The 72,089-nt window shown below is 44.2% G+C and overlaps 1 protein-coding gene and 2 long non-coding RNA genes across 17 annotated transcripts; 1 reads left to right on the forward strand and 2 right to left on the reverse strand.

Annotated features, from left to right (window-relative positions):
• The first annotated feature begins 400 nt into the window (after positions 1-400).
• On the forward strand, positions 401-3,972 carry LOC123072720 (uncharacterized). Its single transcript, XM_044496331.1, has 10 exons — positions 401-1,128; positions 1,239-1,403; positions 2,472-2,579; positions 2,669-2,704; positions 2,799-2,894; positions 2,982-3,071; positions 3,193-3,306; positions 3,413-3,445; positions 3,551-3,601; positions 3,689-3,972. The coding sequence occupies exons 1-10, from the start codon at positions 538-540 to the stop codon at positions 3,782-3,784; spliced, it is 1,380 nt and encodes a 459-aa protein (XP_044352266.1). The 5' UTR covers positions 401-537; the 3' UTR covers positions 3,785-3,972.
• An 803-nt stretch (positions 3,973-4,775) lies between these two features.
• LOC123072723 (uncharacterized) lies at positions 4,776-7,854 on the reverse strand. Of its 3 annotated transcripts, XR_006435348.1 has the most exons (3): positions 7,739-7,854; positions 5,716-7,011; positions 4,776-5,101 (listed from the first exon to the last, which is right to left on the reverse strand). It is a non-coding gene; the product is annotated as an uncharacterized lncRNA (long non-coding RNA). The 3 variants fall into 3 exon arrangements; XR_006435347.1 differs by having other exon boundaries at positions 4,776-7,011; XR_006435349.1 differs by having other exon boundaries at positions 4,776-7,030; positions 7,739-7,850.
• Positions 7,855-7,941: 87 nt separating this feature from the next.
• LOC123072721 (uncharacterized) lies at positions 7,942-35,458 on the reverse strand. 13 transcript variants are annotated; one of them, XR_006435338.1, is made up of 14 exons: positions 34,350-35,458; positions 33,497-33,689; positions 29,325-29,432; positions 28,353-28,779; positions 28,162-28,264; positions 27,786-27,899; positions 27,615-27,706; positions 26,798-26,881; positions 25,789-26,003; positions 24,922-25,240; positions 23,735-24,025; positions 23,030-23,103; positions 8,156-8,268; positions 7,942-8,049 (listed from the first exon to the last, which is right to left on the reverse strand). It is a non-coding gene; the product is annotated as an uncharacterized lncRNA (long non-coding RNA). The 13 variants fall into 13 exon arrangements; XR_006435345.1 differs by having other exon boundaries at positions 27,782-27,899; XR_006435336.1 differs by having other exon boundaries at positions 28,035-28,264.
• Between the last annotated feature and the right edge of the window lie 36,631 nt (positions 35,459-72,089).

Below are 72,089 nucleotides of genomic sequence, written 5' to 3' on the forward strand. Positions count from 1 at the left end.
CCTTCCTTTTGGAGCCACCGACACCGTTAGATGATGCTGGCGTCATCACCATCAGGATGAACCGAAAACCCTAGCTCCCCGCGCAACACCTAGACCGGGGTGGAAGGGCAGCCCTAGCGCGCGCGCAGGGAGAGGGAGGGCGGATCGGAGTGGCTGGAGTTTGTAGAAAACCTCAACGGCGACGTGGAGTCGCTGGAGTAGGAAACCCTAGGCGGCTAGGGTAGATTTCTAATCAAGATGATCCAAGATACGGAATGAAATTTTTGTCAAGAAAAAAGAAAAAAGAAAAATCAAACGAATAACGGAAGAGAAACGGGCCTGCCTTCTTCTTCTAGGCCCAGCCTGGGGAAAGGCTACGATGGTCCATGAAGCCTCAGTCTCCCCCGAAGGACAAAGGTCAGCAGAGTCCTCCACATCCACACGATCCCAAAGAAAAAGAAAACACGAAACCCTAGCGCCGAATCGCGATCCCCTTTCCCCTCGCCGTCACCACGGTTCCACCCCGCAGAAGAGGCGCCGCCGCCCGATCCGGTGCCGATGCCGCAGAAGAGGCGCCGCCGCCCCCGCAGGAGGTCTCCCCGCGAAGGATCCTCCCGCCGGCTCCGTGGTGAAGATGGCGCATCGTTGTCTGGATCCCTTGTCGAATCGGATGGGAGCAGCAGCAGCAGCAGCCCGAGTTCCGGCTCACCGTCCCTCGACGACCCGTCGGACACCCGGTCGTCTCGCAGGTACGAGTCCAGGTACCATGAGATCCTCGCCTCGCGCCTTGCCCAACTGCCTCTACCAGCCTGCGCCGACGACGATGGCCCAGATCTCCCTTCTGATGAAACTGTCGAAGCCCTCGTTCGTTCTTCTTTCTATGATGACGAGCTGCGGGCTGCTTTGGTAGAATACCAAGCCCACAACTTCTTCTTGGGCGGACCAGACGTCCAGGGACGAGATGGAGATTCTGGAGAATTTGATTCCTCCTCAGTGATTCACGATGTCACCCAGGAGGATCTCTTGGCAGACAATGAACGGCTCAGGTCTCACATACATGATGAAATTGACACCGAGTCTCAATTGGATTTAGAGGAGCTGGACAGGCTCTATCACAAGTATGCACGATATCGCCTCAAAGCTTGCATGGTTAGTCTCTCTCCTCCTGCCTGTCGATCTATCTACCTGCAGTCATATATACAGTTGACGCCCTCCTAGCTATATATATACCTTACTCATATGTCCCTCTGTGTATGCAGTTGCTGAAAGGAATGCCTATTGACGATGCTGCACTGGAATGCAAGTACACTCCAGAGCTTGCCTTGGATTACCTGAGTGATGGAGCCTTCGGCTGGTGTTTCGACTTGGACCCCTGTTTACCCGCGTCCTTTAGCGACTATCAGCGGCTGGTCCCTTGTAATGAAGTAAGTATATTTGTTTACAGAGGGCGTATATCCATTACTTTCAGCTCAGCAATGCTTCTACATTTCATCTGTCTGCTCATGCAGCTGGCAATTAACCAGTTTCTTCTTCTCTTTACCTTTGAATGGGTGGCAGCAATTACTCCCTCCGTAAAGAAATATAAGAGCATTTAGATCACTAAAGTAGTGATCTAAACGCTCCTATATTTCTTTACAGAGGGAGTGCTTGTTTAATCTGTCCTTTGGAAGTATGAACACTTGAGGGAATGCCAATGCATTTCCTTAATTCTTTTTAGCATGGCTTTATGCGAGTAACCTCCGAGTTCTAGGGGCCCGAGGTTCTTGGCGGAATGCAAATATAAAACTGTGGATCTCACTTCCTGCCGAGATTAAGCACAGTTTAAAATATGTCTGCTTCCAATAAAACTTTGCAAAATCTCATAATGTGTGCACCATATAGAACAATAATACAAGAATTATACCTTCTTCCCCGAGAGTTGTTGGTCCATGGCTTCTCATCAATTTATTTAAATCAAATTGAGTTTCATATGCTGATGCATTCTTTTCAAGGATCAAGCCTTTTTTTTTTCTTTAAAAAGAAACCAAGAGGCCCATGCTCCCAGAATACGCCTACCATCCCTTCTTTTGTATGCGTAATCACGTTTTTGCTTGACTTCCCGAGTACCCATATTTTTTTAACATGTTCCACTACCATGTGTGTTTCTTTTTTGGATTTTCTTCAAGTGCCCAAGTACTCGAAATTTCTTGAAGTGTGCAAGTACTCGAATCAGTAATAGCCGCACACACATACTCCCTCCGTTCCTAAATATAAGTCTTTTTAGAGATTCCACTATGGACTACATACGGAGCAAAACGAGTGAATCTACACTCTAAAATATGCCTATATACATCCGTATGTAGTTTGTAGTGGAATCTCTAAAAAGACCTGTATTTAGGAACAGAGGAAGTATAATCCTAAGAGCATTATTCCACGCCTGTATGTCCGTTGCATGTTATTCTCACGGCAGCAGTAATATGTTGCTTCCCCCCTTTTTTTCTTTTTTCATGCAGGGGGGTGATGAGTATGAAAGTTGGAGTGAATACCGAGAGTTTTATAGCACCCCTGAAACTGATAGAGATTATCTGCTGTACTGGGAAACGATTGTGAAGGATCTTAAGGTATGCATGGTGCAACGATCAGCTGCTCCAAGTTTAAAACCCTGCTCAGCATTTTTTTTTTGGGACTGACAACCGTTTGGTCTTGACAGTGGATTGAAGAACATGTGCTTAAAGCCTTTTCTGAGGTACGACTATATGACCTCTCAAAACCACGTAATGACAACTCGTCTCTATATGCGCGTAGTAGCATCACAATAACCTGTCTGTTCTACTATTTAGTGGCATGAATTGCATGAAAAAGCTTCGTGCCAAGCAGTTAGGATTGCTGCTAGGTTCACAAGCATTCATCCGAGGCTAGCGTACTATGGTTTCCTGGTATGCTTCATCTGTCCCTTGCTTATTTAGATTGCCACCTCTGGTTATGCTTGTGTTTGACAATTGCGGTCTTTTGATTAAATTAAGGAGTATAAACAGAGCACACGCTTTTATCTCAAGTTCGTGAAAGATCTCGACTCTGTGTTTTTTGAGATTTGGAAGCTGGTCAATCTCCAGGTCAGCATTGTACATCATAACTACGAACAGTTTCAGTTTATTGGTCGGATCTGTCAGTGCCTTTTAATAACCCTATTTATGCTTGGTGATGTTGTTCTCCTCTTCGTTGGACAACGTGTAGATGTCTTTTAGAGATGCTATGGAGCATGTTTATGAGGAGAACCCGTTTTCATTACGCAAGCGTGATTTGGAGCGCGAGCTGAGTCGCCCTGGCTCATTGAGATTGGAGGAACAAGTAAGTTTTTTTTTCCCTTTTCCGTTCAGACTTTATATTTGCTGTTCCATTGGTTAATTAGTTTATCTCTTACGATGCAAATTGCTTTGATGACCTTTCCTTGTAGTTTCGACGGTGCACAGAGGGCATCAGTAAGGAAGTAAGTATACTGTGGTGTGGTCTTGCATTCATTGTAATCCATTAGTATGTAGGAGTAGATCATATGCTCACATATGATGTCTCCTACGCGCGCGCGTGTGTGCAGGTTCCAGAGTGGATAGCGCGTGAGTTAATTTCGCAGGAAGTTAGATTCAAGGTATATATGTTGTATACATATATTGGTAGGCAATATTGTTTCCCCTTGCGGGTTCTGTACGTAATACCTCATTCTTTCCAATTTCAGTGTGCTGTGCCAAAGACGTATGCGCAGTACGCCAGGAAGAAGCTCAAGATTGCAGAAGTCATAGGATTGATTCCCGAGGCCAAGATACCAACCTAGTGTGTTCGTTGCTGGTGTGGGTACTGTTGTCTTTTGGGATCAGTTCCAGAAACAAAACTGTAATATCTATCCCGACCCAAGGTGGCTACTCCCATGTATGGTTAAATGCCTATGTATCTGGATGTATGCGCATGTGATTCATTTGCGCATCCTTGGAGCAAATTGATCATATTTTTACCCAACTAAAACTGTGTCCCTAATCTGGCCTGATAGCTAGGGTCAATTTGGTTTGTATCATGAATTTTTGGCATGTTGTTTGACAGAAATAGTGAATGGTATTTTTCAGTAGGTAGAACATTTATAAAGTCTATTCTAAAGAAAAGACAGTCTTTAGTTTTGAAAACACAGTAGAAATTCATGTCAAAATTTTCCATTAAAGAAAAATATACTCCTTCTGTACCATAATATATGTCGCTGGAGTAGCTGAACTTTAGCTACTCCAGTGACATATATTATGGTACAGAGGGAGTAGCTAATTGGCGGCCACCCACCAAATTAGTTCCGCGCGGGCAACCACCAGAGATGAAATCATATTGAACATGGCGGAGTTTGGACGAACTCCTACACTGGGATCTCGGCGAAGGCATAAGGCTAGTTTGGAGGACCCAAGCACAGCAGTCACATTCCCTTTGGCAATATAAACTGTTTGGATGCCGTCGAGCTTGTCCTGTCACCAGGCATTGCTGGCTTGCCCAGACATTACCAGTGAACGATGACGCGACACGCGATACTCTACTGTGTATTAGGACATTCCCTTTGGCAAAACTAAACTGTTGTGTTCCAGCCTTTGAGGAAGTATTGTTCATTTGAGAAGAAAGATACTACCTGATTTGAACATATCCTTCACCGAATGGCAAGCATCTCAGAATTAGCTACAATGCATATGATATTTAATTACTCCAAAATGAAATCATTTTCAAAACAATTCAGGCAGAGAACCAGCAAGAGTAGAAAAACGAGTCTCCAGAAACAGAGTACTTCAATTGTTTTCTTGTACCCGAGGCAAACATGTGAGTGATAGTTATCATATTGCTCAAACATGAAACATTTTTCAGATGATCACTAATTACAACAAGAACACCGTTCATCACAACAGAGTTTGATCACTCCAATAGCTTTGCATCATAGAGCTGCCCTGGCGCTATCCTGAGATCCTAGTGCATGTACCAACGTGCTAACATCCATGTCTTGGGTTGGACCAAAAGATCCCACCTAAAACGTAATGCACTTCTCCGACATGCCAAACCCTCTGAAATCCATCCGAGCAACAGCATCATGGTCAATGCCCTCGGGTTCATTCTGGCCAGCCTGCGCTTTCTGAAACCATTTTATATCCAGTCATTACTATGAGCTAGCAGGCAGAGGCAGTTGTTCATGAGGTTTGATCTTGAGAAAAACAGCAAAGGTTAAAGGTTGGAGCGAGTTTTGATGTGGACTCAAATCCTGCTAATTAACAAGGTGAATATGATGCACCAGAGAAGCAAGTTGTGAACGAAAATCCTGATTGTTGTTTTTAGGGTAATCCCTCCGTCCCATAATATAAGACCGTTTTTGACAACACTAGTGTAAAAAACACGCTTATATTATGGAACGGAGGGAGTAGTCATCTGTAAATGAAAATAAAATAATCACACGTCAAATTAAAGATGGTGTCCAGTGTTGATTTTATTTAAACTGTTCTCCTAGTCTTTGCTATCATTTCCAAGTAAAAGTAACTTCAGGTTAAGGCAGACAACAGCCCATCTTTTCTTTCATGGTAATATGTGTCTCATTTATATCATAAAGATCAAATTGCAAGTCACGTAAAGACCGACATGACAAAACTAAAATGATAGCAGAACATCGCTAAGCTTGACACCGACGTCCGTCACCTGCCTCCGACACCACCACAGCAGCCACCAAAGGAAAAAAATGACGGATCACCTCCTCACCCGAGCTTCCATCGCTGATATGCAGCTTTGCGGACCTCCAAGGTGGCTCACCAAAGATGAAGCCATTGTCGTTGAACAAATCAGACCGGGGCAACACCCCAGACACGCCATAATAAGGTTGCAAAGTTCAAGGTACAGTAATTTGTGTTGCTTGTGTTAGGAAGAGCAAGATGCAACTGGCACAGACCAACCTAGACAGTCAAAAGAAAATACCACGATTGAAAGTCTGAATTCAATCCGAATTCAACTCGATTTAGATAACCCTTGGCACATGTTATCCTCTACACGATATCCTCAATGCTTTCCTGAATCACGTAAGTATCTGTTTCTCATGGTCCTGAATCATGAATTTCTAATAAAACGAAGAGCTATTGATAAGATTTAATTCAATAAACTAAGACTTTAGTTTCTTATAAGCCGAAGAACTGTTTCATACTTAGGTGAAGAGGTACCTTCGAAATATGACTGTTGATAAAATCGGCTGTGGTTACTTTATTTGGCACTGCACCAATGGTTGCTAGATTTTGCTGCATGCCAACTATGTAGCATCAGAAGCTTAACTTGCCCATTACAAAACAATGGGGGTAACATCAGGTTTGGCCTCTGCAGTCTGAACCAAAACACCACATGCATGTAACACAGGAGATGCATCTCCAATAGAAGATGCAAATTTGGAGATGTAACACAGGAGATGTTCTCCAAAAAGTGCTTTTTGCATCTACATCTTCTATTGGAGATGCTCTAATTATCAGTGATGTCTCCCTTGTGTTTAGTAATAAAAATCTTTAAGAAATATGACATTAATGGCATATCTCATGCTTATTGGTATGTAGAATGTATTCTATGTTAGAAAACTGCAGCATATGCAGCCTAACCTAATTTGGTCTTGCTATAATAAAGAAGACATTATTCTACAAATGCATCAACCACAAAAAAAAGGCAGCCCGGTGCATATAGCTCCCGCTTGCGCAGGGCCGGGGGAAGGGTCCGACCACTTTGGGTCTATACTACGCAGCCTTTCTTTCTACATTTCTGTAAGAGTCTGTTTCCAGGACTTGAACCCGTGACCTCATGGTCACAAGGCAGCAGCTTTACCACTGCGCCAAGGCTCCCCTTCAATTAGAGGAACAACATGGATGACATATGTTGAGAAAATGAGAAACGGAAAGCAAGTTTGAAAGATGAAATATAACCAAATTAGGAACAACATGCAGAATATCGGTTGGTTCGGGACATGAAGTATGGCGCTTCCATTCTCCAAGATGTACACGACGGATGAAATGAATGACGATTGTCCTGCACACACAGAAGAGCCCTAGTTGGATGTAGCCAGAGAAACATAAAAACAGATGGTTAGTTGTTGTAGACATATTAACAAACAGATAGAGGGCAAGAAATAGCAACATCAAAAATACAATACGTGCACATTATTGTCAAGATTTCTCTGCATTAAACCTGACATTAGACGAATGTTTTGTTATAACAACAAAAAAGCAACATCAAGAATACAATACGTGCACATTATTGTCAAGGTTTCTCTGCATTAAACCTGACATTAGACGAATGTTTTGTTGTAACAATAAAAAATCAGATTTTGGATTGATACAGTAATTCTATTGCATGATCTTGTGTTTTGCTATGAAAGAGAGAAGCTCCTGAGAGAGAGAAGAGCAACAGCCATAGCAGCGAGAGAGAGAAGGTGATGCAGCATGAGAGAGGGAGGGAGCAGCAGTCTTTGTAGTGTGCACGGTGACGGGGAGAGAGGGAGGTAGAGCAGCCGCAACAACTTTACATTTCTGCACGTTTCTGAGAGAGAGATAGTAGCAGCAGCCCAGAACGAATGTGCTTCTGTCAGCGGCGACCATGGGCATGGTAGGTCTGCAGGAGATGGTCCATGCCGATGGCGTCAAGGTTCGAGCACGCGGATGACTAAGCGGCGGCGCTCCGTAGCAGGGGATCCCCGGCGCACAGGCAGATGCAACGACCAAATAGCTATATGCAGATACTACATTTTAGTGATTACCTGTAAATTTGTTGGATTTGGATTGAGCAAGTCCAAAATCTGCCCATTACATATCTCCAGGAATGAGCATCTGCGAGTAAAACTGAGTATTTTTCCTCTTCTTTCTTCCTTTTCCTGCAAATAGCAATTGAAAAGTTTACCTTAGAGATAGCACACCATCTACAGCACAAAATTAGACATCTGAATCAACATATCATCAAAGCTTGCCTTCTGGATTCTTAAGAACAGATGCTCAGACACTCGAGGCACCATACCACAGTTCTCATTGTGCGGGTCTAGCAGTAACAATCTAAGAAACCAGGTACTTCGAGCTGACAAATAATCAACATAGTGTCAGCAACAAACCCACTAGCATGAGATTTCTGAAGATGTAAAATGGCCCTAGTAGAATGAATTTTATTCCATCTCGGTTCTCACGGGAGGTAGTGTTCAAGCAAGCCGACGAAGGAGCAAGGAGAAACTTGGATACCACGCAAAGGACCTTGCACCATGGTCACCGCCATGAATGGCGGAACCGCCACCGCCAGTGCCTGAGACGAAAGCGCAGCAGTCAGCAGCATCACAGGTAGCCGTCAGTGGTTGTCACTGTTAGGAATAGCAACTTAGTATTATCTGGAGGCCAAAGCCAACATATATACAAGTACAGGAGGCAGACCAAAGGCCATACAGAAAGCCAAAGGGCATCACAAATATAACTCTAACACCCCCCCCCCCCCCTCCCACAACTCATGGTGGATCCACAACACTTTGTTTGCAGAGGTAAAATCAATGTTGCGCTCTAGGCTGGGCCTTCGTGAAGAAGGCCAGCGCGCACAAAGAAAGCATCAACACCAATATCCTTGGTAAGCTCATGCTTCACGGGTCCCGCGCAATACTGATAGCACCTGTACTATCTGACAAGAGCGTAGTAGGTGTAGTATCAGAAACACCAAAATCCTCGAGTAACCAACGTAACAAAGTCACCTCTGCCGTGAGAAGAGCCATAGCTCACAACTCAGCCTCTGCACTCGAACGGGAAACTGCAGTCTGTTTCTTCGTCTTCAAGGCAATAAGAGAACCACCAAAGAAAGACACAATAAGCATAAAGTGAACGACGATCCGAAGGATAACTAGCCCAGGTAGCATCCGAATAGGCCTAGAGTTGTAATGAGCTGGAACAAGGAAAGAATAGACGACAAGAGATCGTGCCACGAAGATATCGTATAACACGAAGAAGGTGACTATAGTGAACCGAACTGGGAGAAGAAACAAACTGACTCAGGATATGGAGATGATAGGAGATATCCGAACGAGTGACAGGGAGATAAACAAGGCTCCCAACAAGATGACGATAACGGGCCGGATCAGGCAAGGGCTCACCATCAGAAGCACGAAGGTGAACATTAAGCTCCATAGGAGTCTCAACAGTGCACTCATCACTAAGAGTTGCACGAGTAAGAACATCCTGGATATACTTTTCTTGAGAAATAAAAAAGCCAACAAAGGTGGAGGAAACCTCAATCCCAAGAAAGTAACGAAGAGGACCAAGATCAAACATAAGGAACTGCTCACTGAGACGGCCCTTGTCAAAGGCAATGTACTCAAGATCATTGCCAGTGATGATCATGTCATCAACATATAGAAGAAGAGTGCGACCACGAGCGGAAAGGTGGACAAACAGTGCTGGATCATGAGCACTGGGAGAAAAACCAGCTGCAGTCACCACAGAGGCAAAACGCTCAAACCAAGCGCGGGGGGCTTGCTTAAGACCATAGAGAGAGCGACGAAAACGGCAAACCATGCCATTAGGAATAGAATACCTAGGTGGTGGCTACATATAAACCTCCTCACGCAACTCACCATTAAAAAATGCATTCTTAACATCAAGCTCAGACACAAACCAATGGCGAACAGAGGCCACAACGAGGAGTGCGCGAATAGTGGTCATATGGGCCACAGGAGCAAATGTATCATCGTAATCACGACCATGCTCCCGCTGAAAGCCACGAGCCACAAGACGAGCTTTATAACGCTCAAGAGGACCATCAGAGCGAGTCTTAATCTTATAGACCCACTTACAAGTGATGAGACGAACATGGGAACGAAGAGAAACCATATCCCATGTGCTAGTGCACTCAAGTGTAGCAATCTCCTCTGCCATTGCAAGCTGCCATTCAGGATGAACAACAGCATCGCGATTAGAGATAAGCTGAAGTACAACCGAAAGACAATATCGGGAAGGGAAAAAACGGTCAGGAGGAGGACAAGGCCGAGCCCAAAGACCATAAGCCATCTAAGAAGAGGAAGAAGGCACAACAGAAGTAGATGGCACATCAGTTGACGCATCCACAACACGTGAACGACGAGTGTAATGGGCATGATAAGAGGGACGAGTAGGAACCACCAAAGGTGGAGACGGGGAAGATATCGGTGCTGACGGGGAAGGCATCGTTGATGAAGGTGGAGACAAGGAAGGTATCGTGGATGAAGGTGGAGAGCCATGCAACCAGGGAGAAGAAGAAACTATGGGAGAGGATGGTGCCATACCTGCAACATCAAGGGAAGAAGGGGTAGGAATATGGGGTATAGAGGAAGGTGTATCGGGAAACGTGAGAAAAGAGATGTCCTCCATAGAAAAGGTCGAAGAGGATGGATGCGGGTAGCAAGGACGAGACTGATCAAAGGTCACACCCCGAAAAATACGCATCCATCGACCAACAGGATCCCAACACTGATAACTCATCGTTGTATCCAAGAAAGACACACTCAACAGACTGAGTGGTCAGTTTGGTGTATTCACGTGAAGTAAGAATATAGCAAACACAACCAAAGGAATATAAACAAAGCGCTGAATAATCAGGAGAACGATCAGAAAGACACTCGAAAGGAATACCACTCTGCAGAGTGGCAGATGGTTGGATGTTGATGAGATAGGTGGAAGTGGATATAGCCTCAGCCCAAAAGTGAGGCGGAAAAGAGGCAACGATCATCACCGCACGCGCCGTCTCAAGAAGGTGACGGTGCTTGCGTTCAGCCACACCATTTTGAGCATAAGCACCAGGAAAAGAGAACAGGGGAAGAGTACCCTGTTCAACAAGAAATCCTCGAAATGCACGAGATATACTCACTAGCAGAATCTACGCGAAAAACACGAATAGGAGTGGAGACCTGGGTATTAACCATGGCATTTTTTTTGTATATAGATAAAACCTCACTACGAGAAGACATGAAATAGATCCAAGTGTAGTGAGTAAAATTGTCTATAAAGAGAATATAGTAGCGACAACCCCCTTTCGACGCAAAGGGAACCAGGCCCCAAACATCTGAATGAACGAGATCAAAAGGACGCTCGGAAATTGACTCACTGTGCGTATAGCAGAGTGGCAACAGCAATCGGCCGGAGATAGAGCTGCAACGGCCGACACGAGAAATTGGATTGGAAGAGCACGAGTTGCGCGTGCAAGAAAAAACCCTAGGGCTGTAATACCATGTTAGGATAGCAACTTAGTATTATCTGCAGGCCAAAGCCAACATATATACAAGTACACAAGGAAGGCCAAAGGCCAAAATACTAGAAGCCAAAGGGCATCACAAATATAACTCTAACAGTCACAGCTCCGGAGTACGACCACATGAAGTACACGAGCATAGTGGCGTACGCTGCGATGGTCGCCCACAAAGTTGCCCCCATCCGAGGGACTGAGGCGAAGATCTATAGTTGCGGTCGTCTGCTCACTAGGCGTGGCCATCAGGTAGGAGAGGACCCAGGGGAGCGGGCCATGCGATGGCACCTGCCGTTGGTGTGCGGCGCTGCTGATGGGAGTCTTTCCTAGGAAGAGTTTTAGGACAGGACGTCGGCGACGAACGGTGGATCCAGGGCGGCAAGGGATGGACTGACGGGCGTGAACGCCATTTCTCTCATACTTCGGCGACGGATGGAGGCAATGAACAGAGAAAGGGCGGCAAGGATGGACCTGTGGGGGCGGCAAGCAGCCCTCTCCCCTTTTTCTCCACCACTCTCTCATCGCCACTCTTTCTCTCGTGGAAGAACAACGAAGGGGCGAGACTCTTCAGTGACTTCAGCGGTAATTATTCAGGGGAGTAAAAAAATCTGAAGGAAAAGGAGGCCAACACGTGCCAACTCACAAAGGAATAACATCTAGAATTGGGAAAGCTCGGGAGGAGCCCCTGCTTAGCCAATTTAATTCTCTTAGCGAAGAAGGTGTTAACTTGCGGACAACAATCTAATAGATAGTTCAGCAGTCTTCGGTGGCCATTTGGGATATAATTGGCTAGGCATATATATTAGAACACAATCAAAGGAAGCATCTCCATAGATACTCATACACGCCCGCAACAAAGATTGGATGTCTGCATCATCTCACTATATGTACATGGAATACAAAAGTTGCTTTCGTAGTGTAAATTTGTAACACATGATTGCGCTAGAAAGGTACTACCTCTGTCTCATAATATAATACGTTCTATGCAGCAAAACCTACGCAATATAAACACAAGATTTAGACAGTTAACTACATACAACAACAACAAAGCCTTTAGTCCCAAACAAGTTAGGATAGGCTAGGGGTGAAACCCATAAGATCTCGCAAGTAACTCATGGATAGCAAGCTTCCACACACTCCTATCCGTGGCTAGTTCTTCGCCTCCTCGGTGATACTTCAGTCCTTCAAATCTTGCTTTACGGACATTATCAGCACGCTTTAGCCGCCCGCTATGCACTAGAGCTTGTGGAGGTCTGTGTTGAATATGTCCAAACCATCTTAGACAATTTTGGACAAGCTTCTCTTCAATCGGTATGATCCCAACTCTATCTCGTATATCATCATTCCGGACCCAATCCTTCCTTGTGTGGTCACACATCCATCTCAACATGCGCATCTCCGCCAGACCTAACTATTGAACATGTCGTCTTTTAGTCGGCCAACACTCAGCGCCATTCAACATTACAGGTCGAGTCGTCGTCCTATAGAACCTGCCTTTTAGCTTTTGTGACACTCTTGTTACAGGGAACTCCAGAAGCTTGGCGCCACTTCATCCATCCGACTTTAATTCGGTGGTTCACATCTTCATCAATATCCCCATCCTTCTGCAGCATTGACCCCAAATATCAAAAGGTGTCCTTGTGGGCCACCACCTGCCCATCAAGGCTAACCTCCTCCTCGTGCCTAGTAGTACCGAAACTGCACCTTATGTACTTGATTTTAATCCTACTAAGTCTAAAACCTTTCGATTCCAAGGTTTGTCTTCATAGCTCTAACTTCCTATTGACCCCGTCCAACTATCATCGACTAGCACCACATCATCCGCAAAGCGCATACACCATGGGATATCTCCTTGTATATCCCTTGTGACCTCATCCATCACCAAAGCAAAAAAGATAAGAGCTCAAAGCTAACCCTTGGTGCAGTCCTATTTTAGTCGGGAAGTCATCAATGTCGCCATCACTTGTTCAAACACTTGTCACAACATTATCGTACATGTCCTTATGACGGTAATGTCCTTTGTTGGGACTTTGTGTTTCTCCAAGGCCCACCACATGACATTCCGCGATATCTTATCGTAGGCCTTCTTCAAGTCAATGAACACCATATGCATGTCCTTCTTTTGCTCCCTGTATCTCTCCATAAGTTGTCGTACCAAGAAAATGGATTCCATGGTCGACCTCCCAGGCATGAAACCTAATTGATTTTTGGTCACTTTTGTCACTCTTCTTAAGCGGTGCACAATGAGTCTCTCCCATAACTTCACTATATGGCTCATCAACTTAATTCCACAGTAGTTAGTACAACTCTGAACATCCCCTTGTTCTTTAAGATTGGTACTAATAGACTCCGTCTTCATTCTTCTGGCATCTTGTTTGCCCGAAAATGCGATTGGAAAGCTTAGTTAGCCATACTACCGCTATGTCTCCGAGGCCTCTCCACACCTCAATGGGGATACAATCAAGGCCCATCGCCTTGTCTCCTTTCATCCTTTTAAAGCCTCCTCGACCTCAGACTCCTAGATTCGCCACATAAAACGCCTACTGGTATCATCAAAGGAGTCATCCAATTCAATATTAGAGCTCTCATTCTCCCCATTGAACAACTTGTCGAAGTACTCCTGCCATATATGCTTAGTCTCCTCGTCCTTCACCAGGAGTTGGTCTGCTCCATTCTTGATGCATTTGACTTGGTCGACATCCTTCGTCTTCCTCTCTCGGATCTTGGCCATCTTCTAGATGCCCCTTTCGCTTTCCTTCGTGTCTACCCGTTGGTAGAGGTCCTCATACACTTGGCCCCTTGCTTCACTCTCATAGGTTGCTTTGCGGCCTTCTGTGCCATCTTGTATTTCTTCTCCTTAATAGCCTTCTGGACATCATCATTTCACCACGAGGTACTTTTAGCTTCGCTTCTACTTCCTCTGGGCACTCCAAACTCCTCCAAGGCCACCTTACAAATGCAAGTCACCATCTTCATTCACATATTGTCTACATCACCTCCTTCCTCCCAAGGGCCATCCTTAATGACCCTCTCCTTGAACGCCTGAGCTACCTCCTCCTTGAGCTTCCACCACTTCGTTCTAGTTTTGGAACACTTATCCCGCTGGACACAAATACGAAAGCAGAAGTCGGCCACAAGTTTATGCTGAGGGGCAACACTCTCCAGGTATCACCTTACAATCTAGGCACACCCACCTATCTTCTCTGCTCGAGAGGATGAAATCAATCTGGCTAGAGTGTTGACGACTACTAAAAGTCACCAGATGTGATTCTCTCTTTTTAAAGAGGGTGTTAGCTACGATCATGTCATAGGCTAGAGCAGAGATTAAGACATCTTCTTCTTCTTGATTCCTGATGCCATAGCAAAAGCCCCCATGCACCCCTTCAAAATCAGTGTTAGATGTACCCACGACCCAAAAGACAGTTGATTGCATAAAATGAAAAAAAATGAAGCCACCAAGCTGCTGGTATTTTTGCAAAATACCACAAGCGTGGGAAACTTTGTCAGCGCTACTGGTGATTTCACATTAGTGTCACTGGAAGACACACCAACGACACTAGTAAGTGGGACCCAGCTACCTGCGAAGCCAAGAGTTAAGAGCGGCGTCTGAAAAAATCCTTCGCCAATGGTACTTCCTTTTCTAGTGGCGCCAATCTGTAATGGTCATGCCACAAGCAACATTATCCGCTTATGCCATGTGGGCCCCTAAATCTAGCGGTGTTGACTTTGGTCCAACACCACTAGTGGTTCACTTACTAGTGGTGTGGGTTATTTCTGACTATTTTGACCTTCTCCACTAGGTATATTGGAACCCACATGTCATGTGCGCCTCTGCGTATGTCTTATTAGTGGCGTTGATTCGTCTGCAGCCGTCGAAAGTGGTTTTTGTAATAGGGGCGCCGTTGTTGTTGCCAATGCCAATAATGTGTATGGGGGCCAATAATAAAGCTCACCTCACTGTAGGCATGTGCGCCTTTCTTGTTCCTCTCCTCACTCTCTTCCTCTCGAAAACTCCATTATATGCTGGTTGTAATCCCAAGCACACCAAGTTGAACGTCACGCTCAAGCTTCTAGACATCAAGGCAAAACACAAAAGAACGGACTCAAGCATGGATGCTACAATGGAGTATCTACATGAAGTTCTTCCAGACAGGAACACATTACCTACTACTATTGATGAGTCAAAGAAGGTCGTGGGCCCTCTTGATTTGCTGCATGTAAGATACCACGCCTGCATCAATGACTGTATCATTTAGCGGAACGAGTGCGAAGACCAAACAGAGTGTCCAGCGAGGAAAGCAAACTCCTCATAAGGTTGTTTTGTACTTTCCTATCATTCCTCGTTTGCAGCCTCTATGTGCCAACAAGAAAGACGCGGAGCACTTGCGTTGGCATAAAGATAGGAAGGTGGCGGGTGAAGACAATGACCTGCTGAGGCACACTGCATATGGTTGCCAGCGGAAAGCACTCGACTATTGATACCCATGATTCACATTAGAAGCAAGGAACATCAACAAGGAACATCGTACTGGGTGAGAGTACGGACGGAATTAATCCTTTCAGCAACCAAAGCAACACACACAACACCTTGCATGTCTTTGTATGGTTCTACAACCTACTACCTTGGCTCTGCATGAAGCGAAAGTATGTACATATGGTTATGATAATTCAAGGGCCGACACAACAGGGAAATGGTATTAATTTGTATCTCAAGCTACTGAAGGAGGAGCTACTCACATTATGGGTTGTGAAAGGGGTCAAAACTTGGGACGCTAGCAAAGGAAAATATTTCCATATGAGAGTAACGTTGCTTACAATGATGCATGACTATCTCGTTTATAGACATGCCTTCGGCCAGGTGTGCCACGAACATTGCAGACGTGTTAAGTGTATGGATGATACGTCCTATGTCCAACTAAAGCAGAAAACAGGCGGCTCTAAGGAAATCGTGTTCATGGAGCATCGGAGATGGCTTTAAAGAGGAAGACGAGTGGGTAAGTCATAGAGATTTGTTCAACGGTACAAAAGAGACTGCCAAAGGCCACGTAAGAGGAGCAGAAAAGAAATCCGCTAGTTGTTGAACAGTTGGAAATAGTGTCGTGCGAACGAAAAGACCAAGCAAAAGGCCCTCAATCCGTTGTTAAAAAGTACGAAAAAGGAAGTTTGTTTTGGGGGACTTGCCTTACTGACAACTTTTCGATACACCTCATAGTCTTGATGTCATACATTTCACGAAAAATGTCTGCTGAGTTTGGTTGGTACCCTGTTCAACATGCCAAAAAAGACAAAAGATTGTCCAAAGTCAAGGCAAGACTTGAAAGACCACAATATAAGGAATGAGTTGACTCAAACGGCCGGAAAGACATGGCTGAGGGCAGAACTTCAAAAACTGATGATCATTGTCCCCGCGCTTGATTCACTCGAAGAGGCTCTTTTGGACAATCGGTGGATTCAGGACATTGTTGGCGACCTCACGATCGCACGTCTGGCTGAGGTCTTAGACATTTGGGAGTTGATCTCGGTTTTGCAGCTGCAACCAGATGTGCAAGATGAACATCACTGCATCCAATTCTCAACTAGTTTGGCCTATAAGGCCTTATTCCATGGGGCTATTTATTTTGAGCCATGGAAGCAGCTTATTATTGGGATGTCTTGAGCGGCAAAAAAGTTATGTTCAAATACCAGGAATGTCCAATGCTGGAGGCATATGCATCACATCCGATGGATCTGCTCAGGTCTCCATTGCTGCTGGATATAGGTTGACTAGCTACAAGAACATGCTTGATGGATTTTCCTGGAGGGCTTCTTTGCTGGGAGCTGATCACGGTGGGTACGCGAAAAAGGAATTCCTGCAAGTGCATCCGTCAGATGAAGATGCAATCCACGTGAACCAGGGTTGATGCAGTGGCATTTGTAAGACCATGTTCTCCTTTCCGCCCTCTCTGTTCCTCCCCCTCCCACTCCTTTTGTTGTTCAGATATGTAATAAATCCGTATCGCAAACTCCCCAGGTCTCTTCTACTTTTACTGTTATTTGTACGGGTTGGATGATGTGAGACAGGGGTGCATGGAAGCTTGCTATCCATGTGCCAGAGCCATGAGTTGGTTGCGAGATATTATGGGTTTCACCTCTAGCCTACCCCAACTTGTTTGGGACTAAAGGCTTTGTTGTTGTTGTTGTTGTTGTTGGATGATGCGAGACATGGTTTATTTTCATAAATATATGAAATGGAACCGGGGATGTTTGATCCCTGATGATCTAATGCAATGATACGGAGGTCTCATGCGTATTCAAGCAAAAAAGTTGGTTATATTTCATCTTTTTTTTTCGAGAAAACGAAAGACCTTTGTGTTTCATTTCATTGAAAAGGCGGGAGTTTGGGTTACAATCCTCCTAGGAGGCAAACATACAATGTAAAAGCGCAAAATCAGTGTACATCCCAGGTTTGGGGGTGAGGGCGCGAAGCCCCGGCGCTGGCCCAGAGGGCTGCCTCCTCCTTGATATTGGTCATAATTGCCGCAATTGAGGGGTCGGGCTTGCCGGTCAGGAGCACCTTGGTGCTGGCTGAGGAAAGAAGAATGGCCAGCCAGTCCAGGAAACGGTCGCCAAATCCATAGTGGCGCGGGACCTCGAAGAGGAACGGCCAGCTGATTGATCGAAGGCCCGTGCCAAGTCAAGCTTTATCAATACGCGAGGGGCCCCAAGCTGATGGAGGAGGCGCGCGAACTGTCGCACTAGGACGAAGTTGTCGTGTAAGCTGCGCCCAAGGATGAACGCGTTCTGGTTCGCGCTGACGAGTGCGTTGAGCTTAGGCGCGAGTCGCAGCGAGAGAACCTTGGCGAAGATCTTGGCGACAAGGTGGATGAGGCTTATGGGCCTGTAATCGGCGAGGCCATGAGCGTCCGCGCGCTTAGGCAGCAACATGAGGAGCGTCTAGTTTATGCACCTATAACCCTAGCCTCGAAGCACGAATAGCTGCTGGAATACGTCAACAAGGTCTTGTTTGACGGTTGGCCAACATGCGCGCAAGAATTCCACCGTGAAGCTGTCTGACCTAGCGCCTTACGCGCGGGCATTCGCTTGACGACCTGCCAGATCTCCTCTGCGTCGAAAGGTGCCTCGAGGTCGTCTAGGTTGATAGGCGTGATGAGGGCGGAGAGGTCCAGAGTGCACTCCCAGGGCACAGCGGTGCCAAGCAAGGCATCGAAGTGCGCGTATGCCGCCGCGGCCATGTCGCTCGGGTCCGTGATCACCTCATACTCGACCACAAGGTTGTGCACCATTTTCTTTTGTCGCCGATAAGTGCACTGCTAGTGGTAGAACGAGGTGTTGGCATCGCCGTCCTTCGGGGTCGCGAGGCGGGCGCGTTGGCGGGCAATGGTGCACTCCAAAGAACCAAGGCCCAGATAAGAGGCCTTGATTTGACGACGCAACCATGAAGGAGATTGCCAACTTGAGGCGCACGTTGTCGACGGTCCGCGAGCTCCAGCTCATGAGCTTGCGCGCAGTGGCCTGCATGCGCATCATGAAGCGCCGGAATGGGTCAGTCTCGTGGACCAAGTTCCATGCTTCCGTGACAACGTCATGGAAGCCGTCAGGGCGGATCCAGAAATCCTCGAAGTGGAAACGTCGATACATCGACGCCACCGGAGAACAATCCAGGTAGAGGGGTTGTGGTCGGAGACGACGGAGGCGAGGCATCGAAGGTGACATGCCCCATGCAGCTCCTCCAGTCTGTGGTGCAGAGTACACGATCGAGGTGGACAAGGGTCAGGGGTGATTACTCGTTCAACCAAGTGTAGCATCTCCCGTTGAGGTATACCTCTTTCAGCGCTAGGTCATTGAGCACGCGTCTGAAGCGACCCATCATGCGGCGGTTGACGTTCGCAATATTCTTGCTCGTCACGCTATATAAGGTTGAAGTCCCCGCAAAGCATCAATGGCCCAGGGCATTCATCGCGGATGTCACGTAGCTCCTGTAGGAAGGCAACCTTGGCGGCGTCATGCTGGGGTCCGTAGACCACGGTGATCCACCACGGCGTGCCGGCACCGGACGGGGTAGAGACCTTAGCAGACAAGGCGTTGGCGGTGAAAAGAGGATCGGTGATGGTCACCTCTCTACTCTTCAAGGCCAGCATGACGAGCTGGTGCGGTGGCGCGGCTAGGCCTCGATCAGGCTGCCCACGATCACTGTGGTGATCGACGCAATTGCAGGATCGATGGGGAGCTCGCGATCGACCAGTGCGGCGATGGCCGAGAGGACAGACATGGGGAGAGGCGTCGCGAAGAGCCCATCGTAAGTTTGCATCTCCGCAGCCGTGATCTTCTGGTCAAGTCCGATGATCCCGAGAGTGCGTAGGATGTGGATTTGAGCGTGTCTTTCTGCCATGGGCGGAGCTGCACTCTTGCATGTCATGGACGAGGCGGATCGCCCACGCCGAGGGGTGAAGTTGGGCGGGCATCGCATTTGCCGCCTCCCCGAGGTCGATAGGGCGGAGTCGATCTGCTTGGTAGCTGCTGCGAGGAAGTCGCCTAGTGTCCAGGTAGTTGTCGTTGTTGCGGCAATTCACGGACAGGAGCGACGCATGGTGACCGGTGGCGAGGCGAAGCGCATGGGGGTTCCCTGTCTTGAGGGGCCTGCAGCCTGGGCCAAGTGGGCCACAGGGCTGTTCATGGGTAGCTGCTGCTCACGCAGGCCATCGGGTGCAGCATGTGCTACATGAGGGGCCGCCAGAGAGGGGCCCGGGGTCTGCTCGGAGGGATCCAGAAGCACTCCGTCTTAGTTGCGCGGCGGGGTTAGCTCCAAAGTTTGAACTTGCAGCGTGTCGTCCCGCGTCGAGGGGATTGGGTCCATGGACTGGTCAGCCTGGGGCATCACCACTGCAGGCGCTAACGGAGGCGAAGCGCCTAGCGCCTCTTTGCCCCGACAAAGGATCAGCCTCGGGCCTGGGGTTGGGCAAATCGGGGACCTCGTTGTCCAGCGACAGGTGGCCCATGGGGCTGTCTGAATCCACAGGGCTGCCAGGATTGACCGGGTGCACTGCGGCTACTGCATGGCCCTGGTCACGCGCGCATGGTGACAGTGGCGGCACATCCAAGAGGGGTTCTCCGCCAAGAGCGGCGGACATCTGGCACCGGGCTGTCCTCTCCAGGACGTGTGGGTTGGCCAGCGAGCAGAGGTACAGCCTTGGCATGGCTGGCAGCCTCTGCGGTGCGCTTTTTCTTTCCACCTCTCCTTCCCCTTCTGGAAAGGCGACGACAACGCCGTGGCCCACCAGCTGTGGGACAAGGTTCCATCGTGCGTCCATGAGCACGTTCGCACGGTGGCGCCGCCTCGACCGTACGACAACGGGAAGCGGGCCAACCAACGCCGATGGCTATTCCATCAGCACGGGTACGGGCACGGTGGTCAATGGCTCTCCAGCCAGCCAAGTCCACAGCCATGCCATCCGCACGGCCGTCGCAGGCGTCGGATGTTCGCCATCGCTTGCGCCTAGCCTCATCCTGGCGTGCTTCGTCGTCGGCGTCGGCACCAGGCACACCATCACTCGGGCCTCCGCCATTGCCGGCAGCGGCCGAGGCAACATGGTCAGTGGCGGTGCCAAGAACCTTGATGGACACGGGGTAGATGAATGTGCGGACGGTCAGCGTCAAAGCGCGGTTGCATGCGGGGACTGTTTCCAAGATTTCCAGGATGACTTCACGACGGATGCTGGCCGGGTCGTGCGTGCCATCAGCCGGAAAACGGTGAGGTCAGCACGCGACCTCGTGCTCAGGTGCAGCCGCTCAATCCAACAGCTGGTGGAGAGATGCCAAGCTTGCGCCGGGAACCCATGCAGCTCCAGCTGGACGGTGTGCTTAAAGAAGCTCACGCCAGCGTGGGCCAGCTTGTTCCATGGGCGGAGCGACAAGGTGAAGCCGGGTCCGTTGATGAAATGATTGCTCGCAAGACGATGCATGGTCCCGTTGATGGAAAAGATGATGAGGAAATCCTCCAGGTGGTGCACGTGGACGAAGAAGTCGCCGGGCTGGAGGTCGAGGGAGGAGTGCAGCACGGCTTTGACCTCACCAGGCGTGATCGCCGGCCTGGCTCCCGTGATGGAGACCACCATCCCGCGGCACAAAACGAGCTCGGCCTCCTTCATCTCGATGGAGCGTGGCATGACCACATGCACTAGAGGGAGGGCTGGGCCGGCACGGCGGAGCCGCGCGCCGCAGCGGGCGGGGGCGGGGCTAGGAGGCGCTGCGGCTCCCGCGGCGCGGCGGCCAGGGGGTGACGGCGCGAGGGGGCGCACGGAGCACACCGCGGCAGCACTTGTGGCAGTCGCGAGAGCCATGGCCGGGGCAGAGGCAGCGCCGACAATGCATGTCGTTCGTGCAGTCCCTCACGGGGTGACCGGGGTCGAGGCAGTGGGAACAGAAGCCGGCGCTCTCCTCCGGCGACGGGCTGCGGCTGCGCTGCGGGGGCTGGGCGCGGGCGGCGGTTTCTGCGACGTGGGAGCTGAAAGCCATCTGCGCCGACCTCCGCGCCGTCATGGACGCGGTGGACCTTAGAGCAAGGTCCCAGTCGGGTGGCGTCCGCAGCGCGTCGGGGAGCCGTGGTAGGGCCGTGCGCCACCGGTGGCTGGCGTGGTGCAGGGCCCAGCGGTGCCGGAGGGCTATGGGTGGCCTCGCCGTAGGACCGGGCGGAGGGCTCGCCTTCGGATTGCATCCAGCGGCGCGTGCTAGCGGGGTTGAGCTCGAGGTCACCGGAGCTACCAGACGGGGACGCCAAGGGACGGGGTGGGGCTGGTAGGGGAGGGCTACCGACAGGAGCTCGTTGGCGGCGGGGCGGGTGGGGCTAGGCTAGGCTAGGAGGGTGGAGGGGAGCGGGAGGGTAGGGAGTCTTTCAAACTTGCTTTGTCATGCACGTTGTTTCTCTAACTGTAGTTTTTTTTCTCTTGCCCTACACACCCATGGATCGATGTTGCGACATCAACATCCCACAGCTCAGGTAGTGCTTTGAGGTCAGATGGGGGTGGGGGGGATTTGGACACCGAGGATTCAAGGTTTTCAGTGGTGACAGAGTCGAACATGGTGGCTGTTGGTGGTGGGTGGACGAGGAAGGTCCTCTCTGATACCAAGACGTTGCATGTGTGGAGTTGGAGGTGGGAATGGTCACACAAACCTAGCAAATTGTAGGGACGCTGTTGGCTCTGAACTCCCAGTCTGGGACAATTCTCTCTATTTCTTGATTGATAACCCTAATCCAACCTATCCTCCCTTTACTATAGATCAGAATGATCACATAAGTGGAGACCAAACCAAATCTTGGAAAGAGTACAGACAACTTCCTAATAGAGATATATTTCCTAGGGATAAACTAGGACTTATTGGCCACCAAGGTTTGGCCATGTGCCTGCCTAAGGCACAGCTGTTGGTGTGGTTACGGACTGTGCTGCAGATTTGGGCCTGCAGCTATAGTGCTGCCCCTGATACCTGTCCGTAACAGGATGATTCCTCTTATTACCGATTATGCCGCATATTTGCAGAAAGCAATAAGGCAGCTCTACCAAAATGGTTTGTCCAACTAATAATCTAATTATAAATCATGAAAATTTTATGATAAAAAGGCAGGCAATGATACTGAATAAAATAATACATTCACCGAAGAAAATTGCAAAATGTTCTCTTCGATTCATTGAAGGATGCTAAGTAGTTTCCAGTTCACATAAACTCTAGTTCCTAAAAGCATTTACTAGGTTCCATTGCAAACAATGAGTTCATGTTGTCATAATCACTAGGTCATTACGCAAAATAAAAATGTTACCAGCTCATGCACGAGATCAGGCTGCTCTTCAAACTGTCTTGGCAAGTTCCTTCTCATAGCATCTTCTAGCTTCACTGCATTTTCACCAGGAACACCATATCATACTTTTTGTTCACCAAAATGCATGTAATTCAGAGAACAAAGAATCTGCATGTGAATTAAGGCATCAGAGGACAGGGGGAAACGACCCTGAGCCACATGGGCCATATTTAATTAGCGCAACACGCTGGGGTGCAAGTTGGTGGCGTGACAAAGACCAGGTGACACTACTTTTAATATGTGTGTATCATCACGGGCAACAAGTTTCCCTTTTTAGCTGTGGCTTGGCCGATCCATCCAGCACCCAGCCACTTGCTAGACGGGTCTTAAACCCGAAATTAAATGGCCCTTAGAGAATGATGGTGTAAATTCAAGAGATAAGTTCTATTGAGTTCCAAATCCCAAACAAGACTTACTTTGCACATACAGGAGTAATGAAAATTGCTTTATGTGTGTAATATGACTGTCTAAGCGGAATTGCAATGTCACGTTAAATTGTGGGTTCAGTTAGTTCGACAACTTATTTGAAAATTCATACAAAGCCTACAGAATGCAAACCTCAGTGGGAATCACACATTTCACCACACAATGGTGCAGTCCTGGCACCGACAATGGTCTCAAGAAAGGAACGATTGGAATATTGGATACAGTACTATTCAGACTAACCTTTCTCCGAAGGTGGAGCACCGTTAACATTGATATTAGAGGTCGTCAAGTTCCCGGCATCATCTTTATTGGTTGTACCCTTACCGATTCTTCATTTGGTGCCCGTATTAGGAACATCACCCGGAGGGTAGCAAGGCACATCCATGTTTTTGAGCGTGCTAGGACCATCCAGAGCACCTTCTCCATAATACGAAACCCGAGGTGAAAACAAAGGCATAATGATGTGGATATTTGTGACCATTATATACGTCAGTACTTGCAGTCTTGCGCATAGATTATTTCATTATTGGCCTGAAAGGAAACAAATGTTTAGATAAGTACACAGGACATCGATGAACATACCATGACAGGGACATTAGATTCTCGAAATGCCATTAGATAAGTACACAAACAATGAACATAGGAAAACAGTTAGTGCCTAATCCTAACCTTCTTGCCAACAACCAGCACAATATCAGCCACTCCCAATAATTTACAATGGGCAACTGATACTGTTTGTATAGATATACATATACTACAGTAATTGCATGTTGGTTGATCAGCCAACTAAAAATTTAAGTCTGATTTTGAAGAATGTCAAGCCAAATAGCATCCGGGATGACATGAACACTTTTGAAGAATGTCAAAATCATGTCAGCAAAATGTAATATCTAAACAAAAAACATCCACCTACATCAATACTTAAAGAGACAATCAACTAAAATAGAACTATGTAGAACTTAGAAGCATGCTATCAACCTATAGTACGCTATAAACATGACAGTGTCAGAACCATATCTCAGTTGCCTTATATTGTCTGGAACTGACTGTTCTTTTTTATTAGCAACAACATAATCATGCAAGATGTTACTAATAACTGCTGATGACCACAGACTAACTAGACACTCCCAACAGCTACATACATCATCCGTATTAAGAAGAAATATTAGTAAGTAACGGTTGGATTGTCAAATAAGCACATCGAATCAGCCTAGCAAGAAGTAGAGCATATGATGGCATTAACATTCTGCAAGGATTTTCCTCAAAAGAAAATATTTGGCAAGGATTAGAGCAAACACTTTGAAGGGGGGTCAGGTTCAAAATGTAAACCAGTCACACTACCACTAAAACCATGATAAACTTTGAAGGGGGGTCAGGTTCGGCACATGGAGGCAAATAATCAAAGAGGGCAATAGGGGACAACTCACCAGAGCAGAGCCAACAGGATAATGAGTACTTCCAGCTTCATGCAGCACCATCGTGAGTAGAACTGTTGCCTTCCCCAAACTGGATAAAAATGAGGTTGTTGTGTAAAGCGGTTTTCTGCTTGAACAAAGGATTTTGGAGAACCTTATGGCATGAGTCTTGTCTTAGTCATATGTCCTGTAGACTTTGTCAAAAAAATATGCCCTGTAGAAGATTCCGAGGAGCTACTTCAAGAGGCATTGCTTTATACTTAATCACCAGAGCAAAATATAAATTTCTGAGGAGCAATTTGTTGGCTGGAACAAAGGCTCCCAAACATATCTGTAAAGGGAAAACTCATGTAGGTCCGTGAGAGGCTAAAAGGGATCAGGGGAGTATAGGAGCATACAAATTGAACTGTAGTTAAAATAAATAAAAAGGCTCACAAGTTTGATAGAGGGCGATCTGAAGAAAATACTTTCTCTATCCTTAGAAGAATAAAGCACAACCCTTTTGCCGTTTGTTCAAAATAAAATCTATTTTTGGAATGGAAAAGAGAGAGAAAAGCATAAAGGTAATAAGGAAAACAATTTATTATTCAGTGAAAATGGCGTATTTTTGGAACAGAGAAGGAGCAAGAACACTAAATGTGCACGACCATGAAAATCTGTGGTCTACCTTTAGAAAACAATACCAAAATCGCAAGTTTATGAACAAAGATTTCTTTCTTTGGTGCAAAAGAAGGGCACAGCAAAATCATATGAAACGCAGAGATAGATTAATACTGCTCCAATGTGCACTATCTAAATAAGCACTCTCGTTACAGACTGAATCAAGGTAAAAAAAAAGGAGAAAGAGAAAGGTAAGGTGATGTACATGAATGGCCTCACCTACATGTTTTTCGATAGACCTTAACAGCTTGTGTACTTTCAACAGCACGACTGACCATCTTCATTAACTCTCACATCCAGCATACACTCAAACTGACAATATTGATTATTGGTTTAGTTTGCGGAAAGGAGAACCAACAGGGATAAGTCACATGCCCCATAAATCATTTAGCGGCTCTTTTTCTCTTTTTCTTGCGTTTCTTTCATCAATCAATCTGCAAAACAAAACATAAAAACCAATGTTCACCCTGCCATGGTACCTTCCATGCTGCTAACCAAACATCAATCGCCATGCAAAATAACCATCCAGTACTATAATCAACATTAATGTTTGGAAGAGGTAAAGTACAACTAAGCGTTCCAGTTGATTAGAGTTACAGTGAGTGATACTTGGATTGCCCATTGGCCTGTAGGTGCCACTTAGCCAACGTCCTTCTTGTAAATTTAATCATGTAAGGTGCTTCAAGAGGCATAAAATCAGCAATCCTATTCTTGTGAAATTCGTATACTCCCCCATAATGAATAACTGCATGGTGAACTAACACCACTTATTTTAACTACAAAAGTCAGAATGAACACAAAACTGAAGAAAAAAATCATCGCTGACCTTGTAGAGCTAAACTTAGGTTTAAACGGCCACGCAGGAGATGGTGACTAATGCACGCCTTAAAAATTGTTTAAAACTAACCAACAGAGCAAACTATAATAGGAGTATGTGGTGGAAAAAGCTGAATATATCGTTATCATTAACACATTTTGATACACCAACTACAGCACCATATATATACAACGGCTAGCTGAAGCAGTAAAAATCCTTCAAACGGTAACTGTTAATATATTCTTCTTTAACAGAGTATTATATATGGAATAAGAGGTTCAGCTATATGTGTATCAAATGATGTAAGGCACAATATACACTGAAAGAAACTTCACACGCTTGAAGGTATACATTGTATCTACCATTAAATAGAGGAGAGGGCCATAAAGAAACACAATAAAGGCCACTTACCTGCTTCTTCTCCCGCCTTGCGTTGGTATATACAGATGAAAGACTCCAATAATGACGAGTTCCTAGTTGAACTGAAAAGCATCACTGCTAGGAGAGAGCAAAACAGTAAGCTCTATAGTAGTTTGAAATGATCAAAATCAGTCAGAGCAAAACAAACAAATCTGCAGGTACTTATGTACAAATTTGAGTATTTCATGTGCGCATGGATAGTGAAAACAGTTTGCAACACATGACATGCTGCAAATTTCCTAATTAACCTAATTTTGCTGTAACATGAGAACGATCTGCTAAAGAGACAGAAAAATATTAATGTCTGATTGAAAGAATAGAAGCTACAAGCACCCGATATGAACAAGTGCAGCCCCTCTAAACCTTCTTCAGAAGGTTGTATCATCTGATCAACAAAAGCTTCAACAGCACAGCTTACTCGTAGATGCGGTGGACTATCATAAATAGCACAAAACTGAATCCTTACACTTATATGTTATCCAAAATTTTCATTTTGGTTCACACTGCATTTAGACTTTTAGAGGCTGCTTTTCAGTTAGAAAGCGTTCAAGACACAACATTGCAGCCATGACTTTGACAAGAGCATACAAAAAATACTTGACTAAACGCGCATACAGAGCTAACACTTGGGCCAAAGGCATATTTGATCTGTTTGGCTAGAACCAAAATGGAAGCAAGCAAGCAGACAATGATAGTTGAGGCAGGAACAATCAAACAATAATATAAATATGTAGTTCTTATCCAAGAACGTGAACAATAAACGTTCTTAGCACTCCTGAAGCAGAAATCAAAAAGAGAAGGTATTGACCTCAGGCTTACAACATCAACTTGAGTGAACTGTGCCGATGCCAAAGGGGTGATGTAAGGTTAGCAGCAAAGTTGAGGCACAATCTACGATATCTATGATATCCACAATCAAAACCATTAGTTTTCCAAATGAAGTATCTACGGGAGGGCTGGAGGATGGGAACAAACCTACCACATGCCACAGACAACCACTGAATCCTTGCCAAAAAAATAACTGTCGTCAGCATGAGAATTATACTGCCACCTAATGTCCTAAACCCAATCATTCCAGGTTGCACCTGAGCATCTGCAGAACAGTCAAGTAGAAAATATTTTGTTCTCTAGAACGAGCATCCACTAGGATCTTTTAAATTCAGAAAACATCAATAGAATCTAGCAAGTTAAGAGATAAATTAGTACAATCATCAAAACGACTACTCACAAAATGTGACTTCTTCCTTCACGTTTTATGCATCTTTCAATAGTAAAGTGCATCGAGGAAGCTTGTAACATTTTGTGAATCTTCCAAATCTAAAGTATGTTCAAACATAACCAGCAGCAGTGGATACTTATGAATTGGAGAATTTAGGAGGCATCGCCCCCTCCACCATGAACAGGTTGGCTGTTTGGATGTTCCACTTGAGCAAATAGTCATCGATGTGTAGATCACGCCTGAAAGACCCACCACCAGAAATTAACCGAAGTAGAACAGCAAGAAAAAGTAGCAAAAGCATCACAAAAACACATCAAGATAGCTCACATCATGTCCATATAGTCCGCTTCTCAGTTGTTCTGCACCATTCTGCTACCAGAACAAACCTGGGAAAACAAAGAGAAATCAGCGCAGGAGCCAAGCGAATCGAGCAGGAAGAGACATGGTCAGAGACTTAGCGATCTCATTGCTCTGCTGGTTGTTGTCTCCTCCCTTGCCGCCATGGCCACCCTTCTTGTTGCTGTTGCCGAGGAAGTCGAGTTGGACACCTGCCATGCTCCTAACCGCTGTCCCTGAGCCCTCACAAGGAGAGTTCCAAGCCTCACACCTCCTTCCTCCCACTCTGCACATCACCCTCAGCTACCAAGCTCGTCCCCCAGCTGTGATTATTTCAAGATGATATCGACATGCTATTTCTCTCACATGGAACAGATGTTACATGTTCAGAATTCAATCAGTCTCACTAATCTTTCAGCTACAAAGGCAGAAAAAACAATGCATGATCAATACATCAAAAAAACTGGAACAATAATGCTTGTAGTGCTAAAAAACTGAGAAAGTAACAATCGAGGACAAAAGAACAGCTATTTGTAACAACGGCAAGCTTGACAGAAGCAAAACGACTACATTCTGAAACTATATCTTTTGAACCAAATTACAAAGGAATAAAATAATCTAACAGAACATAAACATCATGTACCTTAGGAACCAATTTTTAGAATCCTGGTCTATTAGCATGCCTAGCTGCCATTAAGAATATAAGCAAAACAGGGAAACGACAAAATATAAGGAAAAGACATGTAGAACTGTTTATAGCTTGTACGCATCTTCTATAGTGATACTGAACCCCTTCTCGTCTATCAGCATGATGTTTGTGTTCTGATGCACTCTATTTACAGCTTGTACAGAAAGGGGTTCAGTATCACTATCAAAATTGCAAAAATGCGAACTATAAATTCAACCAACAAACTATCAGGAACAGGGCAAGGAGGGATGCTGTTTCTGAAACAATATTTTTACCTGCTCTAAGGAAGGACTCTCCGGTGAATTCTGACCAGACTGATTTGCTTCCAATTGCCTCTCTTGTGATACAGCACTTCTTTGAGCTGAATAGAAAAACTCACCGGCCTGAAAGTTGAAAAGAAATTTAGAAGAAACGTTACCATATATGGCGAGCATGGGAAAGTTGGGTTCAATTTTGCATGATTGTATTGCCAGCCCCCATCCCAACATCCACACACATATATGGTTCAGCTAACAGTTTATCTCTCAAGCCTCCCGTGTGATACATGTCAAACATTGTTTCTCAGCATGGCAAAAAAGATACTACTGCCCATTCAATAACTGGTCTTGAGATCTTACTACTTTTAACACACAAATCAAAAGTGATTAGCATAAAACATTTATGACATGTTTAACCCCACAAGATATAAGTTGCACATGATACTAGACAGCAAATGTACGCCACACGATAGCTTTAGTTCTCCAAATTCACAATGACATCTGTGCGCCCCCTACCAGATCCTTCACCTTAACCAGTCAAACAGCACGCAGCAGGCAGATCCTCCACCAAAACCACGCAAATAGCTAAAATCGATGGCAGGAGAATATGGAGGACTCACGTCTTTGAACTGGATGAGGCCCAGATCACCGAGGTGGGAGACGGCGAGGTGCACGGACCCAGTGGGGATGACCTGCAGAAGCTGCAACGCCTACGACCGCATCAGATCCATTGAGGAGCAGCAGCCCCCTCCGCTGCGCGCCATGGTGCCCGGGATGGGCGAAGGCTCCTCCTCTCCGGCGGGCGTCAGGCGAGTATGTCCCTGGTCGGTTTCACGTCGTGCAGATCATGGAAGGGGCAAGAGGAGGACGAGACAGGCTGGACGGCACGGTGCAGGGAAGGCAAACGTGGGGAGGGGAGCGCCGGATTTCTAGAGCAGGGGAGGCAGAGGACGACAGGGAGGGGCGCAGGGTTCGAGGAAGGAAAGGGATTGGTCACTCCATGGGCTAGGGTTTTCACCGCGCTTTCTCACTGTGAAAATATTGACGTGACCGAGGAAGCTACTCAACTCACTGTATAGTGAATAAAAAGGACGTAAAAGGATCCACCAGTCATCTATCCTAGAGGCTGTGCAAACGTGAACGAGAACGGATGGCCAAGGAGACGCCAGGCAGTCAAAATGTACAACAGTAAAAAGATCTACTCAACTCTCTGTACAGTGAATAAAAAGGACGTAAAAGGGTCCACCAGTCATCTACCCCTGGAGGCTGTGCAAACCTGAACAAGAACGGATGGTCAAGGAGATGCCAGACAGTCAAAGTGTACACCAGTAAAAAGATTTAATTAACGGTCCACGATGGTGAAGCGAGCGCAAGTGCCTCCTATGGCAGAGTAGAGCAGCAACCTTTCCTAGTTAGATAAGGCCATCATCCGTTTTAATGACCCAAGGTGCTAACTATGTTCTGTTGAGTTATGTTCTAATAACTAGCTAGTGTTTGCACAAATTATTTAGTACAATTACAATGTACCATACAAATAAATGGCACATTTTACAACTAGCAGCACCAGAGGCATATAACTCCTCTCAAATAGGATAACACCTATTTACTCCGATCATTGCACTTTGATTGAATGCTTATCACAATACACATATCATGCCAAAAGATAACAGGTCCTAACTCTCAAGTATTGCTATCGAACAACATTAACACTAATTTGACGCATTGAACCCTTCAAACGCCAACACACACACAATCAGGCTCGCCCCTGAACAAAAGAAAGATAAACACTGCTTGGCAACCGCCTCGTTGTAGAACATCTAATACTGTTCTAAACTCATCTCCCAAACTACAAAACTCAAAAGCCCAAAGCAACTAAGGATGCGTAGAAACCAAGGCTGGTCCTAAAGAGTACCGAACTAAAAAGAAGTTTCTTCGACAATGCCATCCATACAAATGCTTGAGTGTGCTGCAGAATAGGTGAAGCGTTCAAGAGTAGAGCCCTAACCTGATCTTGAGGTCATGGCTGACGCATTCAAAGGTGTTGACAAAGTCCCTTTCCTTGATAGCATTGGTTCCCTCGTCGGACAGCTGCTTATGTGCCTGATTTACTGGTTTCTCCTCATCTCCCCTTCTCCTCTCAACTTACTAGTCATGCATCGTTACCAACTTCTTGGTTTCAACTTTCTAGGCATATGAACGAAAAACACGTCCCATTATAATATTTTGTACTAGTACATGCATGTTGACTATCAATACCATTAATTTGCCTAACTGTAGTTTAGCATACTCGCCACTGGGTTTAGATAGCTAATAATTTGTAAATCTGAGAACTATTTCATGCTAAGTTGGCTATACATTTATCTGTCTAATTATTTATCGTAGAGGAGGTTTAAGAGACGGTTTATATTTGGATTATGTTCACTAATACATATGAATTTAACCAATGGCTTGATCAGTTGTCTGAGGCATCCCAAACTTCAAGCAAGATTTCGTTTTCCTAGCATATACTGCTGTTTCTCTCCATTCATAGGTCCATGCCACTTGCAACAGAAAATCAGCAACAGTCCTGGTTAAAAAGTGCATCTGGAGCTTTGTGTAACGATAATGTGATCTTTTAGGTTCTTATAGACTACATATGCAACGTGTGTGGAAGTTTACTACTGAATGCTTGTGCAGCAACATGTTTATTCTGCTATGTGCAGCAAACAGCAAAGATACCTTCATCAAAGGAAACTCCCTCGCATTCTTCTTAAGTTGGACAATGGCAAGGCGTTCAATTCGGTTTCTTGGTCGTTTCTTTTGGAGGTAATGCAACACCGTGGTTTGGGGCCTATCTGGTGTCACCTGATCAGTGCCTTACTCTATACTTCATTTACTAGAGTTTTCCTCAATGGGATGCCCAGAGAAGAAATTCAGCACCAAACGGGCCTTTGGCAGGGCGACCCTCTCTCCCCACTGTTATTGTGTCCTAAATGCTGTCATTCGAAGAGCAAGTGATGCTGGTCTCCTGCAACCACCTGCTCCTCGCCCACACCGGCATCGAGTTTCTCTCTATGCAGATGGTGTGATATTTTTCTTCAGACCGGTTGCCTCAGACATTGATCTTCTTTTGGAGATTCTCCGTGTTTTTGGTATTGCTTCAGGTCTGAAAACTAACATTCAGATGAGCAGTGTCACTCCCATCCAATCCTCTGAGGAAAACATTAATTTGGTGCAGCAGCTAATGCCTTGTGAAATCAAGGAGTTCCCCTTCAAATATCTCGGTGTTCCCCTCTCCTGAAGGAAATTAGCCAAGGCACAACTGGAGCCCTTCATTGACCGTATTGCCGATCTTATAACGGGATGGAAGGCTGATCTCATGAATCAGGAATGGAAGTGGAATATGCCATGACCTCCACAGTGGTCTGTCTTACTATTTCCCTTGACCTACCCCCTTGCACCATCAAAGAGATTTACAAAATTAGGCGGGGCTTCCTTGGAGAGGTAGAAAAGATGCAAATCATGGACATTGCCTGGTTGCATGGCCTAAAGTTTGTCGCCTTAAAGAGCTCGGGGTGCTTGGTATCCATGATCTAAAATCCTTGGGATGGGCGCAGAGAATGTGATGGTTATGGCTGGCGAAGACACAACCGAATAAGTCATGGGCTGCTTTCCCTATACATGTTCATGACTCAGTTAGCCGGTAATCCATAAGCGAAGAGTGGACAAGCGGGCCATGAAAGAGGCTCTTTTGGACAATCGGTGGATGCAGGACATTGTTGGCAAACTCATGGTCGCAGGCCTGGCTGAGTTCTTGCACATTTGGGAGTTGATCTTGGTTGTGCAGCTGCAACCGGATGTGCAAGATGAACACCGCTGCAAATTCATATAGTCCAGACAGTTCTCAACCAGCTACAGGTCAACACCACACCAAATGTGGGTAAAATGAAAGAAGCACATGAACATTGCTCTATGTGGGTAAAATGACTATCTAGGGGATATTGCAATGCCACTTTAAAATTGTGGGTTCAGTTAATTCGACAACTTCTTTGAGAAATCATCCCATACCAGTGAAAATTCATATACAGAATCTAATGAACAATGCAAAGCTCAGTGTAAATCACACAGTTCACCACACAATGGTGCAGTCCTGGCACCGACAATGATCTCAAGAAAGGAACAATTACATACAGTACATTATTCAGACTCACCTTCTCCGAAGGTGGAGCACCATCAACATTGCTATCAGAGGTCGTCAGGTTCCCGGCATCATCTTTGCTGGTTGTACCCTTCGCTGATTCCTCATTTGGTGCCCTCTTAGGAACATCACCAAGAGAATCTTTCGGTAGCAAGGCATATCCATGTTTGTTGAGCGTGCTAGCACCTTCTCCATAACAAGGAGCCCTATGTGAAAACAAAGGTGTAAATTTTCAGTCTACAATTTTAAGGTTATAAATAACATAAGGCCATGAAAGTTTTGTGACACAGCTACAATTGTTCCATCGTCCGTTTTAATGACCCAAGTTGTTCCTTTCTAACAACTGGCCAGTGTTTGCACAAATTATTTAGTACTATTACAAGGTACCATACAAATAAACGGCACATTTTACAACTAGCAACAGCAGAGGCATACAACTCTTCTCAAATAGGATAACATCTATTTACTCCTATAATTGCACTTTGATTGAATGTTCATCAGAATACACGTAGCATGCCAAAAGATGACAGGTCCTAACTCTGAAGTATTGCTAGCGAATGACAATAACACTAATTCGACCCACTGAACCCCCCAAATGCCAACACACACACAATCAGGCTCGCGTCCGAACAAAAGAAAGACAAACACCGCCTGGCAACCACCTCGTCGTAGAACATCTAATACAGCTCTACAATCGTCTCCTAAACTACAAAACTCAAAAGCCCAAAGCAACTGAAAACAAATAGAAACCAAGGCTTGTCCTAAAGAGTACCGAACTAAAGAGAAGTTTCTTTTGACAATGTCATTCATACAGATGTTTGAGTGTGGCTCGGAATAGGTGAGGCGTTCAACAGTAGAGCCCTAACCTGATCTTGAGGTCATGGCTGACGCATTCAAAGGTGTTGACAAAGTCCCCTTCCTTGATAGCATTGGTTCCCTCGTCCAATAGCTGCTTATGTGCCGGTTTACTGGTTTCTCCTCCTCTCCCCCCTTCTCCTCATAACCTGCCTCCTCACTGGGCTTTGAAGCTGGCAAAGTCTGGTGCGCTTGCCTCGGGGTACATGAGTGTGGAAGCTGAGAACTGGAATCAAATTATAAAAGCCATGGACATTTGCACGACTGCTCCGATTGTAGATCGATGTGAAGAGGCCGGCGACCGTGTTAACAAATATGACATTGCTCCCTCAGCAAAGCCCGGCACTTGCACTCTATGTTCTGCATTGAAGAGAGCACCAGTTGGGGCCAAATTGCCCAGGTAGAATCTCACAAGAGCAAGTCGTGCATGTCACTCGCCACTCTTGTCCACAATTTGAGATGCGGATCCAGGTCTTGGACTACTCCCAGCCCACTGTCCTCCGCCTGGTGGGGCGAACAGTCATGCCCCATGATCGACGCACTGTCCTGCCAACGAGCACGCTGGAATGTTCTGTGAATTCCATGGAGAACTCGCCATCGCAGTGCATCTAGGTCAGCTCGACCCAGGCGCCAGTCTCCGATGTGACATGCTCACCGTCGTCAGTGTCTTCCTGGACGGCGAAGAGGAAGGCCAAGCGGAAAGGACCCGCGAGGCAGCCGCGGTGGTCGCACCCGTCCTTGGAGAGGAAGAGGGCGCGGCCGTGGCGGGCCCACCAGGAGCGGCAGTCTGGGGCGGCATGGAAGAAGGGCGAGGCGGTGGTGGGATGAAGCAGGGTTTGCGCTCGTCGGCCCTGTTGTGGAGGAATCCGAGCGCGGGGGGCTGCCCGGTGGATCTCGTGGAGGCGGCGTCGGAAACCCGGGTGCGAGACGGTGTGGCTCCAGGTCTTGCGGACGAGGGGGGCACGGAGGGGGCAGGCTGGGCCGTCGGGCGAGATTCGGAGGAGGATCTCTTAGACGAGCTCGTTGGGGACCGGTGGCGGCGCCGCCGCTGCTGCCATGGTGGTCGCTAGGTCTGGCGTCTGGGTGCGTGTGCGGGGAGAGAGGGTGGAGGGGAATGGTTCGTCTCAACCAGCTCGAGAGATTGGTACCGTGCTGTCAGGCCCGGCCCATAGGCCGGGAAAACGGGGAGGCAGGGGCCCCGGGGAGCTCCTAACGGGCGCCTTCAGCGCCGGTTCCCGTTCTGGCGCCCACACGCACGCGAACTGGGCCGGCCCAGCTTGCCTCGTTCGCTTGTTCCACTTCTGCTCGTTCGCTGTCTCAAAAAAAAAAAAAAACTTCTGCTCGTTCGCACCCCTCGCTCCCTCGTTCATTCTCCCTCGATCGCCTAGTTCGCTCCCCTGGATCGGTCAAGTATTGACTTTTGATGAAAACAAAAAACAAAAAAATCGAAAAATTTGAAAAATTTCGTGAATTCAAGAATTTTCATAAAACTTGAAAGAAAGTCCAGGAACTTATAAAAAAGTTCACGAATTTGAAAAAAAAAGTTCATCAATAAAGAAAAATCAATTTTGAAAAAATTAAAATCTTAAATATGAGAACAAATGTTTTAAAAATCGTACGCAAATTTTGAATATTCCTTTTATTTTAAACGTGAACTATGTTTTTCAAAAACTGAAAAAAATTCGAAATTTGAATACTTTTTTTGTACTGTGAACAATTTTTAGAAACCGAATTTAGAATACACATTGAACATTTCTCTTAGTACAGGGTGAACATTATTCAAAGAAACACTGAACATTTTTTTAAAATACGCTGAACTTTTTTTGAATACATGCTGAACAAAATTTCTCTACACGATGAACATTTTTTATACACACTGAACATTTTTTTAATGTATGGTGAACAATATTCAAATACACATATAACTTTTTTTTAAATACGATGAACTCCTTTTGAATGCATGCTGAACAAAATTTCTATACATGATGAACATTTTTTTATACACACTGAACATTTTTTCAAATGTATGGTGAACATTTTTCTTCAATACGGTGAACAAAAATTTGGAATTCATAACTATTTTTGAAACGTGAACAAAATTTGGAATTTCGAAAAACATTTTCTGAAAAGTCAAACAAATTTCCAAAAAACTGAATATATTTTGGATATTGAAAATAGTTCATCCAATTCAAAAAAATGAACTTTTTTCAAATTCAATTTTGAAAAAGAGTTCATCGATTTTGAAAAAACTTTCATCAAATTCAAAAAAGTTCATCAATTTTGTGATTGGGGGAATTAATGGCGTGAATTCCCCAATCGGCTCTCCTTCCTTTTCAATGTTGTGCCCATTCCCTAGACTTTGGAGAGAGACCGAGAGGGTAGATGTTCTCTTTCCAGTAATTCTGTTCCTTCAGAGATTCATTGATAAACAGCTCCGCGCAGAATTCCATATCGCACATCCACCAAATCTACATGGGTCTTCTTCTGCTCTTCATTGGATCCAAACATGGGAGAATGCTCAGGCAGGAGACTGGAGAAGGGAGAAATTTTGTTCACCTCATGGCGTTGTATTTTTGTTCGTGCTGATTACTGCGGCATACTGATCAAGCCATCTACATCCATCATTTCATTTTCAGGTGCTGCTGATCCTTGTATTAACCATTTTTATACAGCTTATTTAGTGACATGTCTTCAAGAAATTATTTGTCTGCTAGTGGAATCCCAAAAGGGATCAATTGCTAAGTTCTTCAAAACTAGTAATTCTTTGAGGGAATCTGCATGTTTTGATCGTCATAGTACAAACATGAAATAGTCAGTTTGCTTTGCCATGCCTTATGCAGGATAGTTTGGAAGAGGTGAGTTATTATTTCGGTGAAGAATTTGTATGTGAGACTACCCACAATGGGTAGTAACATAGAGTAGTAACATGCCCATATTACTATTCTATATTACTACCTCTATAGTGGGGAGTAACATATATGTGGTAACATGCAACACTTCATTTATTAGGCTATAGACTCATCTTGCCTAGGGATGGCACCCGCAGGGTTTGGGTATGGTGGAGCCACCCCATACCCTTACCCATCCCCTCTGAGCTTACCCATCACCCTTACCCATACCCATCAATGGGTATAATTTTTCCCCATACCCGTTACCCGACAGGGTACATGGGTACCCATGGGTAAAATTACCCATGTTTGCAAAGCATCAGTTTGAACTACTCATAGTCATAAAAACAACATATAACTATATTCTATAAACAACAATAGATTGTAACAACAACAACACATCATAAACAACATCATATTTAATAAACAACATCACTTTCTCGTAAACAACAACACATCAAAATATCATCACACAGGAATATATTTTGAGTTCACAAATTCATGATAAAGTGTAGAGATAATTTTGAGTTCATACAGATTTTATATGGGTACATGGGTATGTGGGTATGGGTTACATGATCCCATACCCGTACCCACTCTACCTGATGGGTTTAACATTTCCCTATTCATATACCCATGGTTAATTTTTTGTCACATACCCTTACCCTAATAGGGTTTTTACCCGCAGGGTACGTGGGTAATGGGTACCCATTGCCATCCCTAATCTTGCCTTGATATGTGTAATGTTACTCATACTAGTAGTAACTAGCTATGTTACCACATGCCTCTCTTTCTTTATTTATTGCTTGCCACATCATCTTTTTATCTAGATATGTGTGATGTTACTACCTATATTACTCCCATTGTGTGTAGTCTGAAGAAGAAGAACATGCAGATTGGGAGGATCCAGAAACAAATGCAAGTTGTTGCATTAATTTTAATCTCATGGTAACACAAATATTTTAAGAAGCAACCAGTTTCGACAAGGCCATTTGTTGTGCAGAAAAAAATGTCTCCATTGACAATTAGGAAATCAATCTTTTGCGGAGCTGTATTGTTTCATTACTATCATGATACAGTTCTCTTCATTGATAAATAGTTGTACTGTCAGTCTGAAGAGTCCAAAGATAATCAATTTATGCTATGCATTGGATATTTTAATTTGAGCTTCTGTGTTTCAAGAAGGGCCCCTTGTTCTTCTATTGCCCCTAGGCCCCGTATATCTATGGGCCGGCCCTGCGTGCTGTGACTGTGGAGCCAGACTCCGCCGCACAAGCGTCTCGATCGGTCGGTGAGTGGAAATTTTTACAAAGAAAATTAACTGGTTAAACCCACGATTCCATTCCATCCAATCTTTTGAAACTCTCGTGCTCTAGTGTTTTTAGGCTGTTCATCGTCTTGGCTCCAGCGACGGCGAAGATGGCGTTGAATAAGGATTCTTCGGATCCTCCCTTGATGAGGTCATCGGTCCTATGGTTGGGAATGGATTTGGAAACCAGCCTGTTGAAGCAAGGATGACGTGGCGGCGGCGCCATCCTCGTGGTGGACTTGTGTCATCGGGCTCCGTCGTTGCGACGGCGTTTCCAGCTTCGATGCAGGACTTTGGAGGTAGTCTAGGAGCGGATGAGATTGTGGTATGCATCGACGACATAGGGAATATGGTAGATCATGTGTTGGGTTCGTGGTTCGTGGATGGCAGGTATGATTTTCTCCTTCGACATTTTAGTCATGTGGGGGTGCCGGATCTGAAGTTCGATGGCGTGTCCGGGATGCTGCCACGGCCTAATTCGCTCAACTGTAATGGTTTCACCTTTGGTGAGCCACTTTGGAGGTCCGCAAAGCTGCATATCAGCGATGGAGTCACATCGAGCTTGGGTGAGGAAGTGATCTGTCATATTTTTCTTTGATTGCTGCTATGGCGGCGCCAATGGCAGGTGGTGGGCGTTGGTTTCAAGTTCACAGGACTCTTCGTCTTGATTGTATTTTTCTTTCTTGGCTGGTGTTCCTTTCTGCAAAGGCTAATGTTTTGCCGTCTTTTTAGTTCTTGTCAGGTTCGGTGTGTAGGTGAATTGTACTATGATCCTTATGACATAAATGAGACACAAATTATCATTAAAAAATATGATTTATTTTAACATAGTACAGACGCAGGCGCTCATATATACGTGCATACACGCATAACCGTATAGACGCAGACGCAGGCGCTCATATATACGTGCATACACGCATACACGCATATGTGCATACACGCATACGTGCATACATGCATCCATACAAACACAAGCACGCTCTACCCCTATGAGCACCTCCAAGAGCTATGGGTATTCTCTTCATAACCGTACAAAATGAACCCCCCCCCCACCCCCCCAAATTGAAACAAAAATTCCACACGTGTACATATATCATCTCATCGCCAAATTTTAATTATTAATTACTTTTTTTATCTGAGTTTGCTAGAAATGTGGAAATGTTGTTTCTATATGAGGATCAAAAATTTCACTTTTCTAAAAAGAATTTGACTTTGTTTTAATGTTTGACAAAGAAATTCTCAATTGGCTAGTTACCAGATTTAGCTACGTCAACCTATAAAGGAAAGCAGCAAACCTAAAGGCAAAGTTGTTATATCTCATTTCTTTGACTTGAAGGAATATGTGGTTGATTTCAAGGCAGGCTCTATTCTCAATACTCCCCCTGTTCTAAAATAAATGACTCGACTTTGTATTAACTTTGTACTAAAATTAGTAAAAAGTTGAGTCACTTATTAAAGGACAAAGTGAGAACAAGTTTCCAGGTGAAATGTGTTGATGTGATCAATCGATATACAATATAGTCGACTGGTTTGACAAGTTCACATGCGAGAGCTACCAGTCCTTCGCGATTCAGTTTGGTTCTTCCTCTCTCTTGTGTATCCATATTTAGCCGGCTATTCTCGGGTCGGTATAAAAGCGACCTATTGTCTTGTTCCTAGCATGACACTTCTTTATTCCGGGCTCGTGTTACATGTATTCTCTCATTTCTCTCTTTTATGTTCAGCAAAAAAAAACTATCCCATGCATCCGTTGCATGGCAATGCCTACTTCTCATATTGATATCGATTGATGGACATCTCCATAGCCTATTGATTTGTCTAGTTGATGTGAGACTTTTTTTGTCTTCCCCACATAAACCTTTACCATCGCATTCTATTTCATCCATAATGCTAGTCCATGGCTCACGCTCGTGTATTGCATGAGGGTTAAAAAAGCTGAAGCGCGTTAAAAAGTATGAACCAATTGCTTAGCTAACACCGGGGTAGTGCACGATTTATACTTTGTGTTAAGAAGATGGAGCATGACAAGGTTATATGATTTTGTAGGGATAGCGTTCTTTAGCATTGATATTTTGAAAAACATGATTGTTTGTTGGTATGCTTGAGTATTATTGTTTTTATGTCAATTATAGACTATTGCTTTGAATCATACGGATCAGAATATTCATGCCACATAAAGAAAGATTACATAATAAACATGTTAGGTAGCATTCCACATTAAAAATTCTGTTATTATCTTTTACCTACTTGAGGACGAGAAGGAATTAAGTTTGGGGATGCTTGATACGTCTCCAACGTATTATAATTTTTGATCGTTTCGTGCTATTATATTATCAATCTTGGATGTTTTATATGCATTTATATGCTATTTTATATCATTTTTGGGAATAACCTATTAACCTAGTGCCCAATGGTAGTTGTTGTTTTCTGCTTGTTTTTGGCTTTTCAGAAAATCTATACCAAACGAAGTCCAAATGTCACAAAAAATTTTGAAGTTTTTTTTGGACCAAAAGAGACCCTAGAAGCTTCGGGAGGAGACCAGAAGAGTCACGGGGTGGCGACAAACTCGGGAGGCGCGCCCCCAGGCTTGTGGGCCCCTCGTGGCACTAGAAACCCTAATTCCACTTCTATAAATTATCAAATATTCCCTGTATACCAGAGAGCCACCCGAAACACTTGTTCCGCCGCCGCAAGTTTTTGTTCCGACAAGATCCCATCTGGAGGCCTTTTCCGGTACCTTGCCAAAGGGAGATTCGACCACAGAGGGCTTCTACATCAACCTTGCTGCCCTTTTGATGATGTGTGAGTAGTTTACCATAGACCTATGGGTCCATAGCTAGTAGCTATATGGCTTCTTCTCTCTCTTTGATCTTCAATACAATGTTCTCCTCGATGTTCTTGGAGATCCATTTGATACAATCTTCTTTTGCGGTGTGTTTGTTGGGATTCGATGAATTGTGGGTTTTTGATAAGATTATCTATGAATATTGTTTGAGTCTTATCTGAACTCTTTTATGCATGATTACTATAGCTTCGTATTTCTCTCCGATCTATTGATTTGTTTTGGACAACTAGATTGATTTTTCTTGTAATGGGAGAGGTGCTTTGTAATGGGTTCAATCTTGTGGTGCTCAATCCCAGTGACACGAAGGGACATGACACGTATTTGTATTATTGCCATTAAGAATAAAAATATGGGGTCTATTCATATTGTTTGGATCTATCTCTCTATATCTTGTCATCTTTCTTAAAGCGTTACTCTGTTTTCATTAACTTAATACCCTAGATGCATGCTGGATAGCGGTCGATGGGTAGAGTAATAGTAGTAGATGCAGGATCGCTTCGGTCTACTTGTCTTGGACGTGATGCCTATATACATAATCATTGCCTTAGATATCTTCATAACTATGCATTTTTCTATCAATTGCCCAACAGTAATTTGTTTACCCACCGTATGCTTTGTATCGAGAGAGAAGCCTCTAGTGAAAACTATGACCCTCGGGTCTATTTTTTTTACCATCTATAAAAACCAAAATACCTTGCTGCAATTTATTTTCCTTTATTTTATTTTTAGTTTTATTTATCAATCTACCATTATAATATTTAATCCTTGCGAGTGGTCGTTGAAGGGATTGACAACCCATTTATCACATTGGGCGCAAGTATTTAATTTGTTCTTTTGTGTGTAGGTGTTGTTAACGAGATCTTGTGTGGCTCTCCTGCTGGACTGATACCTTGTGACGGTGTCCTGCACTAGGGGGTACTCACCACGTCGTCTCCCGATCAGTTGGATTGGGCCGAGGACCCCCATGGCCGTATACTCATGGGCCAGTCCGGACAGCTGCCGCATACAAGGAAGATTCCACAAGACTTGGCGATCAAGACAAGGACCCCTCCCCCACCGGCGTATTCGGCTAGGACTCTTGTTATCCTAGGCCTCTGGTGCATTATATAAACTGAGGCCAGGCTAGTCAATAGATCACACAACAACAATCATACCATAGGCTAGCTTCTAGGGTTTAGCCTCCTTGATCTCGTGGTAGATCCACTCTTGTACTACTCATATCATCAATATCAATCAAGCAGGAGTAGGGTTTTACCTCCATCGAGAGGGCCCGAACCTGGGTAAACATTGTGTCCCTTGCCTCCTGTTATCATTGATCCTAAGACGCACTGCTTGGGACCCCCTACCCGAGATCCGCCGGTTTTGACACCGACATTGGTGCTTTCATTGAGAGTTCCGCTGTGTGATCGGCGAAAGGATCAATGGCTCGACTGCAGGTCAACTGCGACGTCGGCTTCTTCGTCACCAGCTCGACTGGTCAGCTTGGCTTGACCGAGGACTGCGCCCTACCTCCGATCGTCATGTTCGGATGAGGGCCTTCATCAACACCAACTCCAATCTCTATCAAGATCATGGAGGAGTCATCCATGGAGCTCGGGGGCTCAATGTCAACATTGCCCTCAGGCGACCGTGCTGTTTTTCTGGACAGCAAACTTGTATCCGCCGCCACCACCTCCTCGAGTGTCGCCTAAACGATTACTTCAGTGGAATTATGCGGAATTAAGTCTACAACAACCCTGAAAAATTTCATCGAGTTCCGATGGAAGAATCTCTCGCAATCCATGATAATACCGGAGCCCTGTCAAATCTGGACGGGAATTTGGATGTGTTTAGGGCGTGGTGTCCGGCTTCTAGCTCGGATGTCCTTTGGAAGATCCAACCGTTGATCGGCTGCGGAATTCCTGTATCTACCACCTCTCAAAATTTCAGCTCGATCCGACCATCCAAACTCCGGGAAACTTCCGATTAGTGCATCACTTTTCGGATCTATTTTCTGCACGAAAACAAATCCGACCCGAGTTCATCTTTTCTATGAACGGGATTTCGGACATCCCTTTTGAAGGAAGTTTTTGTATGGGGTATTGTGTTTTGTTTCCGAACACATCCCACTAACTTTAAGATCTTTTGAACATGATCTTCAACATCATGCTGGTGTCAAACCAGTCCGGCAATATTACTCCACGGCCGCCGACCTGCGCTAAGACACGGCGTCACTTTGTTGAGCCGAGCTCAACTTCTTCGGATCATCATCTCGGCAAGCCGAACAAGTGTCCGGCATCGCGAAGGATAAATCATCGCCAACATCGCCGCCCCACGGATTACACGGAGCGGGCATACCGGCATCGCCGCACGGTTGCTTCATCAAGCCGGCATCGACCACGTCACGACCTGCATCGACAGGGCCGCACTATCGCTTCTTCAAGCTGGTGCCCATCACGCCGACCTACTTCGACATCTCGGCTGGACCGGGGGCTTCGCCATCTCTTCATCAACCTACTCCGGACACTTCGGCGTCACTAGCCGACCAGCTCCGTCACGTTAGCTGGATCGAGGGCTTTGCCTCGGCGAGCCAACCTTTGCCAGCATCGCCATGCCGTTGCTTTATCGCCCATCAGGCGATAGGTGTGCGGATCGAGTCCCAATTTTGGGAATCACCTTTCTTCGGGTTGCTACAACAAATAAGCCAGGTGCTATTAATCCTAGTATTTTTTGCTTGTTAGGGTTCATTTTTCCCAATGAATTATTACTCTGGTTTGTCCGTCATATGTATGCAGGTCTATCAAATGGTGGCCGCATTAACGACGGTCGCATGATGGTTCAGTCAGTTTCCGTATACAGTCCGGCGAATACCGCATCCGAAACTCGAACCGACCTGTGAATTCAGACCTCCCCATGCCTTTACCGCATCACGCCGCCGCCCTGCATCGACATTGACTTCGGCGCCAGGCCATATTTCTTTTATTACTCACTTTGCATAAATTATTTGTTATGCAACGAATTTATTATTATTATTATTACTATTATCTTCGGTTTGCACTATTTTTGGTGCACAGAAAAATGATCCAGCCGGACTATATCCTTTGGCGTCACCTCGGCTGGACGGGGGGCTTCGTCAACACTTCATTACCCCATGCCGGGGACTTTGGCATCACCCTGCCTTCCTGCATTGACCATGCTATGTCACCACTTCGGAGTGCCGAGCTCTTTGCTCCGCCACCTCGGGATCGGCTCTGGGATGGAACCTTGTCCCGCATCAAGCTCGGACCGCATCATCAATACCGAACACATTAACCAGCTAAGTTGTCTTCATGCTCAAAGTTTTAAATTTTTAACTTGTGTTCGGCTCGGCCAAGCATTATACTTTTTTGGGAAAAAGTTGCTTGTAAAAATTTCCTTGTCCAAACTTTGTTTGTGACGCGCAAATTCAAATACCCATTTTACTTGGGGGCTTCCTTCATGAAGCTTTTTCCTCTTGCATATGATTATACTTGTACGTCTTCGTTCCTTGTTCGTGTATTACGCCACAATAGGCACCATATTGACTTAAGCGATTTGCAAGCTGGGTTGCCTGGCTCCTGTGCTTACCCCTACGTTCCCGATTGTTCGGCTAGGGAGTAAAGGGAGCACCTCTGCGGTTGTCACGATCGGGTCAACCGAGCCGGACCTCAGACTGGGTGAAGCCGAAAGCTAGCGCTCTTATTGTTTTCAATCATGGTCGGCACACAACGGAACTCATGAGTACAAAAAATCTATTGCACAAGTCTCATAATAACAATGAGCACCGAAGAAAGGTATCGGTGGGGGTACTATTTTCTTCGAAGATGCTTCTTACTCTTCGCAGTAATATAGCATAAGTTCCCTGAGCGCGCTTTGTCTGTTACAGCCTTATGGCCTGATTGCCTGGTTATTGGAAACATCGTCGATATTCTCGACAGATGGAGTACATAACACTTTTCGGTCCTTGACCGAAGAGGGAGAAGCCGACGGTCGGTTAAGACGCGTTTAAAGTTCGGTTGAACATAGATATGATATAAGTACTTCGGTACATGCAATCATTCTTTTACCCAAGTCACTTGGGGGCTCTTAAATTTACATGAGTCATTTTATGATAAGTGTTTTTCTTCTTAGTCGTTGCAAAGTTTTTATTATTATTTATCACTCCTTTTTTTTTCTCGACACAAGTGTGCGGTCACTAGCCGGGGAGCCTAATTTCTCTCTCAAAGCCGCTAGAGTTTAGTTTGCTAAACTGGCCTAGTAAGAAGTACTCCGCCTTCGGGATAGGAGGTTGAAGCTGTAGGCTGACCCGCTTGAGGTTTTGAGATAGGATGTGTCATGTTAAAGCACGGCAGAAGCACCTTTTTTTTTCTAAAGTCCAATTTTCGGATTGGCACCGAACACTTGATCTAGTTCGGACATTAACCTTTTGAATAAGTTTTTTGGCTTTTCGAGCCGATGGCACTTCTAAACTATTTGTGTGTTTTCAGCACAAGTCTCGCAGTGCAACGCCGGACACCTTTAGAGATTCGGCAAAAACATTCTCGGATATTGCTATATATGCATCGGCTTCGAATTGTGTCTTCGGTCAATAGTTGGGTTGCCCGGCTCCTGCGCTTGCCTCCTATGTTCCGCTTTGTTCGGCTAGGTGTGCAAAGGGAGAACCACTGCGATTGTGCTTCCAGCTCACATGGTTAAGCACCTCAGTGGAGAAAGCCGAAAACTGACTGTCACAATAAGCATAAACTGGTCGGCGATCCGATGATGGCGTCAAACGACGGGCCATTCATAACAATGGCCGAAGTGTTTACGGCTTGACCTCGACTGTCGCCGAACACTACCGGTGGCTATTAACTGGCCTCCCAAACTAAATCCTCGATATTTTGCTCTTACATTGGAGCTGAGGTTTCATGATCATGCTTAGCATGACAACCCAAAGAAAGGAACCGATAGCGGGACTATTTTCTTTGGAAGACATTTCTTCTGTTAAACAGTAATATAACATGTCTCTCCGCGTACCTTTGTTTATAGAACCGTATGGCCAGATTGCCTTGTTTGTTGTAAATCTTTGCCCCCATAAAGGCTTTATAAAGTAGGACAAACACTCCTCGGCTATTGGCCGAGGAGGTGGAAGCCGATGGTCGGTCAACAAAGTTTTGCACAATGCGGATCCGAGCATTAATGACGTAAAGTACTTGGATACATAGAGTCATTACACATAATTTGTGATTTTACTATGGATATCGATCCTTAATTCGGCCTCCCGTGCCCGCATTAAGGCTCGGGGGCTACTGGGCTTCGGGCTTATTATTTATAAATATTAAAGGGGCACATCGATCCCCTGATCTGGTGTTGCCACCCGACCAGTGTCTCGGGGGCTACTGCATTGCCTGTTCTATGCAGAAAATTCTAAGTGCAATACAGTTTCCGAGGAGATTTTGATCCTCAGGTTGGTCGGCCGCACCCAACCTGAGTCTCGAGGACTGAGCACGCCGCTTTTTGTGTCCCGAAGTATTCTGCCGAGCTAGGACTTGATCCTCAAACCAATTTTGCAAATCAACCTGAGTCTCAGCGGCTACGGGGATCAGCGGTCTTATGTCATCCTTCATGTGCATCTCGGGTTTTAGACCGATACCCACCTTGAGGGCTACTGACTATGTATCTCGGCAGAGAATAAATTGCACCAATCAAAAATATTGACAAAAATCGGCCCACATTCGAGGTGGTGCACCACCTCGGAAGCAGTCCGGCATAAAGCTCGGGCGCTAGTGGCTGGCTCCATAGAGGGCATTTCTCGCATTAAGCTCGGCTAAACTCCTTCAAACTTCTTTGAACCAAGGTGATTTACGACATCTTGGATATAGTCCGGCGTTGGAGCTCGGATACATAATCCGGCGTTGGAGCTCGGATACAGTCCGGCGTTGGAGCTCGGATACATAGTCCGGCGTTGGAGCTCGGATACATTTCGGCGTCAGAGCTGGGAAGGAGTCCGGCGCTGGTGCTCGGCTGCAAAAGATACCTCGAATGCGGACCGGCGTTGGAGCTCGGACGCAAGAGGACGCTGCCGCCCGGGAACAACTTCAAACCCGAGGTGCGGCATAAAAATAACAAGGCATTGATAAAGGCCGGAAACTTAAAGGGGCTCCTCGGATACCCGACGTATAAACTCGTTGAATGCACTTCGGCGATCCTCAAGATCGAAGATGAGAAGATTTGTTGAACCAGTTTTCAAGACCGGCAGCCGAAGAGGAAGAACAGTTCGAAAGAATTGAGGAGCGTCCCTAACTTGAAGACCGGTTCAGGGGGCTACTGACGGTGTCCTGGACTAGGGGGTACTCACCACGTCGTCTCCCGATCAGTTGGATTGGGCCGAGGACCCCCATGGCCGTATACTCATGGGCCAGTCCGGACAGCTGCCTCATACAAGGAAGATTCCACAAGACTTGGCGATCAAGACAAGGACCCCTCCCCCACCGGCGTATTCGGCTAGGACTCTTGTTATCCTAGGCCTCTGGTGCATTATATAAACCGAGGCCAGGCTAGTCGATAGATCACACAACAACAATCATACCATAGGCTAGCTTCTAGGGTTTAGCCTCCTTGATCTCGTGGTAGATCCACTCTTGTACTACCCATATCATCAATATCAATCAAGCAGGAGTAGGGTTTTACCTCCATCAAGAGGGCCCGAACCTGGGTAAACATTGTGTCCCTTGCCTCCTGTTATCATTGATCCTAAGACGCACTGCTTGGGACCCCCTACCCGAGATCCGCCGGTTTTGACACCGACACCTTGGTTCTCAACTGAGGGAAATACTTATCTCTACTTTGCTGCATCACCCATTCCTCTTCAAGGGAAAAACCAATGCAAGCTCACCAAGTAGCACATCCCTCACTATATCCTCCGGTGGAGAATATTCAAGCATCATTTCAATAGGTTCCATGAAAGCTCTAATAGAACGTAGATGAAATAAATGATCATCGAGTTGGGCATTAATGGTGTCAAGGAATTTACTATGATCGATAGGAGTTGTTGGAAGGCGGCCTTTCCCTCCTTCATCTCCATGTTCCTTCTCTGGCTTCTCTCCTAGACATACCTCTTGGAAAGTAGTTCCCTTGTTTTCCCCCCATCGCTCAATTATCACCTCGGATTCTTTCATGAGGTTATGTTCCTGCAACATAGAGGCGTGGGAAGCGTCATTTCGCTTCTCATAATCTTTAATAAAAGGGGTATTACGGAGGTTGTTAGTAGTACACCATTTATGAATACTCTAAAAAAACATATATTTCAAGGCCTCCTCATGTTGTAGAGAGCGCTCCTTCACAATGTTCATCAGCTCTAATGTTCTGTAAGCGAGCATTAGTTCCTCAACATATTCAAGACATTCAGATGGAAGGGGTTTACAGTTGTAAGATGCTATAAAAGGGATAGGGTGAAATTTGCAACTATAGGTCATATGGCAAATGGACTTACAATTTTTACAATATAATATAAGTATAGATTTAGCTATAATATCCAACGCCTCCAATATTTCACCCACTTCAATAGCTTTAGCTGAATGTCGGTGTTGAGTATAAATTGTTCCTCTCTCTCCGATTTGTCTCATTGCAACCATCCTAGTTCCCATAGAAGACATCTCAAAGCAAAATAAGATTTTTTGATATTTTTTGTTAAGTAGCAACAAACATAAATAAACTATATGCAAGCGGGTAAGTAATAATCAGGCGCTATTCTCCCCGACAACGGCGCAAAAACTGCTTGATGACCTACAAGTGCACATGTTGTTGTAGCACTTTCTTGATAAGTGAAGTGTCGAACGCACAGGGAGCTGACAGAAGGCATCACAAACACTACAAAAAAACACTTCCGTGATGATACGTCTTTGTCATAGTAGGTCATGTTTTCTGTCATGCATGTACATCCATGCCGATTTTATGACAGAATCAAGATAGTCATACATGAGCTGTCGTAGAAGTGTTCCATGACAATACTCAAATTATCATCACGGAAGTGTCAACTTCCATGACGATAATCGGCGTGTCATGGAAGTGGTTTTGTCAAGGGTAACCGACACGCGGCATCCACCATAACGGGTCGTCGTTAAGCTATCGGGTCCGGTTTTGGATCCGATAACCTGATAACAGCCTAGGCCAATGGCGATTTTCCACGTGTAAAATTCTCATTGGCCGAAGGAACCACGTGCCAGCTCCTCGCTGCCATAGATGTCAGCTGTCTAATGCACTGGAGGCGCCTATGATACGTCGACATGTGGCAAGGCCCAACAATGGCCCATTTAGGTTAGAAGGTCGGGCCTGTGAAAATAAGCGGGCCGGCCCATTACCGACCTGCTTGCGTCTGACCCATTTATAACCATGACCCATACAAGTTACACAAAATCAGCCCGTCAAAGGCCCATTATAGATTTGACACCATCCCGGGCCATCGTCAGTTCCAGCCCATCAACAGCCCGCTATGTCTTTGGGCTCAATTGCGGCCCGAGTTTCTTTCGTCCTGTTAGCAACCCATTAAAGAGATGACCCAATATCCCCACAGGTACGTCTTTCGGCCTTTTGTCGGCCCATTCGGTACTTGGGCTAATTTCTAGCCCGTTTTTGTCTTTCGGCCTGTTAACGGCCCGCACAACTGTTCGGCCTTTGACAGTCCCACCTGACTTCCGGTCCATTAGCGGCCCACATTCTCCATGACACAATTCCAGCCCGACCCGACTTTCAGCCTTTTAAAAGTCTATGTTGTACATTGGGCCACTTTTGGCGAAAAACTCTTTAGGCCTCTTTATGGCCCGACATGGAAATGGGCCGAGACAAAACTGATGCTTATTTTGGCCTGCTGGAGGCCCGCGGGCTGTCTCCATTACTGCGGCCCTATCAAGCTTTCGGCCTGTTAACGGCCTGGTAAGAGCCCTTTTTACGATGGGCCCAGATTCGAAGACGAAATCCACTATTTCTAACGGGCCAAGTTGATTGGGCCATCTGGGCCCGCATAGATTAGGATGCATTGACTAATTAGTTGACAAGACCATTTAAGGCCTGCTTTTGACTACCCATGTTTGTTCTTTTGGATGGCGTCCAGGTAATGCTTGGGCGTGTTGGCCCTCGTTTCAACGATAGCATATACAAAGAATTGTCCTACTCTACACTATACCCTCTAAAAAACCTACACTATACAATAAAGAGATTAAAGCATAGAAATGAAGAATAATCCTACACCACACAATAAACAAATTATAGCATATTACATCCACTGGGCATCATAGTTCGCCACCAGTGATAATAAAGCATACACAAACAGCAAATTACGTACACTGGACAAATAAAGCTCATACATCATGGACACACATCAACAGAACTCACCATTTAAACTACAATCTCTTCAAAAAATAGGATTGGCCGGATTGAGATAGCACAAATTTAGTCTACAAAATCTCCAACTCATTTGTGGTTACTCCAATGTCTTGTTTCATTTTTTTTACTCGTGCATCTCATATCTGCACCTCCAGTCTCAACATGTTGATTACATGTTGAGACTCATATGCACATTGTCTTGCCACATCTAGTTGATGCTTTAGAACATTATCACATTCCAATTCCAATCCACAATCATTTGGTAATGGCTATGCCGCACTGCTCTGAGATTGTTGTGTTTATGTCACTTCATCCTGAAATGTTTCTGTAAGTACACATGACTAGGGCAAAAATATAGTTACAATAGCGAAGCAAGCAAGACAAACTATCTTGTACATGGCAAAACAAGACTAACAATAATGTACACGTCATGAAGCAGCAGGTGATATTTTAAAAATTATAAAAATGATAGTCTGTGCAGCCTGCGTACAGAGATCTCCTCGTAGCTCACCAATGGAGCATGATGTTGGGCCCAAATCCAAAACACAAACATGTCACAAAATTATATATATCTTTTGTATAAGTAAGCAAGAAGTTAGCCATTTTGTAGCTCGTATTAACTAGTTGGAACATTGTGTGCCATGTTCCAAAAGAGTCTTACGGAGCATAATGAATTGCAGAGGGATTCACACAAACCTACTACAACAAGCAAAACTAATCATTAGCCTCGTATAAACTAGATTGTAAGCCTCATGCAGTAATAGTTGGTTAATAGACTTCAAAAGCTTTAGGTACACTTCGCTAGAGTAATGAAATGGTAAGGCATTTAATTATGTCAACTAATAGTTATAACCCTACATCAGGCATCATTGTTTGGGAATCTCATTAACTTAGGACAAATAAAGCAATTGAAAAGAGCAATTTAACTATGCCTGAAGCAAACAAGCAATTGAACTATTGAGTTGGCAGCATGCATACATGCATGCCTCAATAACATCCTTGGCCTGGCTACATTTGAATCAACTGATGTATCATCTATATAATGGAACAAATAATGTAATATTGTTTGCCCCCTATGAAGTATCTCGACTAGTATGTAATCAAGATCCTAGTAATGACTAGTAAAATGCCCGTGCGTTGCTACGGGCAAATGGTGGTAAATAAATTAAGGGGGCATATATATCTAAAAAATCTCTCGTGCGAGTCACTTCTATTTTTGACCATCAGATAAATATTCAACATTTAGGAGCACGCCACCAAATGTTCATCTTCCACACCATCTTCCTCCTCTCTCGCGACGGTTCCTCCTCCATTCACTACTAGGGAAAAGCCTAGCAGTAGCGCGGGTTATATGCTTATTAGTAGCGTGGGTGGATGCGCTACTGATACGGCGCTACAGCTAACGCTTATCAGTAGCGCGTTTGATCCGCGCTACTGCTATCTAGGAATAGCAGCAGCTTTGGTCCCCAACACGCGCTGCTGCTAATATCTGTAGCGCTCTCGCACGAAGATCGCTGCTGCTAAGACCTCGCTGCTGCTAAGGCCATACCCCGTGCTACTGTTATTAGTTTCTGAATATTTTTTTCTGCTCCATATTTTGTGATGCTGAATTTTGTTTAGGGCTTTATACAATAATCTCTAGCATATCATACACATACAAATGTAGTCATAGAATATACATACAAATAGTCTCATCAAATTATGTCATCATCATAATCATCATCTAACACAAAGTGGTCTCTTGTCATCATCTCGGAAATTGCGATACAAGTCTCGAGTACTTGCAACTACATCATCATCCATCTAAACAATGATATACGCGAGAAGAGCTATAACTATTAGTGACAGCGGAACTATGCAGTACATGAGGTGGCGGTTATGAGTGCTCTCTCGCACTAGCGTGAACCTCAAATAACTAGCTTCTGCTTTTTGTCTGCTTTTGAAGCCTTTATGGCTGGCGCCTGAGACCCCCTCCACTTGCGCCTGACACTCAGGCCACTCGTCGTACAGTCCCGGAACCTTCCCTTTGTACACGACATAGCACTGCTTCTTCGCCATCAAGAATCTAGGTACCTGTTAGAGATGCATCTTCATCAAGAGAATGTACAATCATATATGCAACAAAATATACTTGAGCAACACAAAAAAGAAAGGGTTAGCAACTAGATGCAAAATATAGTAAACATACAAATAATGAACGCAGTTTCATCGCGCGCAAACTAATTAACTAGAGGTACGCAGGTCATCATACCCAAACTAACAAAGTAGCGTTACGTAACATCGGCAGGGACCATGGACATGTTGGGAAACGTAGTAATTTCAAAAAATTTCCTACGCACACGCAAGATCATGGTGATGCATAGCAACGAGAGGGGAGAGTGTTGTCTACGTACCCTCGTAGACCAAAGCGGAAGCGTTGACGCAACGTAGAGGAAGTAGTCGTACGTCCTCCCGGTTCAACCGATCCAAGCACCGTTACTCTGGCACCTCCGAGTTCTTGACACGCGTACAGCTCGATGACGCACCGTCGATCTCCAATCCAGTAGAGGCTCCAAGGGGGAGTTTCGTCAGCACGACAGCGTGGTGACGATCTTGATGTTCTCTTGTCGCAAGGCTTCGCCTAAGCACCGCTACAATATGATCGAGGTGTAATATCGTGGAGGGGGGCACCGCACACGGCTAAGGAACGATCAATGATCAACTTGTGTGTTCTAGGGTGCCCCCTTACCCCCGTATATAAAGGAGGGAGGGAGGAGGTGGCCGGCCCCAAGGGGGGTGCGCCATAGGGAGGGGGAAACCTACTCCAAGTAGGTTTCCCCCCTTTTTCCTTATCTTATTTGGAGGGGGAAGGAAGGAGTACTAGTATTAGGAAGTAGTACTAGTAGTAGGAATAGGAAGAGGGGGAAGGAGAAAGGAAAGGGGGGGCCGGCCCCCCTCCCCAATTCAGATTGGGCTTGGGGGGCGCGCCCCCCTCCCTTGTTCCTTCTCCCTTCTTCCTACATGGGCCCAATAAGGCCCATATACCTCCCGGGGGGTTCCGGTAACCTCCCGGAGCTCCAAACTTCTCCGGAACCTTTCCGGTGTCCAAATATATCCGTCCAATATATCAATCTTTATGTCTCGACCATTTCGAGACTCCTCGTCATGTCCGTGATCATATCCGGGACTCCGAACAACCTTCGGTACATCAAAATACATTAACTCATAATATAACTGTCATCGAAACCTTAAGCGTGCGGACCCTACGGTTCGAGAACAATGTAGACATGACCGAGACATGTCTCCGGTCAATAACCAATAGCGGGACCTGGATGCCCATATTGGTTCCTACATATTCTACGAAGATCTTTATCGGTCAAACCGCACAACAACATACGTTGTTCCCTTTGTCATCGGTATGTTACTTGCACGAGATTCGATCGTCAGTATCCAATACCTAGTTCAATCTCGTTACCGGCAAGTCTCTTTACTCGTTCCGTAATACATCATCTCACAACTAACTCATTAGTTGAAATGCTTGCAAGGCTTAAGTGATGTGTATTACCGAGTGGGCCCAGAGATACCTCTCCGACATTCGGAGTGACAAATCCTAATCTCGAAATACGCCAACCCAACAAGTACCTTCGGAGACACCTGTAGAGCACCTTTATAATCACCCAGTTACGTTGTGACGTTTGGTAGCACACAAAGTGTTCCTCCGGTAAACGGGAGTTGCATAATCTCATAGTCATAGGAACATGTATAAGTCATGAAGGAAGCAATAGCAACATACTAAACGATCGTGTGCTAAGCTAACGGAATGGGTCATGTCAATCAGATCATTCAACTAATGATGTGACCTTGTTAATCAAATAACAACTCCTTGTTCATGGTTAGGAAACATAACCATCTTTGATTAACAAGCTAGTCAAGTAGAGGCATACTAGTGACACTCTGTTTGTCTATATATTCACACATGTATTATGTTTCCGGTTAATACAATTCTAGCATGAATAATAAACATTTATCATGATATGAGGAAATAAATAATAACTTTATTATTGCCTCTAGGGAATATTTCCTTCAGTCTCCCACTTGCACTAGAGTCAATAATCTAGTTCACATCGCCATGTGATTGAACACCAATAATCATATCTGTATATGATTAACACCCATAGTTCACATCGTCATGTGACCAACACCCAAAGGGTTTACTAGAGTCAATAATCTAGTTCACATCGCTATGTGATTAACACCCAAAGAGTACAAAGGTATGATCATGTTTTGCTCGTGAGAGAAGTTTAGTCAACGGGTCTGTCATATTCAGAGCCGTATGTATTTTGCAAATATTCTATGTCTACAATGCTCTGCACGGAGCTACTCTAGCTAATTGCTCCCACTTTCAATATGTATCTAGATCGAGACTTAGAGTCATCCAGATCGGTGTCAAAACTTGCATCGACGTAACCCTTTACGACGAACCTTTTGTCACTTCCATAATCGAGAAACATATCCTTATTCCATTAAGGATAATTTTGACCGCTGTCTAGTGATCTACTCCTAGATCACTATTGTACTCCCTTGCCAAACTCAGTGTAGGGTATACAACAGATCTGGTACACAGCATGGCATACTTTATAGAACCTATGGCCAAGGCATAGGGAATGACTTTCATTCTCTTTCTATCTTCTGCCGTGGTCGGGTTTTGAGTCTTACTTAATTTCACACCTTGTAACACAGGCAAGAACTCTTTCTTTGACTGTTCCATTTTGAACTACTTCAAAATCTTGTCAAGGTATGTACTCATTGAAAAAACTTATCAAGCGTCTTGAACTATCTCTATAGATCTTGATGCTCAATATGTAAGCAACTTCACCGAGGTCTTTCTTTGAAAAACTCCTTTCAAACACTCCTTTATGCTTTACAGAATAATTCTACATTATTTCTGATCACAATATGTCATTCACATATACTTATCAGAAATGTTGTATTGCTCCCACTCACTTTCTTGTAAATACAGGCTTCACTGCAAGTCTGTATAAACTATATGCTTTGATCAACTTATCAAAGCGTATATTCCAACTCCGAGATGCTTGCACCAGTCCATAAATGGATCACTGGAGCTTGCACACTTTGTTAGCTCCCTTTGGATCGATAAAACCTTCTGGTTGCATCATATACAACTCTTCCTCCAGAAATCCATTCAGGAATGCAGTTTTTACATCCATTTGCCAAATTTCATAATCATAAAATGCGGCAATTGCTAACATGATTCGGACAGACTTAAGCATCGCTACGGGTGAGAAGGTCTCATCGTAGTCAACCCCTTGAACTTGTCGAAAACCTTTTTGCAACAAGTCGAGCTTTGTAGATAGTAACACTACTATCAACGTCCGTCTTCCTCTTGAAGATCCATTTATTTTCTATGGTTTGCCGATCATCGGGCAAATCCATCAAAGTCCATACTTTGTTCTCATACATGGATCATATCTCAGATTTCATGGCCTCAAACCATTTTGCGGAATCTGGGCTCATCATCGCTTCCTCATAGTTCGTAGGTTTGTCATGGTCAAGTAACATGACCTCCAGAACAGGATTACCGTACCACTCTGTTTTACCTACGAGGTTCAGTAGTAACTTGATCTGAAGTTACATGATCATCATCATTAGCTTCCTCACTAATTGGTATAGTAGTCACAAGAACAGATTCCTGTGATGAACTACTTTCCAATAAGGGAACAGGTACAGTTACCTCATCAAGTTCTACTTTCCTCCCACTCACTTCTTTCGAGAGAAACTCCTTCTCTAGAAAGGATCCATCTTAAGCAACGAATATCTTGCCTTCGGATCTATGATAGAAGGTGTACCCAACAATTTCCTTTGGGTATTCTATGAAGACGCACTTCTCCGATTTGGGTTCGAGCTTATCAGGATGAAACTTTTTCACATAAGCATCGCAACTCCAAACTTTAAGAAACGACAACTTGGGTTTCTTGCTAAACCACAGTTCATATAGTGTCGTCTCAACGGATTTAGATGGTGCCCTTTTTAATGTGAATGCAGCTGTCTCTAATGCATGATCCCAAAACGATATTGGTAAATCGGTAAGAAACATCATAGATTGTACTATATCCAATAAAGTATGGTTATGATGTTCGGACACACCATTATGATGTGGTGTTCCAGGTGGCATGAATTTGTGAAACTATTCCACATTGTTTTAATTGAAGACCAAACTCGTAATTCAAATATTTGTCTCCGCGATCAGATCGTAGAAACTTTATTTTTCTTGTTACGATGATTTTTCCACTTCACTCTGAAATTCTTTGAACCTTTCAACTATTTCAGACTTATGTTTCATCAAGTAGATATACCCATATCTACTCAAATTATCTGTGAAGGTCAGAAATAACGATACTTGCCACGAGCATCAACACTCATTGGATCGCATACATCGGTATGTATTATTTCCAATAAGTCAGTAGCTTGTTCCATTGTTCCGGAGAACGGAGTTTTAGTCATCTTGCCCATGAGGCATGGTTCGCAAGCATCAAGTGATTCATAATCAAGTGATTCCAAAATCCCATTAGCATGGAGTTTCTTCATGCGTTTTACACCAATATGACCTAAACGGCAGTGCCACAAATAAGTTGCACTATCATTATTAACTTTGCATCTTTTGGTTTCAATATTATGAATATGTGTATCACTACGATCGAGATCCAATGAACCATTTTCATTGGGTGTGTAACCATATAAGGTTTTATTCATGTAAACAGAACAACAGTTTATTCTCTTACTTATATGAATAACTGTATTGCAATAAACACGATCAAATCATATTCATGCTCAACGCAAACACCAAATAACATTTATTTAGGTTCAACACTAATCGCGAAAGTATAGGGAGCGTGCGATGATGATCATATCAATCTTGAAACTACTTTCAACACACATCGTCACTTCACCCTTAACTAGTTTCTGTTTATTCTGCAACTCCCATTTCGAGTTACTACTCTCAGCAACTGAACCAGTACCAAATACCGAGGGGTTGCTATAAACACTAGTAAAGTACACATCAATAACATGTATATCAAATATACCTTTGTTCACTTTGCCATCCTTCTTATCCACCAAATACTTGGGGTAGTTCTGCTTTCAGTGACCAGTCCCTTTGTAGTAGAAGCACTTAGTCTCAGGCTTAGGTCCAGACTTGGGCTTCTTCACTTGAGCAGCAACTTGCTTGCCGTTCTTCTTGAAGTTCCCTTCTATCCATTTGCCCTTTTCTTGAAACTAGTGGTCTTGTTAACTATCAACACTTGGTGTTCTTTCTTGATTTCTACCTTCAACGATTTCATCATCATGAAAAACTCGGGAATCATTTTCATCATCCCTTGCATACTATAGTTCATCACGAAGTTCTACTAACTTGGTGATGGTGACTAGAGAATTCTGTCAATCACTATCTTATCTGGAAGATTAACTCCCACTTGATTCAAGCAATTGAAGTACCCAGACAATCTGAGCACATGCTCACTAGTTGAGCGATTCTCCTCCATCTTTTAGCTTATAGAACTTGTTGAGGACTTCATATCTCTCAACTCGGGTATTTGCTTGAAATATTAACTTCAATTCCTGGAACATCTTATATGGTCCATGATGTTCAAAATATCTTTGAAGTCCCGATTATAAGCCATAAAGCATGGTGCACAAAACTATCAAGTATTCATCATATTGAGCTAGCCAAACGTTCATAACGTCTGCATGTGCTCCTGCAATAGGTCTGTCACCTAGCGGTGCATTAAGGACATAATTCTTCTGTGCAGCATTGAGGATAAACCTCAGATCGCGGATCCAATCCGCATCATTGCTACTAACATTTTTCAATACAATTTTCTCTAGGAACATATCAAAATAAACATATGAAAGCAACTACGCAAGCTATTGATCTTACAACATAATTTGCAAAATACTACCAGGACTAATTCATGATAAATTTAAGTTCAATTAATCATATTACTTAAGAACTCCCACTTAGACAGACATCTCTCTAGTCATCTAAGTGATCACGTGATCCAAATCAACTAAACCATAACCGATCATCACGTGAGATGGAGTAGTTTTCAATGGTGAACATCTTATGTTGATCATATCTACTATATGATTCACGCTCGACCTTTCGGTCTCCGTGTTCTGAGGCCATATCTGCATATGCTAGGCTCGTCAAGTTTAACCTGAGTATTCCGCGTGTGCAAAACTGGCTTGCACCCGTTGTAGATGGACGTAGAGCTTATCACACCCGATCATCACGTGGTGTCTGGGCACGACAAACTTTGGCAACGGTGCATACTCAGGGAGAACACTACTTGATAATTTTTAGCGAGAGATCATCTTAAAATGCTACCGTCAATCAAAGCAAGATAAGATGCATAAAAGATAAACATCACATGCAATCAATATAAGTGATATGATATGGCCATCATCTTCTTGTGCTTGTGATCTCCATCTCCGAAGCACCATCATGATCACCATCGTCACCGGCGCGACACCTTGATCTCCATCGTAGCATCGTTGTCGTTTACGCCATCTATTGCTTCTACGACTATCGCTACCGCTTAGTGATAAAGTAAAGCAATTACAGGGCGTTTGCATTTCATACAATAAAGCGACAACCATATGGCTCCTGCCAGTTGCCGATAACTTCGGTTACAAAACATGATCATCTCATACAATAAAATATAGCATCATGTCTTGGCCATATCACATCACAACATGCCCTGCAAAAACAAGTTAGACGTCCTCTACTTTGTTGTTGCAAGTTTTACGTGGCTGCTACGGGCTTAAGCAAGAACCAATCTCACCTACGCATCAAAACCACAACGATAGTTTGTCAAGTTGATGCTGTTTTAACCTTCGCAAGGACCGGGCGTAGCCACACTCGGTTCAACTAAAGTTGGAGAAACTGACACCCGCTAGTCACCTGTGTGCAAAGCACGGCGGTAAAACCAGTCTCGCGTAAGCGTATGCGTAATGTCGGTCCGGGCCGCTTCATCCAACAATACCGCCGAACCAAAGTATGACATGCTGGTAAGCAGTATGACTTATATCGCCCACAACTCACTTGTGTTCTACTCGTGCATATAACATGAAACCATAAAAACCTAGGCTCGGATGCCATTGTTGGGGAACGTAGTAATTTCAAAAAATTTCCTACGCACACGCAAGATCATGGTGATGCATAGCAACGAGAGGGGAGAGTGTTGTCTACGTACCCTCGTATACCAAAGCGGAAGCATTGACGCAACATAGAGGAAGTAGTCGTACGTCCTCCCGGTTCAACCGATCCAAGCACCGTTACTCCGGCACCTCTGAGTTCTTGACACGCGTACAGCTCGATGACGCACCCTCAATCTCCAATCCAGTAGAGGCTCCGAGGGGGAGTTCCGTCAGCACGACGGCGTGGTGACGATCTTGATGTTCTCTTGTCGCAGGGCTTCGCCTAAGCACCGCTACAATATGATCGAGGTGTAATATCATGGAGGGGGGCACCGCACACGGCTAAGGAACAATCAATGATCAACTTGTGTGTTCTAGGGTGCCCCCTTACCCCCGTATATAAAGGAGGGAGGGAGGAGGTGGCCGGCCCCAAGGGGGGTGTGCCATAGGGAGGGGGAAACCTACTCCAAGTAGGTTTCCCCCCTTTTTCCTTATCTTATTTGGAGGGGGAAGGAAGGAGTACTAGTATTAGGAAGTAGTACTAGTAGTAGGAATAGGAAGAGGGGGAAGGAGAAAGGAAAGGGGAGGAGGGCTGGCCCCCCTCCCCAATTCGGATTGGGCTTGGGGGGCGCGCCCCCCTCCCTTGTTCCTTCTCCCTTCTTCCTACATGGGCCCAATAAGGCCCATATACCTCCCGGGGGGTTCCGGTAACCTCCCGGAGCTCCAAACTTCTCCGGAACCTTTCCGGTGTCCAAATATATCCGTCCAATATATCAATCTTTATGTCTCGACCATTTCGAGACTCCTCATCATGTCTGTGATCATATCCGGGACTCCGAACAACCTTCGGTACATCAAGATACATTAACTCATAATATAACTGTCATCGAAACCTTAAGCGTGCGGACCCTACGGTTCGAGAACAATGTAGACATGACCGAGACATGTCTCCGGTCAATAACCAATAGCGGGACCTGGATGCCCATATTGGTTCCTACATATTCTACGAAGATCTTTATCGGTCAAACCGCACAACAACATACGTTGTTCCCTTTGTCATCGGTATGTTACTTGCACGAGATTCGATCGTCGGTATCCAATACCTAGTTCAATCTCATTACCGGCAAGTCTCTTTACTTGTCCCGTAATACATCATCTCATAGCTAACTCATTAGTTGAAATGCTTGCAAGGCTTAAGTGATGTGTATTACCGAGTGGGCCCAGAGATACCTCTCCGACATTCGGAGTGACAAATCCTAATCTCAAAATACGCCAACCCAACAAGTACCTTCGGAGACACCTGTAGAGCACCTTTATAATCACCCAGTTACATTGTGACGTTTGGTAGCACACAAAGTGTTCCTCCGGTAAACGGGAGTTGCATAATCTCATAGTCATAGGAACATGTATAAGTCATGAAGGAAGCAATAGCAACATACTAAACGATCGTGTGCTAAGCTAACGGAATGGGTCATGTCAATCAGATCATTCAACTAATGACGTGACCTTGTTAATCAAATAACAACTCCTTGTTCATGGTTAGGAAACATAACCATCTTTGATTAACAAGCTAGTCAAGTAGAGGCATACTAGTGACACTCTGTTTGTCTATATATTCACACATGTATTATGTTTCCGGTTAATACAATTCTAGCATGAATAATAAACATTTATCATGATATGAGGAAATAAATAATAACTTTATTATTGCCTCTAGGGCATATTTCCTTCAGGACATCACAAAGTTTCATCGCTACAGAAAGTATACAAGTTCAAGCGACACATATCATCATCATCAGCGTAAATCATTAGAAGTTCCATCCTCCCATATCATCGAGGATGGACCCTAGATTCTTGAACGGCGTGAGGTCCTGACGTTGCATGCCTATGCGAGTTTGGACGTCAGCTCGCGATATAGGGCCGTGGTGGAACATCCCCTTCTCATCGACGACTTCTTTCATGATGATAGTTTATAATCCGCTTCTCCATGAGATTCTACCCACTTGCGGATATGATCATCGTTTCTGCTTGTCACCCGAAGCTTTTGGTGATCCCTTCTGAAATCCATCATGAGATGGAGGAGGTAGAATCCATCGTTCTTGCTTGGTTTTGGGACATGGATGTAGCAGAAGTTAGTCTTATGCGAGAAACTCATCTTCTTGTTCCTTTGTTTCCTGATTGATAACCCACAAGTATAGGGGATCGCAACAGTTTTCGATAAGTAAGAGTGTCGAACCCAACGAGGAGCTAAAGGTAGAACAAATATTCCCTCAAGTTCTATCGACCACCGATACAACTCTACGCATGCTTGACATTCGCTTTACCTAGAACAAGTATGAAACTAGAAGTACTTTGTAGGTGTTTTGGGTAAGCTTGCAAGAAAGTAAAAAGCACGCAAATAAAAGCTAGGGGCTGTTTAGATAAAGATGCAACTAAATTAGTTTTAGTAGAGAGCTTTTGTCAACAAGAAGGTTATTTGTCCCTAGGCAATCGATAACTAGACCGGTAATCATTATTGCAATTTTATTTGAGGGAGAGGCATAAGCTAACATACTTTCTCTACTTGGATCATATGCACTTAAGATTGGAACTCTAGCAAGAATCCACAACTACTAAAGATTCATTAAGGTAAAACCCAACCATAACATTAAAGTATCAAGTCCCCTTTATCCCATACGCAAACAACCTACTTACTCGGGTCTGTGCTTCTGTCACTCATGCCACCCACCATAAGCAAATCATGAGCATATTGCAAACCCTACAGCGGGAATCCCTCACGCTTGCGCGACACGGAGAGCACCATAGGACAACACCAATAATAAAACATACAACTCAAACCAATCACGATCATCAAATAGCCATTAGGACAAAACAGATCTACTCAAACATCATAGGATAGCCATACATCATTGGGAAATAATATATAGCGTTGAGCACCATGTTTAAGTAGAGATTACAGCGGGTAAGAGAGAGGTTACACCGCTGCATAGAGGGGGGGAAGAGTTGGTGATGATGGTGGTGAAGTTGTTGGTGAAGATGGCGGTGATGGTGATGGCCCCGGCAGCGCTCCAGCGCCACCGGAAGCAAGGGGGAGAGGGCCCCCTTCTTCTTCTTCCTTGACCTCCTCCCTAGATGGGAGAAGGGTTTGCCCTCTGGTCCTTGGCTCCCATGGCGTGGGAGGGGCGAGAGCCCCTCCAAGATTGGATCTGTCTCTCTGTCTCTCTCTGTTTCTGCGTTCTGTTTTCTGGCCCTTCACCGTTTCTTAAATTCCTGGAGATTCGTAACTCCGATTGGGGTGAATCTTTTGCTCATATCTTTCTCATAAAATTATCTTTCTTGCGGCAAAAGAAGAGCGTCAACCGCCTTACGGGGTGGCCACAAGGGTCAGGGGCGCGCCCCCCTACCTCGTGCCCCCCTCGGACACCGTCTCGCAAAATATTCCACTTCCCAAAAATCATAAATATTCCAAAAAAAATCTCCGTCCGTTTTTATCCGTTTGGACTCCGTTTGATATGAATATTCTGCAAAACCAAAAACATGCAACAAACAGGAACTGGCACTGGGCACTGGATCAATATGTTAGTCCCAAAAATAGTATAAAAAGTTGCCAAAAAGTATATGGAAGTTGTAGAATATTGGCATGGAAGAATAAAAAATTATAGATACGATGGAGATGTATCAGCATCCCCAAGCTTAATTCCTACTCGTCCTCGAGTAGGTAAATGATAAAAAAGATAATTTTTGATGTGGAATGCTACCTAGCATAATCTTGATCATATGTCTAATCATGGCATGAATATTAAGACACGAGTGATTCAAAGCAATAGTCTATCCTTTTACATTAAGACAATAATACTTCAAGCATACTAATAAAGCAATCATGTATTTTCAAAATAACATGGCCAAAGAAAGTTATCCCTACTAAATCATATAGTCTGGCTATGCTCCATCTTCACCACACAAAATATTCAAATCATGCACAACCCCGATGACAAGCCAATCAATTGTTTCATACTTTTGATGTTCTCAAACCTTTTCATCTTTCACGCAATACATGAGCGTGAGCCATGGACATAACACTATAGGTGGAATAGAATATGATGGTGGAGGAGACAAAAAGGAGAAGATAGTCTCACATCAACTAGGCGTATCAACGGGCTATGGAGATGCCCATTAATAGATATCAATGTGAGTGAGTAGGGATTGTCATGCAGCGGATGCACTTGAGCTATAAGTATATGAAAGTTCAAAATGAAAACTAAGTGGGTGTGCATCCAACTTGCTTGCTCATGAAGACCTAGGGCATTTGAGGAAGCCCATCGTTGGAATATACAAGCCAAGTTCTATAATGAAAATTCCCACTAGTATATGAAAGTGATAACTCAAGAGACTCTCTATATGAAGAACATGGTGCTACTCTAAAGCACAAGTGTGGTAAAAGGATAGTAACATTGCCCCTTCTCTCTTTTTCTCTCATTTTTTTATTTTCTCTTTTTTGGTGGGCTTCTTTGGCCTCTTATTATTATTATTATTTGGGCTTCTTTGGCCTCTTTTATTTTTTTGTAAAGTCCGGAGTCTCATCCCGACTTGTGGGGGAATCATAGTCTCCATCATCCTTTCCTCACTGGGGCAATGCTCTAATAATGATGATCATCACACTTTTATTTACTTACAACTCAATACTACAACTCGATATCTAGAACAAAGATATGACTCTATATGAATGCCTCCGGCGGTGTACCGGGATATGCAATGATCTAGCGTAGCAATGACATCAAAAAAGGACAAGCCATGAAAACATCATGCTAGCTATCTTACGATCATGCAAAGCAATATGACAATAACTGCTCAAGTCATGTATATGATGATGATTGAAGTTGCATGGCAATATATCTCGGAATGGCTATGGAAATGCCATGATAGGTAGGTATGGTGGCTGTTTTGAGGAAGATATAATGAGGCTTATGTGTGACAGAGCGTATCGTATCACGGGGTTTGGATGCACCGGCGAAGTTTGCACCAACTCTCGAGGTGAGAAAGGGCAATGCACGGTACCGAAGAGGCTAGCAATGATGGAAGGGTGAGAGTGCGTATAATCCATGGACTCAACATTAGTCATAAAGAACTCACATACTTATTGCAAAAATCTATTAGTCATCGAAACAAAGTACTACGCGCATGCTCCTAGGGGGATAGATTGGTAGGAAAAGACCATCGCTCGTCCCCGACCGCCACTCATAAGGAAGACAATCAATAAACACCTCATGCTCCGACTTCGTTACATAACGGTTCACCATACGTGCATGCTACGGGACTTGCAAACCTCAACACAAGTATTTCTCAATTTCACAACTACTCGACTAGCATGACTCTAATATCACCATCCTTATATCGCAAAACTATTGCAAGGAATCAAACATATCATATTCATCGATCTACAAGTTTTATGTAGGATTTTATGACTAACCATGTGAATGACCAGTTCCTGTCATCTCTCTAAATAGATATCAATGAAGCAAGAGAGTTTCATTCTTTCTACAAAAGATATGCCCGCGCTCTAACAAATATAAGTGAAGCAAAAGAGCATTCTATAAATGGCGGTTGTCTATGTGAAGAGAAACAGGCAATCCAAACTTCAAATGATATAAGTGAAGCACATGAAGCATTCTATAAAGCCATACTTAGAAGATATAAGTGAGGTGCAAAGAGCATTCTATAAATCAACCAAGGACCATCTCATACCAGCATGGTGCATAAAATAAAAATAAAAACCTAAATTCAAAAGACGCTCCAAGATTGCACATATCGCATGAACGAAACGAATCCTGAAAACATACCGATATTTGTTGAAGAAAGAGGGGATGCCTCCCCAGCATCCCCAAGCTTAGACGCTTGAGTCTCCTTGAATATTTACTTGGGTTGCCTCGGGCATCCCCAAGCTTGAGCTCTTGCCTCTCTTCCTTCTTCTCACATCGAGACCTTCTCGATCCTCGAACACTTCATCCACACAAAACTTCAACAGAAAACTCGGTAAGATCCGTTAGTATAATAAAGCAAACCACTACTATAAGTACTGTTGAAAACCAATTCATATTTTGTTTTTGCATTGTGTCTACTGTAATATAACTTTTTCATGGCTTAATCCACTGATATAGAATGGTAGTTTCATCAAAACAAGCAAACTATGCATCAAAAACAGAATCTGTCTAAAACAGAATAGTCTGTAGCAATCTGAACATTCACCATACTCCTGATACTTGAAAAATTCTTCCAAAATTAGGAAAAATAAACAATTTGTACAGAAAGACAGTTTAAAAAGAATCAGAACCAGTTGACGTTCCTGTAAAAAATTAAAATTCATGCACTACAGCCAAAGTTTCTGTCCTGCACCGCACAAACCAACAAGCATCGTAAACATCCTAAAGGCAAACCTTGGCACATTATTTTTATAATACAATGGAATTATACAAGGGGATAATTATTTTTGTTGAAAATTTTCTGTAATCAAGATCCACAAAGTTGCCGTGAGCATGAACAAAGTTCAAGGCTAGCTCCCACTTCAACAATGCTTGTCTCTCTCACTTTCGCTTTTCTTTTTGAAAAAGTTTTGGGTTCCCCTATTTATTTTTGTTGTTTTTAAACTATATGAAAGCACTCAACAGAAATAAATGACTCTCTAAAACTTCCGGGTTGTCTCCCTGGCAGCGCTTTCTTTAAAGCCATTAAGCTAGGCATATAGTGCTCAAGTAGTGAATCCACCCGGATCCCAAGATATATCAAAGCCAATTTTAATTAGCAATGATTTGTAATTTAGTAGTGAGCACAAAGCAACATACATCATGAAACAACAAAGTCTAACTCTCTTCCTATGCATCGGCATGTCATAAAAGAACAATTCATGCACACATAGTAAAGGCCAATGCATAGTATAAACAGTTTCTTGCAATTTTTTTGTATTGGAAACATAGAGAGGTGGAGCTATAGTTCCTCTCTCATAATAATTGCAAGTAGGAGCAGAAAGCACATGCATATTATACTCATCAAAATCATCACGTGCAACGGTAAAAGGCAACCCATCAATGTAATCCTTAATAAGTGCAAACTTCTCCGATATAGTGTAGTTGGGAGAATTCAAAAAGATAATAGGACTATCATGCGTGGGTGCAATAGCAACAATTTCATGTTTAACATAAGGAACTATAGCAAGTTCATCTCCATAAGCATCATTCATATTGGCATCTTGGCCACAAGCATAGCAAGCATCATCAAAAAGGGATATTTCAAAAGAATCATAGGGATGATAACAGTCATCATAGCAATCATCCTTCGGTAAGCACGAAGGGGAATTAAACAATGTATGAGTTGAAGAGTTACTCTCATTAGAAGGTGGGCACGGGTAGCTAATCCGCTCTTCCTCCTTTTATTCTTCGCTCTCCTCATCATCTTTTTCATCCAATGAGCTCACAATTTCATCAATTTCTTCTTCCATAGACTCCCGCAAAATATTAGTCTCTTCTTGGACAGCGGAGTATTTCTCAATATATGGTTTAACATAAGCATTAGAAGCATAATTCTCATAACAATATTCAAGTATGGCAAAATTTTCAGATTTGTGGAAAGTAGCATCATACGTTTCAATCAAAGAAGCAATTTCATAAGCACCCTTAAAAGCAACAAATTCTTCAATTTGTTGAATATCATAGTAACTATAAACACTTTTAGCATAGGAATATAAGATTCCATTATCAATAAGCTCACATTGGTAGGGAAGGTGTTTCTTAGGGTTTTCAGAACAACAAGTAACATCATATATTTCACATAAATTCCAAGCATAGCATTGCAAACGATTAATTTGACCCAATAGAATTTTTCCCTTTTTCAGATATTCGGTGTCGCACATAAAAAGCATGCTCATCTAAAGATTTTCCCTCAACTAAGCTAGTTGGGGTTTCAACATGAGCACATAGGGATCGAAGATGATCCAAGTAAAAAGCTTTAGGAGTGTGATAGATTTTGAGTGGTTCTTCAACCATTGGTTCAGTAGGTACAACTAATTTTTTGGTATTTTGCGTTTCCTACCCATAACTAAAGATAGAAAACAACTAAGAACAGCAAATAAAAATTACTTAGTGATAAAGCAAACAAGCACACATGAGAATATTCACCCCACGCTATTGTTCCCCGGCAACGGCGCTAGAAAAGGTCTTGATAACCCACAAGTATAGGGGATCGCAACAGTTTTCGATAACACTACTAGGGAAAACCTTATACACAGAATCTTAGCAGCAGCGCGGTATAAAAACAGGCGCTACTGCTAATTAGCAGCAGCGAGCTTTAGAAAAGAGCGCTACTAATGACTGAGTAGCAGTAGCGCTCTAGGTGAAAAGAGCACTACTACTATAATTGCCACGGTGTTGCCTCCAGGCTAGATATAGTAGTAGCGCCCTTCCCACGGATGCGCTACTGCTAAAGACCTTAGTAGCAGCGGTTTTCCTCAAAACTCGCTACTACTAAGTATCACCGCAACTAATTAAGTTTAGTCCCATACTGCTAAGCGAACACGGTGTTTACCACCTTAAATATGTTGCTTCGCAACCTATCTCGAGCACTTGGTCTTCATTGAACTATATGTGTATGATTTGTGGTTGCAATATGAATCCTCGCCTGTACCTATACAGGTACAGTGAGGATTCATGTTGACTATTTAGATTATATACAAAAAGATCAATGATGACCAATGTATATTTTTGATGTTTTTACTAAACAAAAGAAATAACTGCTTCCATTAGCAGTAGCGGTTTTCTCTAAAACGCGCTATAGATAATTTAGCTACAACGCGTTTTCTGTACGAGCGCTACTGCTAGTTCGAGTTAACCACCCCCCGAATCAAAATTTCGCTAAGTCCTCCTTCCCCCCCCCCCCACCGGCCTGTTCCCCTACCTGTCAACGCCGCCCGAGCCCGAGCGCGCCTGCCCTCACCGCCGCCGCCGCCGCCCGCCCTCAACCTCACCGCCGCCGCCCGCCCTCGACCTCACAGCCGCCGCCCTCGTCCGAGCCCGCCGCCCTCGACCGAGCCCGCCGCCCAGGACCGCCGCCTCCCGATCCCGAGCCCGCCCTCGCTGCCCCTCCGTCGCCCCTCCGTCGCCGAGCACCTCCCCGCCACCGTCTCTCCCTCTGTAAGCCCCCCACCCCTCCCCACCTCCTCTCTCTTTGCTTAGTTAGTAGATGATTTTAGTAGTAGTAGATGTTAATTTAGGGTTCATAGATAATGATTTTTAGAAGTAGTGGATATTAATTATTAGTAGTGATAGTAAACTAGTAGTATAATTAGCAGTAGTAGATGTTAATTAGTAGTAGATGTAGTAGTTAGATGTTAATTAGTAGTAGTAGATGTGCTAGTTTCTTTCTATTTATAGTAAGCTTATATTTAGTAAGAACGAGTTGAATTAATAGAACTAGTTTAGTTTTAGTTGAACTAGTTAAGTTTTAGTTGAACTAATATAGTAAGTAAATTAATAACTAGTTGAACTACTTCATTTTTAGAAAGAACTAGTTTCTTTCTATTTATAGTAAGTTTATATTTAGTAAGAACTAGTTGAATTAATAGAACTAGTTTAGTTTTAGTTGAACTAGTTAAGTTTTAGTTGAATTAGTATAGTAAGTAAATTAATAACTAGTTGAACTACTTCATTTTTAGAAAGAACTAGTTTTTTTCTTTTTATACTAAGTTTATATTTAGTAAGAACTAGTTGAATTAATAGAACTAGTTGAATTAATAAAACTAGTTGAACATGCCATATTTGTTGTTATTTTTTGGTTTAAGCAATTATTTCATGTTTTGGTTACACCTCCGAGTGTCCTATGTTTTGCCGGAGTGTTGATTAATTTCCGTTCCGGCAAATTTCAGGCGCTCGATATGTCCTTTTTTTTAGCAAAGGTCATGCCGGATTTTTCCGTGAATTCTGGCATGACTTGTGCTAGAATATGTACAAGTTTAATCTTTGAATTATGAACGTAGGAAAAGTCGTACTCGGACGACGACAGTCTCCCGGGGGAGTGCAGCTGGTGCCACGATGATCGAGGTATGTGGGACAGGTTCGTTGAGCTGGATGGAGATCAGTGCTTCAGCATTAAGCTCGAGGAGACCTTCGATGTTGAAACGGTACACAACAACGACAAGTGTTTTTTATCGTAATTAAGCATGACTTCAACTATTTCAACGTCTAATTTTCATCTTTTACAATTCGACTAGCTTATCCCATGCCATGCAAGGCGCTATGTCTTGGAGAGGATGGGTTTTGAAGACCATGAAAATTTTGAAACAAAGAAAATACACCTAAGGACTCATCATGATATCGATTTTGAAGTAAATCTGTACAATTCTCGGAGTGTAACCCATTTTGGTTGCCAAAATTGGGAAGCACTTTGCAAAATGTATGGTTTTTATGAGCGTATGATTGTCACCATGGATCTTGGTGATCCTGACATCGAGCAAGACAATATGGACATTTGGGTCCTTGTTGATACGCTTCCGATTCTACCGCAATGTGAGTTTCTCAAACATAGTTATTAACTAATTTATATTGTTTATTTCAAAAAAGTTGACAGCTTATTTCCATTGACAGCTTATTTTGAATCTTCAAAGAATGTGCAGAAGATGGTAGACAAAACCCACTACACTGAGGGCTCCGAATTAACTTATAAGGAGAAAAATTATCTGATTGCTTATTGTACTTTTTTTGAGAATTGCAATATCTATTATCGAACTCGTCCAAATTATGGTGAATACGTGCCACTAGTGCACGTGTTGAACCGCGGTAACTTCAATGGAGATACCCCTGGTAAGATTTTTTACTATTACGACATCCGTGCATCTTTTGCATACTTCTAAAACTAGTACATCATTGCTAACTACGAAGTTATTACTATGTTTTTCAACAGAAAATCCCGATGGATTGTGTGCCTCATCTGATGTATCAAAATGGTAGTCTTGCTGTTATGAACCTACAGCCAGGTCATTCTAAGGAGCTCTTGTGTGCATATCGGATTTCTAAAAGCGGTGAACACATGCTAATCAAAGAATGGAAAAAATGTTTGGACATTCGCAAGGAGGTTCTTGGAAGTAACATTAAGCGAAGGGCAAGAATTGGAGATAGGATAATCTCCATTCTCCATAATGGAGAGTCAGGGGCTATCTTGTTTTTTGCTATTTTACCTTAGAGAATATAGTAGGTCCTATGAGGTACAATATGTTTATTATGTGATACAATGTGTTAGAGTTGAAGATGTGAGGAGTACTTGTGATTACGACTAGTGACCAATGATATGATGATGATGATGATGATAAGTTGTTAATGATATGATGATGATGATATTTATTATATCATTGGGTGAAAGAACCGCGGATTAGTTTCAAATGGATGGATCCAAAGTGACCATTGGTTACTTGGGATCCATGCACTTGAAACTAATCCAAGGTTTTTTCACCTAGTGATTTAATAAATCATTATGATATGAAAACAATCTCTAAATTGCTACTGTATGAAAAATTGTATACAGGTATATGAATATGACCTAAAATTCAAGAGAAATGGAATAGGGAATGATAGTAGTAGCGATTGTTTTCGAAAGCGCTGCTAGTAATTAGCAGTAGTGCTTGACAAGGCAAGCGCTACTGCTAAGTAGATATAGCAGCAGCGAGTGCCTGTAGGCGCTACTGCTAAGCATTACCTGTAGCGCCTTATCAGTAGCGCGCCTACCCACGCTACTGATAGGCCAAAAACCAGCGCTACTGCTAGGCTTTTCCCTAGTAGTGTAAGTAAGAGTGTCGAACCCAACGAGGAGCTAAAGGTAGAACAAATATTCCCTCAAGTTCTATCGACCACCGATACAACTCTACACACGCTTGACGTTCGTTTTACCTAGAACAAGTATGAAACTAGAAGTACTTTGTAGGTGTTTTTGGGTAAGCTTGCAAGAAAGTAAAGAGCACGTAAATAAAAGCTAGGGGCTGTTTAGATAAAGATGCAACTAAATTAGTTTTAGTAGAGAGCTTTTGTCAACAAGAAGGTTATTTGTCCCTAGGCAATCGATAACTAGACCGGTAATCATTATTGCAATTTTATTTGAGGGAGAGGCATAAGCTAACATACTTTCT

This window comes from Triticum aestivum, chromosome 3B (assembly GCF_018294505.1).
Source record: "Triticum aestivum cultivar Chinese Spring chromosome 3B, IWGSC CS RefSeq v2.1, whole genome shotgun sequence".
Classification (NCBI taxonomy): domain Eukaryota; kingdom Viridiplantae; phylum Streptophyta; class Magnoliopsida; order Poales; family Poaceae; genus Triticum; species Triticum aestivum.

What these genes read in the sequence shown, in the direction of transcription:
- LOC123072720 (XM_044496331.1), top strand. Translation starts at nt 538, where the DNA reads ATGCCGCAGAAGAGGCGCCGCCGCCCCCGCAGGAGGTCTCCCCGCGAA. An exon ending in ATCGCCTCAAAGCTTGCATG is followed by an intron (nt 1,129 to 1,238) that starts GTTAGTCTCTCT and finishes CTGTGTATGCAG; the next exon opens with TTGCTGAAAGGAATGCCTAT. An exon ending in CAGAGGGCATCAGTAAGGAA is followed by an intron (nt 3,446 to 3,550) that starts GTAAGTATACTG and finishes GCGTGTGTGCAG; the next exon opens with GTTCCAGAGTGGATAGCGCG.